We start from the raw sequence: 72,089 nt of genomic DNA, 5'->3' as shown, positions 1-72,089 counted from the left end.
CTCTACAGTCAGCAAAAGTGACATGTCAGTCGACAGAAATAAACGGCACCGACGAGGAAGGGCTATTCTAAGAATACTATCAAATCAAATATCCAATGAGATACATTCTAAGACCTCAGTCAACTGCTAGCAGTTGACCGTGGTCTCGGGGTCTACACCCAGTGGGTGCACTTAGCATGCCCCCACTGGTTCAGATCAATACTCAGCAGGGTCTGCCCAGTGTGAGTTCAAAAAAGAGAGAGAGAGATACATTCTAAGACCTCAGTCGACTGCCAGCAGTTGACCGTGGTCTCGGGGACTACACCCAGTGGGTGCACTCAGCGTGCCCACACTGGTTCAAATCAATACTCAGCAGGGTCTGTCCAGCGTGAGTCTAGACATTCTACTAAGATTCTACTCAAGTCGAGTGGAATGGAAATTTTCAAAGCTACAAGTAAAGAAACACCCCAGTGGGTGATCAGATACAAGACAACATTTGAAAGTTCAGTCGAAGCCTTGCTGACCTGAACATTGGCCTGAAGAGCAATGTTGGCGTTGTAAGCCACTTGACTAGCCTCGTGCACCACCTTCACCTGCTCCATGACAAGGTTCACCTGGCGCAGAGCTTCCCTAGCGGCACTCGGTTAATCATCCGGAGTCTGATATGTAGCAAAAAGTGATGGCTGCAAAGTAGCCGAGGTAGCTGCTGGGTCGGAGGTGTGGAGCTGCACTGGAGCAACAAGAGTCGGTGCATATGAGCCCACCGGACAATCAGTCGTCAGCGGGCTGGCGAACGTGACGCTGGTCCAAACAGGCTCTCCAGAGCGTTCGGCCACCACCTCGAGCACCAACGTCGACTAAGGAATCTAAACTTCAAGCCTCCTCCTGCCAGCACTCCCACTCCTCCTCTTCCTCTCTTGTAGAGGCAATTCTTCTTCGTCATTAGGGAGCACAACAACTTCTTGCGGAACTGCAAAAAAAGGAGAAAATGTCAGAAACTCTATCTATTGACAGTCCACACGACTCAACGAAGCTTGGCTGATCAGACTTACCGACTCGTGAGGTGGCTTCTTCGTCTCCTGGCGCCTTGTCGATGTCCATGTCAGTGGCAGCGGAGGTGGGACTGGAATGGCACATGAGTTAGTGGGTCAGCACAAGAAAGTCTTCAGTCGACTTACCAAAAATGCAAGCGAAATACTCACCCTGAAGCAACAAGGACGTCCATCTTGATCCATGGCAGTGTCTTCCGAGCCTTGGGGGGGAGCGACCTTAGGCTGCTTGGCCACCTTCTCCGTCGGCTTCGGAGTCGACGTACGAGTGCGCTTCTGGGTAGTGGCACTCGGAGCCACACTCTTCACATGACCTCCAGATGGATCGTGTTGCTCTTTGGATCAACGTTCAGAGCGCGGCGACGAGTCGACCTCTTCCTCCTTGTCTGATTCCTCGCTCTCCTCCTCCTCCTCTTCTTCCGGGGATTCCCACTCTCCACTCTCCTCTGCACTGCCCTCCCCCTCCTGGTCCTACACCAAGGCCTATTCGCCGTTGGGCATTGAGTGCATCTTAGTGAATACCTGCAAAGCAAATTGATCAAAACAAGAGTCAGCCAACATCAAGTACAGTCGGAACAGAGAATGTACCTTGTCGGTGGGTTTTCACTTCCGAAAGGGACAACTCGCCTGGATCCTCTAGGGTTGTCTTGATTTCCCGTGATACCCTTCAACCACAAGGTCACGGTGTCGAGCGGCACTTCTTCTGGATGGACCCGAGCGGTGTCGTCTGGTCCGGAATACAACCACATTGGGTGATCACGGGCCTGAAGAGGCTGGATACGCCGACTGAGGAACACCTCCAGCAAGTCCAAGCCAGTGACACCATCATTGATGAGCTGGACCACTCGGTCTACTAACATCCTCGTCTCCATGGTCTCAGCAGCAGTAACTTTCAGTTGAGCAGGAGTTTGGACACGGTCGAGTGAAAAAGGAGGAAGATCGATCGACTGACCTGGAGCCGCAACGTCCTAGCAGTAGAACCAGGACGATTGCCAACCCCTAACGGATTCAGGAAGGGTCACAGCAGGGAAAGCACTCTTATTCCTCTTTTGGATACCTAGGCCCCCACACATCTGGATAACATGGGTTTTCGAGTCACTCGACTTCGCCTTTTTTACCGACTGGGAACGAATGGTGAAGATGTGTTTGAAGAGACCCCAGTGCTGTTGACACCCTAAGAAGTTCTCGCACATCGACACAAATGCGGCTAGGTACGTGATGGTGTTGGGGGAAAAGTGGTGGAGTTGTGCCCCAAAGAAGTTCAGAAACCCACGAAATAAAGGGTGTGGAGGAAGCGAGAAACCCCGGTCGACATGAGTGGCAAGCAAGACACACTCACCCGGTCGAGGTTGTGGCTCCGTCTCCCCCTTTGGCAGCCTCGTCGCCCCCTTAGCAATCAGCCCGGACTCCTCTAGGTCGGCCAGATCCTCCTGTCGGACCGAAGACCGGACCCAATCGCCTTGGATCCAACCAGGCGGCAACCCCGAGCGCGATGATGATCCAAGGCTCGGTATCTTGCCCTTCGCCGCCCCCATTGCCTTCTTAGCGCGTCCTAGAGCCACTGTCTTGTCCTTCACCATGGCGAGAAAGCGGCGGTATCGGAGGCGGAGGCGCTTGACGCGGCGGAGAAACGGAGAAGAAAGAAGAAGAGGCAGGCGTGCATAGTGCAAGCACCCCGGCCCCGTCGCCTTATAAAGGGTCACTTCCGAGTGCCTAACGCGTGGGGCCGAGCAATCCCTTCAAATCCTGCTACAGTTGCGCACAGCAAACGTGGCAAAAAAGGTGGTGTGATGATCGAGGCGTCGCTGCTTATCCGGGCCCCCCTTTTTCGGCGCCCTCCTGCCCGCGCGCTCCCCCGAAATTTCGTATCCCGCGGAATCTGGGATTCCCCACGGGCAATCGCGGCCGAGATCTCGCGCTCCAATGCAACACTCGTCAACATCTTTCTGAATGGATCAAGGCAACCGAGTCGACACTGAAGTACCAACGCAGGCGTTCAGTCTAGCAGGAAACACTCACGGAGGCACAAAGCTCAGGACAGGTCCAACTTTGTCCTACCTTCCTCTCACACCTTAATCCATTTGGGGGCTACTGATGAGGATACAGACCTGGGGTAGGGTCATAGGCTCGACCTATACGTCCTACCCAAGGTCACTACCCTGGAAGACAAAAATACCAAGAGTCAACAGAAGAGCTCCAGTCAAGTACGTCGAGTGCAATCCACTCGACGGTCACATCACTCGACGGTCACTACCTACCGTCGCTTGACCATATGGAAGGCCACTCGACCATATCGAAGACCGGGAGTCGGAAGAGCATGCAACGGCCAGATATTCACTCCTTAGTCTTCATGAGCATTAAGAGTACTTAATGCTGGCGTTACCAATAACGCCCCTTACTTTATGTACATTAGTTCCCTTGTAATGGAGGCGTGATGGGGTCCTGGCGCACTCTATATAAGCCACCCCCCTCCTCTGGCACAAGGGTTCGCACCCGTGTAATTCAACACACACAATCCAATTGACCGCCTTCGGGCACCGAGACGTAGGGCTATTACTTCCTCCGAGAAGGGCCTGAACTCGTAAACCACGTGTGTACATCTTCTCCATAGTTAAGATCTTGCCTCTCCATACCTACCCACCTTTCTACTGTCAGTCTTAGGACCACGACACCCGGTTCTAAATTTTTCCGACATGTTCTACACTTCTTTGAACTTCATCCTCAAGATATTGGACCCAATTCCGTGTCAAACATCTGCAACTTCCAAGTTTTCTATCAGGTATACCTTCAAGAGGAGCCTAGTGTCGAGTTGTTCAGGAATATTTCTATTTGAACCGCCAAAACGAGTTTACCAACGGACCCAGCTTGGAACTTGGCGGAATCTCAATTCAATAGAGAAGAGATGCCATCTTCCCCTATGCTTACTTGCCAAGTCACCCTAAAGATTGGAACCAGACATGGTTTTATTGCCAAGATACTTCCCCGGCTGATGAGAATCCACTGTCGGGTTACCGTGCCCAGCGTCTTGACTGAAAGCACCATCTTCCTGAGAAGCATACGGCTGTTGAACGTAAAAAACTCGCCCCCAGCATTGCAAAGGTCAAGGCTCTGCTGGGAAATGGTTTAACTGGTATTGACTTGGTTCGATGTTGGGTTGCATGGCGGATCATACCATTGATTCAGCGATTCGGCTTAATGTGTACTTATACGGGTAGTAAAAATGATCTGGTGCACCACAGCTCTGTGCGTTTAACTGATGACACCATTAATGAAATGACGAAGTCCCTTCTGAATGAAGATGCGGAAAATTGCAGCAAAGTGGGTCTGAACCCTTTCTGCACACTTAACCCGGCACCAAAAGTAAGTCTTCAAATTACTTACTTTACTTTCATTATTCAAATCTTCTATCAACTCAACTTTTATGACTTTCACAGGCTGACGATGATTTTTGGAAAAAGAAGTACGACCATGAAGCTGCCAAAAGAGCCAGGGCTGCAAAGAAAGCCGCCAAGAGAACCGACATGAAGAAGGGGAAGAAATCCAGTACTTCCGAGCTGTTTGAACTAAATGACAGCTCTGAGTCAGAGGTAGCCCTTGATTCCCTTGGCTTCTTTTTCAACTATCTTATTGACATTGATTATCATCAGGATGACACGGAGGCCAGCCAAGCAGTTGAGGAAGTGGTAACTATTATTTCCTCCAACTCCGAGCCTTTGCCAAGACAGAAAATTCAAAGAGTAACCCAGAAAGTAAGATTTTCACACCCCTTAGCTCATCTGGATCCTCACTTTCTTTTGAAGAAACAGCAGCACGAGAGCCGGTGACAGACTCGGACCAACAGAGGGCAAGAATTATCTTCCGGCTTACCGAACACTCCAAGGAAACGTCGAAACAAGGTCATAACAAATTTAAACTCTTTTTATCCTCTGGCAGGTCTCATGCGCCGACCACTTAATTCTTCCGATTCAAATTATCAGGAGATCTCTCGCTCCTCTTCCGGCGATTCAACACAGTCCCAGCTGCCGACTTTCAAAACTGCTCCTGGGTAATAACAAATACTTACTATGTGCTTCTTATGCTCCTTTATATTTACACTGACCTCTCATGATTCATGTAGTGGAGGGGCCAAGCCTAGCAAGAAGTCAAGGGCGAATAAGCCGGCTGAAGACCCCAAGGTTCTTGAACTGGAGCAACAAATTCCGGTTTCTGACACCTCCGTCCCACAACCAGAAGAAATGGTCCATGACATTCCACCTGAAATTCCTGACCCTTGCATTGACTAGACCAACAACGATCCTTTGAATACTGAAGCGTCAAGCCCAATTAAACCAGCTAAAACACATGCCGATGAGGTGATGATCACTGGCACCGGCTTTAAAGAGCCGGGAAGACCTACTGTCTTGGCCAAGCACTCCGCCAAAGAAGAACATATTGAGAGGCGGAAAGTGAGATTTGAGGTTGCCAAGTACTCTCAATTGAGTGTTAGTGAAGTATTCTCTGGCTATCTTAATCAAGTGCACACTAGCCAGGACCTTGAAGTTGACATGGTGAAGTAGATGTAGCAAAAATATGAGGTATGAACTCTTTTTTACCGAGTTATGCATATCCTGTTATCCCCCAAGTCTATTGTGTATGATAGGATTGAAATGATGTAGACTTAGAATAACCTTGGATATAAATTGTATCCTTGATAGAACCCTTAAAAACCCGACTTACACCGTCCGGGTTAAAACAGATCTGTAATGATTAACACTGAATCCGTAGCCCCCAAGGGCCGGTTTAATCGGCATGAATGAACCGGTCCTTTGCATCCTTATGTATAAATGAGAACTTACTTGTGTAGCCCCCATGAGCCGGCTGCGACCGTTAGCAGCACAAACGGGTCATCATAAAGTAGGAAAAATACAAGCAATATGCATTAGTCCCCAAGTGCCGAGTACTCTTGCTTGCAAAGTGCTTGGGACTTATTCACATAAGCCGTCCTATGAGTAAGTTTTTTCAACAGGCATTAGCCCCCAAGTGCCAAGTGTTGTTGCCTGCAAAAGACTTGGGACTTAATTTCTGCAACCCTCATATGAACATAATTTTGAACCGGTGTATGTACAGGACATCACTGCTCAACTTCAATCACAATTGACTGACATGATAACCCGGCTGGAGCAGCAAGAATCTGAGACCCGGAAGGCCGACTCAAAATTCCAATTTAGCATGACTGAAACGGAAAAGCTGAAGACCAATTTTGAGGTTGAAAGAAACACTTGGGCTGAGGAAAATACTGCTTTGATACAGCGGGCTGAGAAGGCGGGGGTGGCTCTTGAGGAGGTGACCACTGAGCTTACCATCTTAAAACGCCATGTGTCTCAGATGGTCTCTGCTATCTTTGCTAAGTCGCCTTGCTAGTGTCAAATTTGAAGCTCTTTCTTGATGTATAAACCATCTCTAACCAACCCATGATTATGATGCAGGCCCCAGGAGCAACAATCTTAGCCAACAGATGCTTGTGAAGCTGAAGGCGGTTTATACACTTGTTGAGCATCTCTATACTGGGACTCAGCGCGTACTGGCCACAATTTCTCCGGCTAAGCAAACAACTACTGTCTTGATTGATGTCCTAAAGAAGCTTTCTGTTCTGCCTGAGAGGTTTCATAAGATTAAGCGATCATCTGCCAGAGCCGGTGCTATGACAGCCTTAAGTCGGGCCAAAGCATGGCCTCCAGACCTAGACCCGGCCGATATATCTATCGGGTATCCAAGCTTGAAGGAAGATGGCACTCCCTTTAAGAAGAAAGACTTTGCCGCCATCGTGAAAGAAATACGTCCCCTAGCCAGTCTGATTGCCAATGAATTGGATCTTTCCAGACATCAGCCGGCTTATGATATGGAAAATCAGAACCTGCATACGCCGGCTTACAAAGTGATGGATCTAATTCCCCCAATTCGTAAGCACACTTTTGCTCCTGAAGTTGACCCGTCTGAGCTTATCGATGATGAAGCTGAATTCCAAGCCTTGTGTGGCATAGACTGGTCATCACCAAACTTCCAGGAAGAAGAGGAGGACGAAGAGGCGAAGAAGGATGATCCAGAAGCTTCAACCCACCCGGACCAAGAAGATTGATCCGCTGGGCGGTTCATATATGTGATCATCTGAAAACACTTAGTCATTTTGGCTCATTGAGTCATGTAATAGGCTAGTGCTATGTCTTGAGCTTGCATTGGTTTTCCTTGAAGAGGAAAGCGTGATGCAGCACAGTAGCGTAAGTATTTCCCTCAGTTTTTGAGAACCAAGGTATCAATCCAGTAGGAGGCTCCTCACAAGTCCCACGCACCTACACAAACAAACAAAGAACTCGCAACCAACGTGATAAAGGGGTTGTCAATCCCTTCACGGCCACTTGCGAAAGTGAGATCTGATAGAGATAATATGATAAGATAAATATATTTTTGGTATTTTATGATATAGATTGGAAAAGTAAAGATGTAAATAAAAGTAGATTGAAAGATTATATGATGAGAGATAGACCCGGGGGCCATAGGTTTCACTAGTGGCTTCTCTCAAGATATCATAAGTATTACAGTGGGTGAACAAATTACTGTCGAGCAATTGATAGAAAAGTGAATAATTATGAGATTATCTAGGCATGATCATGTATATAGACTTCACGTCTGTGACAAGTAGACCGACTCCTGCCTGCATCTACTACTATTACTCCACACATCGACCGCTATCCAGCATGCATCTAGAGTATTAAGTTCATAAGAACAGAGTAACGCTTTAAGAAAGATGACATGATGTAGAGGGATAAACTCATGCAATATGATATAAACGCCATCTTTTTATCCTCGATGGCAACAATACAATACGTGCCTTGCTGCCCCTGCTGTCATTGGGAAAGGACACCGCAAGATTGAACCCAAAGCTAAGCACTTCTCCCATGGCAAGAAAGATCAATCTAGTAGGCCAAACCAAATCGATAATTCGAAGAGACTTGTAAAGATAACTTAATCATACATAAAAGAATTCAGAGGAGATTCAAATATTTCTCATAGATAAACTTGATCATAAACCCACAATTCATCGGATCTCGACAAACACACCGCAAAAAGAGTTACATCGAATAGATCTACAAGAAGAGGAAGGAGAACATGGTATTGAGATCCAAAAAGAGAGAAGAAGCCATCTAGCTAATAACTATGGACCCGAAGGTGTGTGGTAAACTACTCACAACTCATCGGAGAGGCTATGATGTTGATATAGAAGCCCTCCGTGGTCGATTCCCCCTCTGGCTGAGCGCCGGCGAAGGCTCCAAGATGGGATCTCGCAGATAGAGAAGGTTACAGTGGTGGAAATAGTTTTTCGTCGTCTCTCCTGATGGTTTCAGGGTACGTAGGTATATATGGGAGGAAGAAGTACGTCGGTGGACGCCCAAGGGGCCCACGAGACAGGGGCGTGCCTAGTACGGGGGGGCACGCCCTCCACCCTCGTGGCCGCCTCGGGAGCTTCTTGACTTGCACTCCAAGTCCTCTGGATCATGTTCGTTGCAAAAATCACGCTCCCGAAGGTTTCATTCCGTTTGTACTCCGTTTGATATTCCTTTTCTTCAAAACACTGAAATAGGCAAAAAAACAGCAATACGGGTTGGGTCTCCGGTTAGTAGGTTATCCCAAAAATGATATAAAAGTGTAAAGTAAATCCCATAAACATCCAAAACAGGTAATGTAATAGCATGGAACAATCAAAAATCATAGATATGTTGGATACGTATCAAGCATCCCCAAGCTTAATTCCTGCTCGTCCTCGAGTAGGTAAATGGTAAAAACAGAATTTTTGATGTGGAATGCTACCTAGCATATTTCTCAATGTATTTCTCTTTATTGTGGCATGAATGTTCAGATCCAAATGATTCAAAATAAAAGTTCATATTGACATAAGAAATAGTAATACTTCAAGCATACTAATAAAGCAATCATGTCTTCTCAGAATAGAATGGCTAAAGAAAGTGATCCCTACAAAATCATATAGTCTGGCTGTTCCTCTATCTTCATCACACAAAGTATTTAATCATGCACAAGCCCGATGACAAGCCAAGCAATTGTTTCATACTTTAGTAATCTCAAACTTTTTCAATTTTTACGCAATACATGAGCGTGAGCCATGGACATAGCACTATATGTGGAATAGAAGGGTGGTTGTGGAGAAAAAAAAGGAGAAGCTAGCCTCACATCAACTAGGCGTATCAACGGGCTATGGAGATGCCCATTAATAGATATCAATGTGAGTGAGTAGGGATTGACATGCAACGGATGCACTAGAGCTATAAATGTCTGAAAGCTCAACAAAAGAAACTAAGTGGGTGTGCATCCAACTTGCTTGCCCACGAAGACCTAGGGCATTTTGGGGAGGCCCATCATTGGAATATACAAGCCAAGTTTTATAATGAAAAATTCCCACTAGTATATGAAAGTGACAACATAAGAGACTCTCTATCATGAAGACCATGGTGCTATTTTTGAAGCACAAGCGTGGAAAAAGAGATAGTAGCATTGCCCCTTCTCTCTTTTTCTCTCATTTTTTTCATTTTTTTCTTTTTTCTCTTTTTTTTCTTTTTGGTGGGCTTCTTTGGCCTCTTTTTTTTCATGGGCTTCTTTGACCTCTTTTATTTTTTTATAAAGTCCGAAGCCTCATCCCGACTTGTGGGGGAATCATAGTCTTCATCATCCTTTCCTTACTAGGACAATGCTTTAATAATGAAGATCGTCACACTTCTATTTATTTACAACTCAAGATTACAACTCGATACTTAGAACAAGATATGACTCTATATAGATGCCTCCGGCGGTGTACCGGTATATGCAATGAATCAAGAGTGACATGTATGAAAAATTATGAAGGTGGCCTTGCCACAAATACGATGTTAACTACATGATCATGCAAAGAGCAATATGACAATGATGATGCGTGTCATAATAAACGGAACGGTGGAAAGTTGCATGGCAATATATCTTGGAATGGCTATGGAAATGCCATAATAGGTAGGTATGGTGGCTGTTTTGAGGAAGGTATATGGTGGTTGTATGGTACCGGCGAAAGTTGCGCGACACAAGAGAGGCTAGCAATGGTGGAAGGGTGAAAGTGCGTATAATCCATGGACTCAACATTAGTCATAAATAACTCATATACTTATTGCAAAAATCTACAAGTAATCAAAAACAAAGTACTACGTGCATGCTCCTAGGGGGGTAGATTGGTAGGAAAAGACCATCGCTCGTCCCTGACCGCCACTCATAAGGAAGACAATCAATAAATAAAATTGTGCTCCAACTTCATCACAAAGCGGTTCACCATATGTGCATGCTACGGGAATGACAAACTTCAACACAAGTATTCTTTAAATTCACAATTACCCAACTAGCATGACTCTAATATCACCACCGCTATGTCTCAAAACAATTATCAAGTATCAAATTGATCATAGCATCCAATTCACTTTTATGATAGTTTTTATTATACCCAACTTGGATGCCTACCATTCTAGGACCAATTTATAACCATAGCAAATACCATGCTGTTCTAAGAGACTCTCAAAATAATATAAGTGAAGCATGAGAGATTAACAATTTCTACAAAATTAAGCCACCATCGTGCTCTAAAAGATATAAGTGAAGCACTAGAGCAAAAATTATCTAGCTCAAAAGATACAAGTGAAGCACATAGAGTATTCTAATAAATTCCTATCAAGTGGGCTTCTCCCAAAAGGTGTGTACATCAAGGATGATTGTGGTAAACTAAAAAGCAAAGACTAATATAATACATGACGCTCCAAGCAAAACACATATCATGTGGCGAATAAAAATATAGCTCCAAGTAAAGTTACCAATGAACGAAGACGAAAGAGGGGATGCCCGGCATCCCCAAGCTTAGGCTTTTGGATATTCTTGAATATCTCGGGGTGCCATGGGCATCCCCAAGCTTAGGATCTTGCCACTCTTTATTCCATAGTCCATCAAATCTTTACCCAAAACTTGAAAACTTCACAACACAAAACTCAACAGGAAATCTCATAAGCTCCGTTAGTGAAAGAAAGAAAAAACACCAGATAAGGTACTGTAATGAACTCATTCTTTATTTATATTGGTGTTAAACCTACTGTATTCCAAGTTCTCTATGGTTCATACCCTTACATACTAGCCATAGATGCATCAAAATAAGCAAACAACACACGAAAGGTAGAATCTGCCAAAAACAGAACAGTCTGTAGCAATCTGTAACTGTCGGTTACTTCTTGAACTCCAAAAATCCTACAAAATTAGGAAGTCTTAGGAAATTTTTCTATTGATCTACAGAAAAAAGAATCAATGCAAATACACGTTTCTGTGATTTATTGATTTTTTTCTCGTGAGTTTAAAGTTTCTGTTTTTGAGCAGAATCAAATTAACTATTACCATAGGTTATCCTATAGGTTCTACTTGGCACAAACACTAAATAAAACATGAAAACACGTCTAAACAGAAAGTAGATGCAAAATTTATTACTAAACAGGAACAAAAACAGAGAACACAAATAAAATTGGGTTGCCTCCGAACTAGCGCTATTGTTTAACGCCCCAAGCTAGGCATAAAAGCGAGGATAGATCTAACTAGTGCCATAATAATAAGATAAATCATGAAGACTCATCTCATATTCTCTACGTTCAGCAGCAAGTTTTATTTGAGGCAAGCAAAAATAATCAAAAGGGCTGAATTTAATGGGACAAGAATCCCCAAGATCGATCTCAGGAGGTATGGGTTCCTCCTTTGGCCCTTCATATTGCACAACTAATTCATCATTATAAGCATTATTTTGGCCAAACTTCGTGAGCCTATAATCAAGAGAGTATCCTAGCTCATTGTTACGAAGGGCAAAATCATTATTAAGTTCAGAAATTCTATTAACTAGGACATTGGTAGGAACCTTTTTTCTAAGGCTTTCGTTAAAAGCAACATAGTCCAAAGATTGAAAACGCCTAATTTCCTCTTGATCGAAGAGGATAGCTTCTATGGGAGGACGGTCGGCATCCACCCTATAGTGCGCAAAGATTTCTTTGGCCTCTTTCATTATAAATCTAAACTCATGTGCCAAAAAGATAGTAGCGGCGCACTTAACAGAAGAATGCTCAATATTAGAAAATTCAAGAAAATTCTTTGTATGCAGGGATGCATATGCATAAATTGTCTTTCAAGCTCAAGTACAAGCATGGAAATAGCATCCGCAAGACTACTAGTTATATGAAGAATAGAACCACCCATAGAAGGTAAAGCACCGGCACAAGTAAAGAAGTCTTGAATAACCCCTTTTCCAATAATATTATCACTACCGATAAAAACCTTTTAGTATGCAAGATAGGGGGTTCTTCGGAAGGAGCATCAGAATTCTCCATGTTATCATTATCGTCAATATTGACGATAATCTCCCCAATTTCAGACATGAAGGCAAACAAAAGTGAGGAGGAAGAAGAGGGAAAGCGAAAGAGAGAGAAGGAGATTGGGAAAGAGGGAGCAAATAAAACGGCAAGGGTGAAGTGGGGGAGAGAAAAACGAGAGGCAAATGGCAAATAACGTAAATGCGAGGGAGATGAGTTTGTGATGGGTACTTGGTATGTCTTGACTTGAACAAAGACCTCCCCGGCAACGGCGCCAGAAATCCTTTTTGCTACGTCTTGAGCTTGCGTTGGTTTTCCTTGAAGAGGAAAGGGTGATGCAGCACAGTAGCATAAGTATTTCCCTCAGTTTTTGAGAACCAAGGTATCAATCCAGTAGTAGGCTCCTCACAAGTCCCACGCACCTACACAAACAAACAAAGAACTCGCAACCAACGCGATAAAGGGGTTGTTAATCCCTTCATGGCCACTTGCGAAAGTGAGATCTGATAGAGATAATATGATAAGATAAATATTTTTTTGGTATTTTATGATATAGATTGGAAAAGTAAAGATGCAAATAAAAGTATATTGAAAGCTTATATGATAAGAGATAGACCCGGGGGGGCATAGGTTTCACTAGTGGCTTCTCTCAAGATAGCATAAGTATTACAGTGGGTGAACAAATTACTGTCGAGCAATTGATAGAAAAGCGAATAATTATGAGATTATCTAGGCATGATCATGCATATAGGCATCATGTCCATGAAAAGTAGACCTACTCCTGCCTGCATCTACTACTATTACTCCACACATCAACCGCTATCCAGCATGCATCTAGAGTATTAAGTTCATAAGAACAGAGTAATGCTTTAAGAAAGATGACATGATGTAGAGGGATAAACTCATGCAATATGATATAAACCCCATCTTTTTATCCTCGATGGCAACAATACAATATGTGCCTTGCTGCCCCTGCTGTCACTGGGAAAGCACACCGCAAGATTGAACCCAATGCTAAGCGCTTCTCCCATGGCAAGAAAGATCAATCTAGTAGGCCAAACCAAACCGATAATTCGAAGAGACTTGCAAAGATAACTTAATCATACATAAAAGAATTCAGAGGAGATTCAAATATTTCTCATAGATAAACTTGATCATAAACCCACAATTCATCGGATCTCGACAAATACACCGCAAAACGAGTTACATCGAATAGATCTCCAAGAAGAGGAAGGAGAACATGGTATTGAGATCCAAAAAGAGAGAAGAAGCCATCTTGCTAATAACTATGGACCCGAAGGTTTGTGGTAAACTACTCACAACTCATCGGAGAGGCTATGGTGTTGATGTAGAAGCCCTCCGTGGTTGGTTCCCCCTCTGGTAGAGCGCCGACGAAGGCTCCAATATGGGATCTCGTGGATACAGAAGCTTACGGTGGTGGAAATAGTTTGTTGTCGTCTCTCCTGATGGTTTCGGGGTATGTAGGTATATATGGGAGGAAGAAGTACATCGGTGGATGCCCAAGGGGCCCACGAGACAGGGGGCGCGCCCAGTAGGGGGGGTGCCCTCCACCCTCGTGGCCGCCTCGGGAGCTTCTTGACTTGCACTCCAAGTCCTCTGTATCACGTTCATTCCAAAAATCACGCTCCCGAAGGTTACATTCCGTTTGGACTCCTATTGATATTCCTTTTCTTCAAAACACTGAAATGGGCAAAAAAAACAGCAATACGGGCTGGGCCTCCGGTTAGTAGGTTAGTCCCAAAAATGATATAAAAGTGTAAAGTAAAGCCCATAAACATCCAAAACAGGTAATATAATAGCATGGAACAATAAAAAATTATAGATACGTTGGAGACGTATCAGCTAGTAAAGCTTTGCTCTGTCGTGCCATTGTGCACATTTTGCCTAACCCTGTTGAGCCGCCACTTCATAATTATCCTTGTACACTTATCATGACGGTGATTTATGCAGATGAAACTTAATCTTAGCCTGCACATAAGTAGATCACAAGAGCCCTGGCGGTTTACCGCAGGGCGGGTCATAACATCCCATATAACCACTAATGTGTAAACAGTTTATAGATGAGGCCGGGTTAGATATATACATAACGAAAATATGATACCTGTGATATTGAATCGTACTGTTGGCTTATGTTACCTGTGCAGTAAGGGTGATAACCCAAAACTTAGAAGCCAAAACTTCCAAATAGTTAACATCATATACTGGCGACTTATCGTCCAAAGTCAGGTCAGGTTAATAGAAACCACGGGTATGCTTAAAATATGAGTTGTAAGAATTGAGCCAACATGGTCCGAATCACTTAAACCATATGTCAAGATAGTATCAAGATGAACCGGAAAAAATGTTCAAAAAACCAAGCAAAATGAGAAAACGAGGCTATGCGTCGAATACGAGTAGGAAGCCGAACCAAAAGGGTTATTTCATGGCTATGCTTCGAATATGAGCAAGAAGCCCCCTAGTGGTTTGTGGCATTGAGTTGATCAAAAGGGTAATGACAACTATGATTCGAATACGATCAGGAAGCCCCCTAGTGACAATAAGTTTTGGCATTGCGCCGATCAAGAGGGTAACGATAACTATGTTCTCTTTGGTGAATACAGCTATGTTTGAACAGGAAGCCCCCAAGTGACCTTAAGTTTTGGCATTGCACCGACCAAGAGGGTAACGACAACTATGTTCTCTTTGGTGAATACACCTATGTTTGAATAGGAAGCCCCCAAATGACATTTGAATTGTGGCATTGCGCCAATCAAGAGGGTAACGACAGCTATGTTCTCTTTGGTGAATACACCTATGTTTGAACAGGAAGCCCCCAAGTGACCTTTGAATTGTGGCATTGCGTCGATCAAGAGGGTAATGACAGCTATGTTCTCTTTGGTGAATACACCTATGTTTGAACAGGAAGCCCCCAAATGACCATTGAAATTATGATGAAAAAGACTCATTATTCTTGAAGATGAAACGACACAGGCCCTGCCTTATTAGGGATGTCGGCTTTATTATAAACATCATAATATATACATTGTCAAAATATGTACATCATAAGAGCTGGTGGCTCAAGTGTAGTAAGGCCGAAGATGAGCAATATTCCACGGCCGGCGGGTCTCCTCCTCCGACTTATGTGAGTCCTGGTGCTCTCGAATATCGATAAGGTAGTATGACCCATTGTTCAAGTTCTTGCTGACCACAAAGGGTCCTTCCCAAGGTGGGGATAACTTGTGCATATCAGTTTGATCCTGGATCAGCCGGAGCAGCAAGTCACCTTCTTGAATGGTTCTGAAGTTAACCCGGCGGTTGTGGTAACGGCGCAGATCTTGTTGGTAAATCGCCGAGCGAGCCGCCGCAAGGTCATGCTTCTCATCTAACAGGTCAAGTGCATCTTGATGTGCTTTTTCATTATCAGCTTCAACATAAGCCGCCACGCAGGGCGAGCCGTGAGGATGTCACTAGGAGAATCGCCTCTGCTCCGTAAACCATGAAGAAAGGCGTGTAACCCGTAGATCTGTTGGGGGTAGTATTGATACTCCATAGCACTGAAGCTAACTCCTCCACCCAACAACCCGGCGTTCTCTACAAAGGAACCATAAGCCGGGGCTTGATGCCTCTCAAAATTTCTTGATTGGCTCTTTCAGCTTGACCATTGGATTGGGGTGAGCTACGGACGAGACATCAAGTCGAATATGCTCACGCTCACAAAACTCTTTCATAGCACCCTTGGACAGATTAGTGCCATTATCAGTTATAATGTTGTGGGGAAAGCCAAAGCGAAAAATCACCTTTTTGATGAATTGAACCGTTGTTGCTGCGTCACACTTACTGGCCGGCTCTGCTTCGACCCACTTTGTGAATTTGTCAACCGCCACCAAGAGGTGGGTCTTTTTATCTTTGGAACTTTTAAAAGGCCCAACCATATCAAGCCTCCAAACCGTAAACGGCTAAGTAATTGGAATCATCCTCAATTCTTGAGCCGGCACGTGAGCTCATCGTGAAAATTTCTGACAATCATCACATTTACTGACCAAATCCTCTGCATCAGTATGAGCCGTCAGCCAGTAAAACCCGTGACGAAAAGCCTTAGCCACAAGAGACTTTGAACCGGCATGATGACCACAATCTCCTTCATGAATCTCGCAAAGAATTTCACGGCCCTCTTCAGGAGAGACGCAATGTTGAAACGCCTCGGTAACACTGCAATGGTGCAGCTCGCCGTTAACAATTGTCATTGACTTAGACCGCCGGGTTATCTGTCTGGCCAGAGTTTCATCCTTAGGTAACTCGGCCCGGGTCATATAAGTCAAATATGGGACTGTCCAATCAGTAATAGCATGAAGAGCCGCCACCAGATGTGCTTCCGGGTCAGTCAAAAGCCAGATCTTCCTCTGTAGGCAATTTGACTGAAGGGTTATGCAGAATATCCAAGAAAGTGTTAGGTGGCACCGGCTTACGCTGGGACCCTAGCCGGCTTAAGGCATCAGCCGCCTCATTTTTCCTGCGATCAATGTGTTCCACTTGATAACCCTTGAAATGTCCAGCAATAGTATCAACCTCGCGGTGATAAGCCGCCATGAGTGGATCCTTAGAATCCCATGTGCCTGAAACTTGTTGAGCCACCAAGTACTCGGCTTAAATTCATCTCCTTAGCCATCCGAAGACCATGGAGCAGGGCTTCATACTCAGATGCATTGTTAGTACAGGGAAACATCAACCTTAAAATGCAACAAAACTTGTCACCTCAAAGGATTAGAATAATGACCCGGTGGTGTCGGCACGTGCTGAGGTGGAGTATTATTCAGACGAGGTGGCTCCGTCATGCGCGGCTGACCCAGTGCTCCAGTCCCAGGTGCTTTAACCCGGTTTACCTCCGGTTGGTTACTGGTCCCTGCTCCAGGCATGCAAAAGAGGTTCCTCGCTTCGTAAACCAGAGGTAGACGAAACGTATGCCTCCTCCTCATGACTTCATTTGAAGCGTTTTGATCCATCGTAAGTCGGAAGGTCTCTGATTGAATCCATTGTTCTTGAGCATCCAGGGCAGCTCGCTCCACAGCCATCCTGACATTCTCTGCATTCAGCCCCTCCCTGGCTTGTGCTATCTCATCTTGCAGCTTTCCAACTTCCGCGTTGTGCTGAACTTGATTCGTCGGGTTAACCTCTGCTGTTAACAAGGCTATTAAATTATCTAACAATTCAGTCAAAACCTGAGCCGGTGGGTGCCCCGGGCCTCCTGCCCCGGCTGCCATCGTCGTTGCTGACCCAGAAGTCATCGCCGCTACAGTCGTTGAATTATGTACTGGCTGCCTAGCGGCCATGAAGATTGCAACCCTGTTCGGTGGCTCGTAGGGGTCCGAAATACTGTCACCATCGGAGTAGCCCCCAAGCCTGCCGTCTTGCAGTTGATACAATGAAGTAGTCTCGCCCGTGGACGACTCATCGTCAGAATAGATGGTCGTCTCACCGCCTAACATGGATCCTTTGTCAAATTCCGTCCCATGGATGAATCCCATGAAGGCACGTTTCACAGTGGGCCGAGCTCGGGCGGGTCGTGCATGCTAAGCCGTCTCAATGATGTCGGTGCAGATGTCCAGCTCAGGACCCGGCTCGCCGATCTTGCCGATGAAGACATGAATTCCGCAGAAGGGGACCTGGTACCCATACTCAATTGAGCCGCCCTCAGGGCCCCAGCCTGCAACGTCGATGTAGAGCTTGCCGCGACGACTCTTGGTCATCCGGCCCATAGCGTATCCCTTGATCCCTTCAAAGCCGCTCTTTAAGAACTCGAAACCACCGTGCGCTGGCCCCACAGTGGGCGCCAACTGTCGTGAAATAGTCACGGCAGATGTCCTAGTGTGAGGACTTAGTTGTGGAGCCATCGCAACTAGGTTAGCTTAAAGGGGTTAAAGGGGAGAAAGGACACATGAGTTTATACTGGTTTGGCCCCTTGCGGTGAAGGTAAAGGCCTAGTCCAGTTTGAGGTGGTATTGCTTATGTATCGATCACCAAGGAGTGAATACGCTTGACCTAGCTTTCGATCTCTTGTTTCTTGCCCTGAACCACCGCCTGGTCGTCCCTTTATATACACAGGTTTACATCCAGTGGCTCACGGAGTCCCGGCCGGCTCATAGACAACGTATCCGGCTCGGTGACTAACTATCCTTGCCTTACAATATAAGTCATACACATATGGTGGTTTACCCTATGGGCCTTGAGTCGCTCTTGGGCCTTCGCCCCATGAACCGCCATCTTTAATATCCTCATGGGCTTCATATTAATGAACCGCCATAGGTATAACCCAGCCCCTCCTGGGCGGGTCATACCTAATAGTTATATGGCGGGTCATACCTAATAGTTATATCCCCAACACCTGCAGTATTCAAGAAGGGTCTACCAAGGATAATCGACATGTTGTCATCCTCGGGCATCTCAAGTATAACATAGCCAGTCAAAATAGTAACATTAGCAAAAACAATGGGCACATCCTCACAAATACCGATAGGTATGGCAGTTGATTTGTCAGCCATTTGCAAAGATATTTCAGTAGGTGTGAGTTTATTCAAATCAAGTCTTTTGTATAAAGAGAAAGGCATAACACTGACACCAGCTCCCAAATCACATAAAGCAGTTTTCACATAATTTCTTTTGATGGAGCAAGGTATAGTTTGTATTCCTAGATCTCCATGTTTTTTAGGTACTCCGTCTTTAGATGTATAATTAGCAAGCATAGTGGAGATTTCAGCTTCCGGTATTTTTCTCTAATTAGTGATGATGTCTTTCATATACTTTACATAAGGAGGCATTTTCAAGATATCAGTTAAATGAGTTCACACAAAAAACAGCCTCAACATTTCAGCAAAGCGTTCAAATTCTTCATCATCTTTCTTTTTAGTTGACTTGGGTGGAAAGGGCATAGGCTTTTGAACCCATGGTTCTCTTTCCTTACCGTGTTTTCTAGCAACAAAGTCTCTTTTATCATATCTTTTATTCTTGGGTTGTGGGTTATCAAGATCAACAGTCGGTTCAATCTCAACATCATTATCTGGTTCTTTGTCATTTGTTTGAGTGTCTTCATGAACCTCATCATTATCTTTTTCATTATCAGAAGGTGAGTGTTCATTACCAGATTGGTTTTCAGCATCAGAGATAGAGACTTCATTATCATTATTAGGAGGTTTTTCTATTTCAGGTTCACTAGAGGCAGGCAAAGTCATATTATTTTTCTTCTTCTTTTTCTTTTTAGAAGGACTGAGTGCATCAGTGTTAATTCTTTGAGAGTCTTGTTCAATTCTCTTTGGGTGTCCCTCGGGATAAAGTGGTTCCTAAGTCATTTTACCTCCTCTAGTTGGTATTCTAACAGCAAAGTCACTTATATTATTTTTCATTTCATCAAGTAACTCTCTTTGAGATTTAGCAACTTTTTCTAATTGAGTTTGAACCATAAGGCATGTTTTCCTACACCTCTAACATCATTTGAGATTCTAAATAACAAGTCACTTAAGCGAGCAATCATATCAGAGTTGTATTTCAATTGTTTCATAACATTTGCATTGAAGTGATCTTGCTTTCTAATGTAATTATCAAACTCATAAAGGCATTGAATTTCATTAAAGATTTTACCTCTACCACCTTAGGTGGTGGTGGTGCTTCAAGCCCATGTATTTCTTCGATAGGTGGTAAATTTTTAACATCCTCGGCTTTAATACCTTTTTCCTTCATTGATTGCTTTGCCTCTTGCATATCTTCAGGACTGAGATATAAGATACCCCTCTTCTTCGGAGTGGGTTTAATAGGTGTTTTAGGAGGAGTCCAATCATCATATTTTTTTCAATGTGTTATTCAATAATTCTTCATCTTGCCGAATAGTTCGTTCCCTGAAAACACTACCAGCACAACTATCTAGGAAATCCCTAGAAGCATCGGTTAGTCCATTATAGAAGATATCAAGAATTTCGTTTTCCTTAAGAGGATGATCAGGCAAAGCATTACGCAATTGGAGAAGCCTCCCCCAAGCTTGTGCGAGACTCTCTTCTTCAATTTGCACAAAGTTAAATATTTCCTGCAAGGCAGCTTGTTTCTTATGAGCAGAGAAATATTTTTCAGAAAAATAATAGAGCATATCCTAGGACTACGCACACAACCAGGAGCAAGAGTATTGTACCAAGATTTAGCATCACCCTTTAATGAGAACGGAAATAACTTGAGAATATAATAATAGCAAATCTTCTCATCATGAGCAAAAAGGGTGGTTATGTCATTCAACTTAGTAAGATGTGCCACAACAGTTTCAGTTTCATAACCATGGAAAGGATCAGATTCAACCGAAGTGATTAACTCTGGGTCGACAGAGAATTCATAATCATTATCATCAATAACAATTGGTGAAGTAGAAAACTCAGGATCACATTTCATTTTAGCATTTAGAGATCTTTCTTTATACTTGCATAATAATTTCTCTAGATCATCTCTATCCTTACAAGCAACAATATCTCTAGTTGCCTCCTCTCTCATAGTATAACCGTCTATTACCTTTGGCAATTCATATCTAGGAGGACTAGTTCTAGTGGGTGTTTCAAAAATTTCAGTTTCAAGTTCGTCATCAGATTCAACAATATCATGATGTCTTACTCTAGCAATTTGTTCATCAAGAAATTCACCTAGTGGCACATCATCATCAAGTAAGGTACTAGAATCATCAAGAGTAGCATTCATAGAAGAAATAGCATCATCAATAACTTGCGACATATCAGAATTAATAGCATGTTCCGGTGTTGCAAGTTTACTTATAACAAAAGGTAAATCTAAAGCGGAGCTAGATTGCAGTTCCTTACCTCCCCTTGTCTTTGAGGGAAAAATCTTAGTCTTAGCATCCTTCAGATTCTTCATAGTGATAATATGATAATAGTCGCAAGTGACTCAACAAATATAGCTATGCTCCCCGGCAATGGCGCCAGAAAAAGGTCTTGATAACCCACAAGTATAGGGGATCACAACAGTTTTTGAGGGTAGAGTACTCAACCCAAATTTATAGATTCAACACAAGGGGAGCCAAAAAATATTTGAAGGTATTAGCAGCTGAGTTGTCAATTCAACCACACTTGGAGATTTATTATCTGCAGCAAAGTGATTAGTAACACAATGATATGATAGTTTTGATGATAGTAGCAGCAGCAATAGTAACAGTAACAGTGATAGCAATGATTTTGTAGTAGTAACGGTAGCAGTAGGAATAGTAGTAACTTAGCAAGAACAATATAAGATAAATTCATAGGCATTGGATCGGTGACTCATTGGATGATATTCATCATGAGACAGTTATAACCTAGGGCGATACGACACTAGCTCCAGTTCATAAATATAATGGAGGCATGTATTCTGTAAATAGTCATACGTGCTTATGGAAAGAACTTGCATGACATCTTTTGTCCTACCCTCCCGTGGCAGCGGGTCCTATTGGAAACTAAGGGATTTTAAGGCCTCCTTTTAATAGAGAACATGAACAAAGCGTTAACACACGGTGAATTTGTGAACTCCTCAAACTACAATCAACACCGGGAGTGGTCCTGACTGTTGTCACTCCGGGGTTGCCTGATCATAACACGTAGTAGGTGACTATAACTTGCAAGATTGGTTCTAGAACATGGATATACTGGTGATAACATAAACGGTTCAGATCTGAAATCATGGCACCCGGGCCCAAAGTGACAAGCATTAAGCATGGCAAATCATAGCAACATCAATCTCAGGACATAATGGATACTAGGGATCAGGCCCTAACAAAACTAACTCGATTACATGATGAATCTCATCCAACTCCTCACCAACCAGCGAGCCTACAAAGCAATTACTCACTCCCGGTGGGGAGCAACATGGAATTGGTGATGGAGATGTGTTGGTGATGACAAAGATCGAAGATCCCCCTCTCTGGAGCCCAAAACGGACTCCAGATCTGGCCTCCCGATGAAGATCAGGAGACGGCGGCGGCTCCGTCTCGTGAAACGTGATAATTCTTTCTCCCTGATTTTTTTCTGAAATAATGTGATTTTATAGCGTCTGTTTCAGGGTCAGCAGGGCCACCAGGTAGGCAGCACCCACCGGGGCGCGCCCTGGGGGGCAGACGCGCCCTGGTGGGTTGTGCCCACCCAGGTGCCCCCTCAGGTGGCTCTTGGCTCCAGAAATTCTCTTTATTGACATCAAAAATCCTCGCAAAGTTTGGTTCCATTCTGACAACTTTTATTTCTGCACAAAAACAACACCATGGTAGTTCTGCTGAAAACAGCGTCAGTTCGGGGTTAGTTTCATTCAAATCATGCAAATTAGAGTCCAACACAAGAGGACAAGCGTTAGGAAAAGTAGATACTGTGACACCCCCGATTCAATCGTACACTAATCATGCACGCAAATATGTACGATCAAGATCAGGGACTCACGGGAAGATATCACAACACAACTCTAAAAGTAAAATAAGTTATACAAGCATCATATTACAAGCCAGGGGCCTCGAGGACTCAAATACAAGTGCTCAAACATAAACGAGTCAGCGGAAATAACAATATCTGAGTACAGACATAAGTTAGACGAGGTGCCATAAGATGGCAAGCACAAACTGTGATACAGATCGAAAGAGGCGCATGCCTCCTGCCTGGGATCCTCCTAAACTACTCATGGTCGTCGTCAGCGGCCTGCACGTAGTAGTAGGCACCTCCAGTGTAGTAGGAGTCGTCGTCGACGGTGGCTTCTGGCTCCTGGGCTCCAACGTCTGGTTGCGGCGTCCGGGAAGAAGAGGAAAAGGGGGAAAGAGGGAGCAAAGCAACCGTGAGTACTCATCCAAAGTACTCGCAAGCAAGGATCTACACTACATATGCATGGGTATATGTGTAAAGAGGCAATATCGATGGACTGAACTGCAGAATGCCAGAATAAGAGGGGATAGCTAGTCCTATCGAAGACTACGCTTCTGGCAGCCTCCGTCTTGCAGCATGTATAAGAGAGTAGATTGAAGTCCTCCAAGTAGCATCGCGTAGCATAATCCTACCCGGCGATCCTCCCCTCGTCGCCCTGTGGGAAAGCGATCACCAGGTTGTCTCTTGAGCTTGTCTGAGTGTGTTTTATTAAGTATCCGGTTCTAGTTGTCATAATGTCAAGGTACAACTCCGGGTCGCCAGTTACCATGGACACGGCTATTCGAATAGATCAACTTCCCTGCAGGGGTGCACCACGTTACTGGACACGCTCGATCCCTCTAGACGGGCACACTTTCCTAGGTCATGTCCGGCCTCGGGAGATCAACACGTCGCAACCCTACCTAGGCCTAACAGAGAGGTCAGCACGCCGGTCTAAATCCTATGCGCGCAGGGGTCTGGGCCCATCGCCTATTGCATACCTGCACGTTGCGAGGGTGGCTGGTGAGCAGACCTAGCAACCTCCATTACAAAGGAAGTTGTATTACGCAGTCCAACCCGGCACACGCCGCTCAGTCCATGATGTCTAGAAGGCTTCGGCTGATACCATGACGCCGGTTGCCCATATCTTGTCCCACGTGGCGGTTAGTGCGTATAAGGTCAACGACCCAACTCAAATCAAATACCAAGATCTCGTTAAATGTATTAATTGATGTAACCGTGGACGCCGAACAGGGTCAGGCCCACCTGTCTCCTAGGTGGTCACAACCTGCCCTGTCGCTCCGCCACAAAGTAGCACTCGGGGGCCATCGGGAACCCACGCCCACCACTACCTGGATGGAGCCACCTGTCCTTTCAGCCCCCATATCCGAATCACTTGCGGGTACTCTACGAGCCGACCCGACTTTAGTCACCATCTCTATAGTATGTATGTACGTATAGTATATACCCGTGATCACCTCCCGAGTGATCACGGCCTGATAGTATAGCAAGGCAGACTGACAACAATGTAGGGCCACTGATGATAAACTAGCATCCTATACTAAGCATTTAGGATTGCGGGTAAAGTATCAACAACTGTAGCAACAATGACAGGCTATGCATCAGAATAGGATTAACCGAATAGTAGCATGCTACACTACTCTAATGCAAGCAGTAGATAGAAGAATAAGCGATATCTGGTGATCAGGGGGGGGGCTTGCCTGGTTGCTCTGGCAAGAAGGAGGGGACATAGTCGATTTAGTCGATCACGGGGGTACCGGCAGCAGTCTCGAGGTCTACCGGAAAGAAGTAACGGAGGGGAAACACAATAAATAATAGAGCAATCAAAGCATCACAAAGCATAACATGGAAATACGTGGTGCTAGGGGTGACCTAACGCAGTAATAGGTGATACCGACGAAGGGGAGAAACATCCGGGAAAGTATCCCCGGCGTTTGGCGTTTTCGACAAACGGACCGGAGGAGGACGGTTGCATGATCACTATGCTAGGGATGTGTGACGGATGAACGGACTGCGTATCCGAATTCGCCATGTTTTTCTGAGCAACTTTCATATATAAATTATTTTCATCGGAGTTACAGACTAATTTTATGGTGCCAATGGGGTGCAGTCAACAGGGTCAACAGCAGTTGACCAGTCAATGATGATTGGTCAATAAGTGAACAGTGAATGGTGGGACCCGTATGTCATAGACTTGGGTATCCTTAATTTATTTTATCGCTTTAATTCAACAGTAGGCCCCATGTGTCATAGACTAATTAGTAATAGAATTAGCACTAACATTAATTAGCCTGATTAGGCCAGGCCCCACGTGCAATGGCACAAGCCGTTCTCACGGCTGTGCATTACACGCATGCACACAGCCATGGCCATGGCGATGGCCAGAGCCAGCGACGAGCATGGGACACGTGAGCTGGCGCAGGGTTCTGTGACGTGACGCAGGCGCAGACGAGCGCACGCGAGAGCGCTGGTGAGGCGCCTCACACGACCATGGGCGGCACTAGCGTGCGGGCGGCCGAGCGCGGACGTGTCCAGGGACGAGCAGTGGCGCTAGCAAGCATCAGCAGACGCAGAGCAGGTAGCCGTGATTTAGCAGCGGTAGCACAAGAGCAGTAGCAGTAGTGAGCAGCACAAGCAACAGCAGCAGTTCAGCTGCGACGGCAGCAGAGAGGAGCAGTAACAGAGTGAGGCCATGGCGCATAGGCGTGCGAGACAGGAGCAGCGGCGGGAATCGATGCAGCGGGGTCAGGGCGTGCACGAGGCGCGGGCGCTCGCGCGCGTAGCCGCGGCCAGGCGACAACACGCCCAGCTGGACGCGGCCAGGAGCGAGCTGGGCGGGAGCAGCAGTTGTAGGCTGCAGCGGAGCAGCAGAGCAGTAGCAGGCGCTCGCGACGAGGGGCACGACGAGCACGAGAAGGGGGTCGACGTGGCTTGAGGACGCGAGTCGGGGAGGGAGACGAGGAGGCGAAGGGAGGTCCGGCGACGGCGAGGTCTTCGGGCGGCGGTAGTGGTGGCGGAGGCGTTGACGAAGGAACCGGCGTGGGGAGCTTCGCGACGGCAGAGGGCGGCACCGGAGCATGGCAGCCACTAGGCGAGCAACATGGCGACGAGGAGGCGCCGGTCAGCGGTGGCGCAAGCAGGAAAGCGAGGGAGGAAGAAGGGGATCGAGCAAAGGCGTTTGTGCGTCGCGCGTGTGTGTGTGCGTGTGTGTGGCGGCGCACGGGAGAGAATGAGGGGAACGAGAGGTGAGGGCTAGGGTTAGAGCGGGGATGGCTGGGCTGCCTCGGCCAATTGTGGCCTAAGGCCCAGGGGTTTTTCTTTCTTTCTTTCTTTCTTTGATCTTTTCCTGTTTTCCAATTTAGCTACTGTTTTCTAAATAGTTTACTGATCAAATCAACTTTGTTAATTATGAAACTTTGCACAAGAATTACATGCAATATTATAGGGTTGCACAAAAAGGTTTGAGGGCATTTGCAACTATTTGATTTTTTTTGTTTGAATTGAAATGTGTTAGATAGTTGCTGCCCGGTCAGTTTTAAATACTTTAAGGCTTTTTAACAACTCAAATAATGTTAGTTTCTACCTCAAAATTATATCATGATTATTTCCACCATACAAACATTTTTGTTTGATAGTTTGAAGAAATAAAATTTGACTTGCATTTTGTATTTGAATTTGACTTGGATCTTTATCAAGGGCAATTTGACTTAGTAAATTATGATGGCATGACACCATTATCAAGGAATTACTGGAGCTTAATTATCCGGGCGTCACAATTCTTCTCCACTACAAGAAATCTCGTCCCGAGATTTAATAGGTGAAATAAGGGAGAAAGGTCTCGTAACGAAATTCTAACGAATCTTCTCGGTCTGGTTGCTCTTCTCGAAAAGGTCGATCCATTACATTGTTGTCTTCATTGCTCTGCTTCAAGTCACCATGATGAAGCCGACATTCTTCCTTCGGGCACCGCATCGTACTTACGAATAGGTAAGGCGCAGCTCGACAACGATAGGAGGCTATAAGGGGTAATCATAGGAGGTTATCCCATGAATGAACACATGGGTATCTCTCGAGTTGGTCAAACAAAACACATCGAGAGCCACCAAGAAGGTACAGTAAGAAGTTTCAAGCGGATAGACAATCGTTCGATGTCTAAAACAAAGTGGGAAAGGGGTCTAGAGCAACGAGAATACGTATTGCGTCTCATACCAGAATTGATGATCTCTGAGGAGGTGGCTCGTGAATTATGTACGAGGCCACGTGCAAGGAATAACTTTGGAAACAGGGGTATACATGAGGGTCTGGTTTTGATATTGTGGAATTGTGGGTTATGGGCCCACCATGTGGGTTGAAGTAAGAGGGGCGACGACATCTGGCATGGTCATGACAGCAAGGCATGTCAGGGATTAGCCTGTTAGTTTGTCGGCAACAACGTCGGTACCAAGGGTGAGGGACGAAGAGAACCATTTTCCTGCTCATTGAACGAGGCGGACCAATAGGCAAAGTTCTCATCCAGCGGTGGTTACCGGTATGTTATCAACAATAGTAACAGGGTCTTACCGACAGAGTGATTACAACAAGGTGCTTACCTAAGCAGGGAATTATCTCTGCTCAGTTAAGTCAGATTACAGGAAAGGTTAAACAAAAGAATGGAAAGGAAAACGCGATTATCAGATTAAACAGAACAATGGAAAGGAAAATTATGATTACACACAATTATCAGGAGTATATCCTTCCCATGGACAAGCAGAACATGGCATACAGGGTGGGAGAGCAAGTACCCACCCATTCAGATAAAGAGGCAAGGATTAATCAAGATGTTACCCATACAATGGTGTTTGGATAACTGACCAAGAAACATATAGCATCGCGCCTCCAATGTTCTTGTTGATGAGCGGGGTATCATAGTCATGCTTCGAGGTAGCAATGATATGGTGTTTCAATCAAGGGTCGGACTTTGGATACACAAATGATCCATCAGGAGCAAGTTATAAAATAAGTCCTACAATTTCCTCCAGGAAGAATGGTTATCCTTGTAAAAGAAATTATAATGATAGGTCCTCCAGCTAGGGGTGCTGACATCATATTACCGGGTCATCAAAGGACCAACATCATAACTCCTGGAAGGTTGTCCCAACCATCATATCTGACCGAGATTCAGATCCGATTGGTGTCATGATACCTCAGACTCAGGATGTCCAAGAAGAAAAGGTGCAACACAAATCGATGAAACGACATTGCAAGATTCTTGGGAAATGAACTATTGGAGCGGGTTCCTGAAACAATAGTTCATCATTAAACCAAGGAGAGGAGGAGGAGGTGGCTGTGGGCTTAGCGATAATTCATCGAGAATTCCAAACGGAGGGATTTCCACAATAATGTGAACAAGAAAATGACACTTGTTAATTCAAATGATATAATGTTGTATGCTGGAGGAAAACATACACCATCAATCATTAGTTGAAAGGTGTGCCCAAAATATGACCTTAGGCAGCAAGATCGATGTTAGAGTGATGATTCAATAACCAACAGTCTAAGAACAAACTCTCGATCGTTAACTTCAAAGCAATAGGGTTGCTAGAAGTACAGAACTCAAGCAGCATCGTTACCATATTGGTATCCCGGTTAAAAACAACACGGGGACCAAGGAAGGATGGTGATGGTGAGAAGTATCATCATACCAAGAATTCTAAGAGGTGGAGCAATCCCCACAACATTCTCGACACAAAAGACAGTAATACTTCAAGGCAGAACACAACACTAGCTGGAGAGCAAGTTGTATTCATAATGTGGACAAGTTCGTGATCAAAGGAAGTCAAGGGTGTTGTCGATGATAATAAAAATCATCGAGGGCAAGGAGGGTATTTCTCATCATGAACACAGTTGACATCTCTGAAGAAGTCAAGGTGTTGAAGGTGATCCGACACATTTGCTGGGAGATTTCAAGAGGATGCAATCAAACAACAACGGCAACAAGCAAGGAAATGATGAAGTGGCAAGTTATAGGATCAATATATAAGATGCAAGCTCGGAACCAAAGTTGCCTTTCAAGACAAGCAACATGATGTTGAAAGCTCGATGTAAGTCGTGCTCACACACTGAAGAATTCATGCACCAAAGAAGGACGAGGTAGCACAGTTAAAGATAGCAAGACCAGGATGCAGCCGATAGTCTAGGAATGACCAGACTGGGTTCAAAATTTCCCAGTAAAAATACTAGGGGTATTTGATTTGTAGCGCGGAATAATTTCACTAGTCGGTGTCCTCGGTTGACAACAACCCAGAACCCGTAGAGTTATTACGACAAGGAAAGACATTACTTCAACAAAGTTAGTAAGATGTGGTGCAATGGCAAGACATCTTCGAGATACCAGGGGGTAATACTCAAAGGTAGAACATGACAGAAGTAGAACCGCGTCAATTGACCTGTGACAGTAGATACTTCAACCTTGCCAAAAATAGACGAGGCACTGGAATGAATTCCCATCAGATATATCAAATCAAGACAGCATGGTCGGAACCATAACTGTAAGGAATCAATTCAAGAATACCGAAAGAATCATATAGCTGGATAATCATTTTGCAAGAAGCTTCCAAGACGGTCTACATCATTTTCATGGGCATGAACACAAAGTTCAAGGTCGACTCCCACTTCTTTAATGTATATCATTTCATTCACCTCTCGTTTTGATAAAACGTAGTGTTGGAATTTTATTTGGTAGAACACCAGAAGAGTATGACTTGTGAAAACTTTCGGGTTCTCACGGATTAGGGGAAGGCATAGGTTCAACCCATCGGGCATCTTAGTAACATATACCACAAGTTTCAAAAGTAAATACACAAGCTCGAAAGCAGAGCATGGTTGGCCAAGCAGAGGATACAATTTACCAAAGGCATTATGTATCAGGGTAAGGACTCACAAGGTGATTGAATATCAAGGACACTGTCAGATAACAATCCAACAATGGATTGGGCGATCCACAATGGAGCTAATGTGAGTATGGGTACTCACTCAGAGGAAGAAGAATGCAGATGCATTAGATTCAAGAATCACATGATAGTCTGATGCTTAAATAGAAAGAAATTATGGTTTCCAAAACGAAGGATGAGAAGCAGACGTTCTGATCAAGGATGGATAAGTTGAAAACACTTAGTTGGGCAATCAATAAAGGTTTGAATTGCCGAGAACCAACTCATGTCCAGAATGACGCCTGAGCCGGAAAGATAATTTTAAAAAGGATAACCTGATGACTATGTGTGTACGCACACATTGAATCAATATGCTCAAAATGACTAAGACAAGGGATGTTAACGAGGACTACTAGTCATATGGAATTAACCATAATGCAATCAGGCAAGAGTTTCAAGAGTAACAGGCTGCAGAGGATTTTCGAAAGATCGAAAAGTATTCCAAAGAATTATGTGAGACACATGAACAATTGAGAAGAACGGATCCTCGATAAATGTGAGAGAAAAAACCGTAAGGGTTTTCATGCGAAATAAAACTGCAAGACAGTAAACTCAAAGGATTCTTGGAACAACGGAGAATATCTCGAGGCATCTTGTAACAACAAGAGCAACGAGGAATGATCAAGAGAATGACAAGTGCATGCAGATATCCATAGGGATATATCGGTGGCAGTGAATTGCAAAGGCGATGAGCACACAGGTCTCGGGAAAATATCGAGGGATATCCTCAGAATCTTTTGATGAAGCAGGTGATCTTCCGGAATGAGGGAACTCCGGGAGAAATAGTTACGAGAACCTAGAGTTAGAGTTAGCAAAATGATTTAACCGAATAGAAAAGAGATCAGAGTCCGAGAGTATAGACGAGGAGTAAAAGATCCTAATACCACCCAATGGCGACGTGGGCCCGTAAGCCGCACAACCATGTTAGTAAAACTTTTTCAATGACTAGACTCAACTTCGACCAAGGAGTTTGGAAGGGGGATTCCTACAGGCAGTCGGCTCTGATACCAACTTCTGACACCCCAGATTCAATCATATACTAATCATGCACGCAAATGTGTACGATCAAGATCAGAGACTCATGAGAAGATATCACAACACAACTCTAAAAGTAAAATAAGTTATACAAGCATCATTTTACAAAGCCAGGGGCCTCGAGGACTCGAATACAAGTGCTCGAACATAAACAAGTCAGCGGAAACAACAATATCTGAGTACAGACATAAGTTAGACAAGGTGCCATAAGATGGCTAGCACAAACTGGGATACAAATCAAAAGAGGCGCAGGCCTCCTGCCTGGCATCATCCTAAACTACTCCTGGTCGTCGTCAGCGGCCTGCACGAAGTAGTAGGCACCTCCAGTGTAGTAGGAGTCATCGTCGATGGTGGCTTCTGGCTCTTGGGCTCCAGCGTCTGGTTCCGGCGTCCGGGAAGAAGAGGAAAAGGGGGTAAAGAGGGAGCAAAGCAACCATGAGTACTCATCCAAAGTACTCGCAAGCAAGGATCTACACTACATATGCATAGGTATATGTGTAAAGAGGCAATATAGGTGGACTGAACTGCAGAATGCCAGAATAAGAGGGGGGTAGCTAGTCCTATCAAACACTACGCTTCTGGCAGCCTCTGTCTTGCAGCATGTAGAAGAGAGTAGATTGAAGTCCTCCAAGTAGCATCGCATAGCATAATCCTACTCGGCTATCCTCCCCTTGTCGCCCTGTGGGAAAGCAATCACCGGGTTGTCTCTAGAACTTGTCTGGGTGTGTTTTATTAAGTATCCGGTTCTAGTTGTCATAAGGTCAAGGTACAACTCTGGGTCGCCTGTTGCCGTGGACACGCCTATTCGAATAGATCAACTTCCCTGCAGGGGTGCACCACATTACCCGACACGCTCGATACCTCTGGCCGGGCACACTTTCTTGGATCATGTCCGGCCTCGGGAGATCAACACGTCGCAGCCCTACCTAGGCCTAACAGAGAGGTCAGCACACCGGTCTAAATCCCATGCACGTAGGGGTCTGGACCCATCGCGCATTGCACACCTGCACGTTGCGGGGGCGGCCGGTGAGCAGACCTAGCAACCTCCATTACAAAGGAAGTTGCGTTATGCGGTCCAACCCGATGTGCGCCGCTCAGTCGCTGACGTCTAGAAGGCTTCGGCTTATACCACGACGCCGGTTGCCCATATCTTGTCCCATGTGGCAATTAGTGCGTATAAGGTCAACGACCCAACTTAGATCAAATACCAAGATCTCGTTAAACATGTTAATTGATGTAACCGTGGACGCTGACCAGGGCCAGGCCCACCTGTCTCCTAGGTGGTCACAACCTGCCCTGTCGCTCCGCCACAAAGTAGCACTCGGCGGCCGTCGGGAACCCAGGCCCACCACTACCTGGATGGAGCCACCTGTCCTTTCAGCCCCCATATCCGAATCAGTTGCGGGTACTCTACGAGCCGACCCGAATTTAGCCACAAAGTATGTATGTATGTATGTATAGTATATACCCGTGATCACCTCCTGAGTGATCACGGCCCGATAGTATAGCAAGGCAGACTGGCAACAATGTAGGGACACTGATGATAAACTAGCATCCTATACTAAGTATTTAGGATTGCGGGTAAGGTATCAACAATTGTAGCAACAATAACAGGCTATGCATCATAATAGGATTAACCGAACAATAGGATGCTACACTACTCTAATGCAAGCAGTAGATAGAAGAACATGCGATATCTGGTGATCAAGGGGGGGGGGGCTTGCCTGGTTGCTCATGCAAGAAGGAGGGGACATAGTCGATGTAGTCAATCATGGGGGTACCGGCAGCAGTCTCGGGGTCTACCGGAAAGAAGTAACGGACGAGGAACACAATAAATAATAGAGCAATCAAAGCATCAAAAAGCATAACATGGCAATACGTGGTGCTAGGGGTGACCTAACGCAGTAATAGGTGATACCGGCGATGGGGGGAAACATCCGGGAAAGTATCCCCGGCGTTTGACGTTTTTGACAAACGGACCGGAGGGGGACGTTTGCATGTTCACTATGGTAGGGATGCGTGACGGACGAACGGACTGCGTATCCGGATTCATCATGTTTTTTTTGAGCAACTTTCATATATAAATTATTTTCATCGGAGTTACGGACTAATTTTATATGAATTTTCAAAGTTTAATTGAATTGCCGGATTTTCTAGAATTATTATTAATTCGAATTTAAAAGCAGAATTTACTTTCATCACCTAGTGTTACACAATCTTATATGTATGACAGTGGGGCCAAGGGGGTGCAGTCAACAGGGTCAACAGCAGTTGACCAGTCAATGATGATTGGTCAACAAGTGAACAGTGAATGGTGGGACCCGTATGTCATAGACTTGGGCATCCTTAATTTATTTTATCACTTTATAATTCAATAGTAGGCCCCATGTGTCATAGACTAATTAGTAATAGAATTAGCGGTAAATCACGAGTGGACATGCCACCCCGCGAGGTCGTCATCCGCACCGCCCATCCACACGTGATTCGTGCTAATTCAATACAAAGTTGAAGTATAATCTTCCATGGGCAGCATACGTCAGCTTGTATAGCACTCGTATTTGCCTCTACATGCCACCGTAAAGGCCCACATGGCAACCTGTAGCGCCAACGGCTAGCTGCGTCAGGTGGAGCGAGCCCCGCAGAGGTATTTATTGCACGACAGTGACAACGGCTAGCTGCACCAGGCGGCAGCGAGACGCACGTTGATCACATTGCTAGGCACAACGGCTAGCCGGACGACGCTCCTCCGTGTCTTTTTAAACTCCCATGCTTCCTTGCTTCGGACGGTCATTCGAAACTACTCATCTTCTCCATTCCTCCCAGCTCCCCTGGTCTGCCTAACTATGTGTTCATCCATGTCCCGTAGTAGTTTAACATCACCTCCATCTCACCACACGAGGAATCACATGCCTCCACTCCCTTCTGCGTAGGGTCTGCCTTATTTTTTTTTCTTATGTTCTACTTGTCGCTAGCTGAACTGCATATATCTTCCAGTACGTTTACCTTGCTCACACAACTGGTCTATCAATAATCTATCTACATACCGTTTGAGAGCGGACGCCATAACCGCAATTAGCATGTCCCTAATGAGAAACAGGTGGAAACACGTTCATGCACCGAACGGTTCCCACCAAACAGCAAGGAGCGGCATAAATTGACCGTGTCTTCCAAAGGAAGTAACTGCCCACTCGCCGCACGTCGTTCACTTGCATGCAACAATAAGAGAAGGCACTGCGCACCATCAATACGCCCACTAACTCTGCGCCGAATAACTTCACCCAGTATGAATTGATTACTTCAATTAACACGGGTGGTCCAGTGGGCTGAATCGCTAGCGGACAAGGCTCTATTACTACGATCATAAATGCTTGCTGGCCCACGAGCCCGATGGTATAAATAGAGTTTTCTCGTTTTCGAAATAATTAACACTATGAGTATTTAGGCGTGGGGCGCGACATGCTATATTACCTGGCGATCGCAAAGTAGAACGGACGCACGCGATAACGGCAGCGCATGGCCGCATGTCCTCAAAATTCGCGTCCTAGAATTAGCACTAACATTAATTAGCCTAATTAGGCCAGGCCCCACATGCAATGGCACAAGCCGTTCTCACGGCTGTGTATTACACGCATGCACATAGCCATGGCCATGGCGATGGCCAGAGCCAGCGACGAGCATGGGACGCGTGAGCTAGCGCAGGGTTCTATGACGTGACGCAGGCGCAGATGAGCGCATGCGAGAGCACTGGTGAGGCGCAGGGCACGACCATGTGCGGCAGTAGCATGCGGGCAGCCGAGCGCGGACGTGTCCAGGCCTCCAGGGACGAGCAGCGGCGTTAGCAAGCATCAGCAGACGCAGAGCAGGTAGCCGTGATTTAGCAGCGATAGCACAAGAGCAGTAGCAGTAGTGAGCAGCACAAGCAACACCAGCAGTTCAGCAGCGATGGCAGCAGAGAGGAGTAGTAACAGAGTGAGGCCATGTCGCATAGGCGTGCGAGACAGGAGCAGCGGCGGGACGCAGCGGGGTCAGGGGTGTGCACCGGGCGCGGGCGCTCGCGCACGTATCCGCAGCCAGGCGACAGCACGCCCAGCTGGACGCGGCCAGGAGCGAACTGGGCGGCAGCCGTAGGCGGGAGCTGCAGTTGTAGGCTGCAGCGCAGCAGCAGAGTAGTAGCAGGTGCTCGTGACGAGGGGCACGACGAGCGGCGTGGTGAACGCAGGGGAACGAAGGGGCTCGACGTGGCTTGAGGACGCGAGTCGGGGAGGGAGACGAGGAGGTGAAGCGACGTCCGGCGACGGCGAGGTCTTCGGGCGGCGGTAGTGGTGGCGGAGGCGTTGACGAAGGAACCGGCATGGGGAGCTTCGCGACGGCAGAGGGCGGCACCGTAGCATGGCAGCCACTAGGCGAGCAGCATGACGACGAGGAGGCGCCGGTCAGCGGTGGCGCAAGCAGGAAAGCGAGGGAGGAAGAAGGGGATCGAGCAAAGGCGTTTGTGCGTTGCGCGCGCGTGTGTGTGTGAGTGCGTGTGTGTGGCGGCGCACGGGAGAGAATGAGGGGAACGAGAGGTTTTTTTGTGAGAATTGCATCCTTTTATTCAGAGTTTAAAACATTCATAGGAATACAAGCAATATCGGGCAAATTAGAGAGCCACACATGGCGCCCGAAAGGGAGGAAAATGAGAGGAAGAACAAGAAGGAGAACACCAAGAACTCCAAGATCTAGATTCAAGGGTTTCCTTCACATAGAGGAGAAAGTGATCGGTGAAAATGTGGATCTAGATCTCCTCTCTCTTCCCCCCCTAAAACAAGCAAGAATTCATGGAGGGATTGGGATATTGCAAGCTCGAATAAGGTCAACAATGGGGGAAGAACACAAGCTTAAACGATAAGGTTCATTGGGGAAGAAGACCCCCTTTTATAGGTGGGAAAAAATACAACCGTTATGCTCATAGCCCGCACAGAGCGGTAGTACCGCTCATGGGAGCGATACTACTGCTAGGGTGATGGAAGCCCTTTGAAAAACAACAACAAGGAGGAAAAAGTACAGTAAAACCGCCGGAGCGGCACTATCGCTCGTCCTCATGGTACTACCCTAGGTGTAGCGGTACTAGCACTAAGGGTAGTAGTACTACTGCTTGCAAGCGGTACTAAAAAAATACATCCGTGCCTATCACCACTGAACTTAAGACGAGTTTTTGGTCTGGAGCGGAAGTAGCCACAGAAGTAGCCGTGGTAGTACTGCTATGGAGCGCTAGTAAAAAATCACATCCGCTCCAAGCGGTAGTACCGCTGCAACCTTTTTAAGGACACCAAAGCTGACACAACTTCTGCAAATGGACTCCGAATTCAATGAAACCAAGTTTCTTGGAAAGCTAATGATAAAGGCTAACACAAACTTGATAGAAATAACAATAAGAAGCAAATGAGAAAAGTCCCATAAGAAAATGGTGAGAAGCCTTCCTCGAAAAAGACCAGTAAAACCTCCAACATCGAAAATGCAATAGAAGAAGCATGTGAACTCCAATTTTGATGAAGTCGAGATTGTCATGAAGATGACCATAAGCTCTAAAACTCAAAAATAGAACCACCACAAATTCCAAAGGTATAGAGATGTGAAACCTCTCAGAATGAAGAACCAAGAAAAACTCTATCATCGAAAACATCATAGAAGATGCACATGAACTCCGTTTTCGATGAACTCGAGCTTGTCATGAAAATGACCATAAGCTCCAAATCTCACAAGGAGAAGAACCAAACAAGAACCAAGAAATATGATGCAAAGATGCAATGGTTTGAGCTCTCTATGAATGATACAATCAAGCTACTCATCGAGATCCCACCATGATAGTATGACAATCGATCCTATAAGCCGGTCTCAAACTATCACCATGAGATTGGTAAAATAGAAAGGCTATCAAGGCAAACCTTTGCCTTGCACAAAGTTCACTTGAGCTAGATGATGATGATCTTGACTCCCTCAAGTTGGACCATCTTTCATGATTGCGTTGGCTCGATGAAGGCTAGTTGATTGCTCCCCCATACTGAGTCACTCTTCGGCACACCTTCACAAGTACATTTTCACCACAATGGACAGCAAGCTACAAGCATGATTTCTTCGTGATGCTCCACTTGAACTTGCACAAACAACCTTGATTTTCTGTCATCCTCCATGGGTTGTATGTGATCTTCCTCTTGACGCAAGCCCGTGGAAGAAAACATAACCCCACATAGAACTCTCACGAAGACCATGGGTTAGTACACAAAGCATAGTGGACAATGCTTACCAAACCTTGAGATCACTTGATCCCACTCAGTGTATCTTCTACGCTTTGTATGACATATTCTCTCTTCATAAAGATGGTGTCTTGAAGATACACATGAATGTTCACATAATCTTCTCTCCTTCTTCAAGACATGCTAGCAATAAGCTCAATACTCACATGACCAATCTTTGGATAATTCCTTAATAGCACCTTGGTCAACTCATAAACTCCTTGAAACCAACAAATGGACTTCAAGAAAAGCCTATGGACAAATCCTACGAATATAACTCAACGCAACCATTAGTACATAGAGATTGTCATCAATTACCAAAACCAAACATGGGGGCACCACATGTTCTTTTAGTCTCCCCCATTTTGGTAATTGATGACAATCACTTTCAAGAGAGTTTATATAATGAATTAAGAATCACCATGAAAAGCAACAACTAATAATGCATGAGCATGAGATGCAAAAGCTTAGGAACAAAACCAAAGCAAGAGGAAATAACTCTCTAAACTTCTCCATAGAACTCTCTAAAACTTCTCCGCCATTGGCATTGATTGCCAAAATGGGCGAAAATCTCAGAAGGCCAATATAAAATGTGTTCCTCCATAAATTGTGTACTTTTCAATAAGAGAGTTGAATGCAATACACAAATACAAAGGTAAATACTTGGAGGAAGACAAACTATATTGAGGCCCAAAGATTGCAAAAGAATGATATGCCACAAAGACATAACAAAGAGAGAAACGAGCAATCAAAAGATACCAATTGAAGCAAGCTATCAAAAGATACCAATTGAACCAACTAGACCAATGATCATACGTGCCACATGAATAAAAGATATTATGATATGAGCAAAGGAGTGTTCTAAAGAACATAAAGAAGCTCCCCATGATATGTGCAATATTTAGTTTTATATTTGGTTACAACATGCACAAAGTAGGATCATCACTCCCCCAAAATCAATAGAAACACACAACAAGTGCAAGTGAGCATGTAGGAAACTAAGCCTAGCACTTGCAACAAACACATGGTTGAGCAACATGTAAAAGAGGCAACTTAGGAATAGGCTCAACCAAAACCGATGTGTGTGAGTCAAGGCAATGCACCTGAGAAGACTAATGTACGGATGAGCATTAAGCATCAATATAGTCTTGAATGAATGAGATACACGGTGCAAGGCCTGTCATTTTCACACGCAACTAGCAAATGGGTTCACAAGCTCACTAATAAGCATATAGTGAATAACCAACACTTGTGACAACCCATGGTGAAGAAAGAGAATGATAGCTTTGCCAAGAGGAGGGATACCAATCGAAATGGCAAATGCCTCATCAAGACAAGCAAGAGAAAAAATATCTTCACCACAACAGAGTGCATCAAGATGCAACGATATAAGATCCGCACTCAAGACAAATCCTTTCATGGAGCCACCTAGGAAATACAAAGGAAAGAAAGGCGGACGTGAAAGAATAAGGATATCCACTAAAGATGTAACTTCACTCAAGTGTATAAGATTCTAGGTAGTTGAAAATCATGATGATATCAATCCACAAAGAAGGATGCGCACAAGAAGAAATGGTTACTCAAGGAAAGAACAAGATACCCAAACGAAAGTCATAAAATATACTGACAAGATATTTTCTTGAAAAGCATATAGCGCAAGGCTTAATATTATCTTATAGTATATAAATGAGCTTCAACCAAACGAACATCAAAGACATCACAACTATCAACAAGAGATCATTGTTGATATGCTTTGAGAAGGGAAACAAGTATCACAAGAACTAATCAAGAAATATATGCCATGATGCAACCTACATAAGGTTGTATGTAACAAATGTATGCATGAGTAGATACTTATTATCGAGATAGCATTGGAAGGATGTAGTAGATACCAATTGAATGTAAACGATAGTAGTTCATTGAACATCCCAACTTGACTCCAATAAGCACATGGTGACATGATACGTCTCCGTTGTATCTACTTTTCCAAACACTTTTGCCCTTGTTTTGGACTCTAACTTGCATGATTTGAATGGAACTAACGGACTGACGCTGTTTTCAGCAGAACTGCCATGGTGTTATTTTTGTGCAGAAATAAAAGTTTTCGGAATGACCTGCAAATCCATGGAGCAACTTTTTAGAATTAATAAAAAATACTGGCGAAAGAATTAGTGTCAGGGGGCCCACACCCTGGTCACGAGGGTGGGGGCGCGCCCCCTCCCCTAGGGCGCGCCCCTGCCTTGTGGGCCCCCTGGACGTCCACCGACCTCAACTCCAACTCTATATATTTGCTTTCCCGGAGAAAAAAATGAGAGAAGAAGGGTTCATCGCGTTTTACGATACGGAGCCGCCGCTAAGCCCTAAAACCTCTCGGGAGGGCTGACCTGGAGTCCGTTCGGGGCTCCGGAGAGGGGAATTAGTCGCCGTCGTCATCATCAACCATCCTCCATCACCAATTTCATGATGCTCACCGCCGTGCGTGAGTAATTCCATCGTGGGCTTGCTGGACGTTGATGGGTTGGATGAGATTTACCATGTAATTAAGTTTGTTTTGTTAGGGTTTGATCCCTAGTATCCACTATGTTCTGAGATTGATGTTGCTATGACTTTGCTATGCTTAATGCTTGTCACTAGGGCCCGAGTGCCATGATTTTAAATCTGAACCTGTTATGTTTTCATGAATATATGTGAGTTCTTGATCCTATCTTGCAAGTCTATAGTCACCTATTATGTGTTATGATCCGTTAACCCCGAAGTGACAATAATCGGGATACTTACCGGTGATGACCGTAGTTTGAGGAGTTCATGTATTCACTAAGTGTTAATGCTTTGGTCTGGTTCTCTATTAAAAGGAGGCCTTAATATCCCTTAGTTTCCATTAGGACCCCGCTGCCACGGGAGGGTAGGACAAAAGATGTCATGCAAGTTCTTTTCCATAAGCACGTATGACTATATTCGAAATACATGCCTACATTACATTGATGAACTGGAGCTAGTTCTGTGTCACCCTATGTTATAACTATTACATGAGGAATCACATCCGACATAATCATCCATCACCTATCCAATGCCTATGAGCTTTTCGCATATTGTTCTTTGCTTGGTTACTTTGCTATTGCCACTATTACAATTACTACAAAACTGCTATTGTTACTTTTGCTATCATTACCGTTACTTCCATACTACTTTGCTATTAAATACTTTGCTGCAGATACTAAGTTATCCAGGTGTGGTTGAATTGACAACTCAACTACTAATACTTGAGAATATTATTTGGCTCCCCTTATGCCGAATCAATAAATTTGGGTTGAATACTCTACCCTCGAAAACTGTTGCGATCCCCTATACTTGCGGGTTATCAAGACTATTTTCTGGCACCGTTGCCCGGGAGCATAGCTCTATTCTTTGAGTCACTTGGGATTTATATCTGCGGATCACTATGAAGAACTTGAGAGATCAAAGAACTAAAATTTATTCCTCAACTATGAGGGGAGGTAAGGAACTACCATCTAGCTCTGCACTTGATTCTCCTTCCGTTATGAGTAAATTTGCGACACCTAAACTCCCTTCTGCTATGCATGATACTTGTGATGAAACTACTTCTATGCTTGATACTACTGTGCCATTAGGTGAATTTCTTGATGAACAACTTGCTAGGGCTAGGGAGAAGGAAATTATTGAAACTGATAATATTGATGATAGTGATGATGAAGGTTCTCCCCCTAAATATGAATTGCATGTTGTTCCTGAGGGTTATGTTATGGATGAAGAAACTGCTAGAGATTTTCTTGCTTGCAACGATAGATCAGATCTTAAGAGATTATTAGCTAACCTGAAACAAAAGACTCTGAATGCTAGAATGAAATATGACCCTACTTTTGCTACTTCACCTATCTTTATTACTGATAAGGATTACGAATTCTCTGCTGATCCTGAGATAATTACTTTAGTTGAATCTAATCCTTTCTATGGCACTGAATCTGAAACTTTAGTGGCACATCTTACGAAGTTAAATGATATAGCCACCCTGTTTACTAATGATGAGAAATCCCACTATTATTATATCCTTAAAATATTTCCTTTCTCATTAAAGGGTGATGCTAAGACATGGTTTAATTCTCTTGATCCTGGTTGTATGCGTAGTCCCCAGGATATGATTTACTACTTCTCTACTAAATATTTCCCTGCTCATAAGAAACAAGCTGCCTTGAGGGAAATATATAATTTTGTGCAAATCGAAGAAAAGAGTCTCCCACAAGCTTGGGGGAGGCTTATCTGATTACTTAATGCTTTGCCTGATCATCCTCTTAAGAAAAATGAAATACTTGATATCTTCTATAATGGACTAACCGATGCTTCCAAGGACCACTTGGATAGTTGTGTTGGTTGTGTTTTCAGGGAAAGGACAGTCGACCAAGCTGAATTGCTATTAAATAATATGTTGGCAAATTAAAATAATTGGGCACCTCCTGAACCAACTCCTAAGCCAACTCCGAAGAAAATAGGTGTTCTATTTCTCAGTCCTGAAGATATGCAAGAGGCAAAGAAATCTATGAAAGAGAAAGGTATTAAAGCTGAAGATGTTAAAAATTTACCTCCCGTTGAAGAAATTCATGGCCTCAATATACCACCTAAAGAAATACAAGGTCTTGATAACCCGACACAGGTAGTGAAGGTAAACTCTCTTTGTAGATATGATAAAGTTGAAATCTCGTCTACTAAGTTTGCTAGCCAATGCCTAGATGAATTTGATGATTTTATGGATAAACAAGCAAATTTCAATGATTATGTTAGTAGACAATTGAAAAATAATGCTTATATGATTGGACGCTTGAGTGATTATATGTCTAGAGTTAAGGGCGAACTTAAACTCACTAGTAAACATGTTTCTATGGTAACTACCCAAGCAGAACAGGTACTTAAGGCTCAAAATGAATTGCTTGATGAATTAAATAATAAACATGATTTTGCTATTAGAGTGGCTACTAGAACTGGTAAAATGACTCAGGAACCTTTGTATCCTGAATGCCACCCTAAGAGGATTGAACAAGATTCTCAGAAAAATAATTTAGATGCTCCTAGTCCTTCTAAAAAGAAGAAAAAGAAAAATGATAGGACTTTGCATGCTTCTAGTGAATCTAATGTAGAAACACCTGAGAATCCTAATGATATTTCTATCTCTGATGCTGGGATACAATCCGGAGAGGAACATGAACCTAATGATAATGCTAATAATGATGTTCATGTAGATGCTCAACCTAGAGATAACAATGATATAGAAATTGAACCTATGGTTGATCTTGATACCCCCCAATCAAGAAATCAATGTTATGATAAGAGAGACTTCGTTGCTAGGAAGCATGGTAGGGAAAGAGAACCATGGGTTCAGAAACCCATGCCTTTTCCTCCTAAACCATCCAAGAAAAAGGATGATGAGGACTTTGAGCGCTTTGCTGGAATGATTAGACCTATTTTCTTACACATGCGCTTAACCGATATGCTTAAAACAAACCCTTATGCTAAATACATGAAAGATATCATTACAAATAAAAGAAAAATACCTGAAGCTGAAATCTCCACCATGCTTGCCAACTATACCTTTAAGGGTGGAATACCTAAGAAACTTGGTGATCCAGGAGTACCCACTATACCATGCTCCATCAAAAGAAATTATGTTAAAACTGCCTTATGTGATCTAGGAGCCGGTGTCAGTGTTATGCCTCTTTTCTTATACCGTAGACTTGAATTAAGTAAGTTGACACCTACTGAGATATCTTTGCAAATGGCTGATAAATAACCTACTATACCCGTCAGCATTTGCGAGGACGTGCCTGTTGTTGTTGCGAATGTTACTATCTTAACAGACTTTGTCATTCTCGATATTCCTGAGGATGACAATATGTCGATTATCCTTGGTAGACCATTTTTAAATACTACAGGTGCTGTTATTGATTGCAACAAAGGCAATGTCACCTTTCATGTTAATGGTAATGAGCATACGGTACACTTTCCGAGGAAACAACCTCAAGTCCACATCATAAATTCTATTGGGAAAATTCCATCAATTATATTTGGAGGTTTCGAATTTCCTCTTCCTACCGCAAAGAAAAAGTATGATATTCTTATTATTGGGGATGTTCATATCCCCATTGAGGTAACCTAGTGTCACTTTGAAATTTCTCCGGTTTCATGTGATTCGGAATGAGTTTGTTAACAAGATTTGATCAACCTTGTTAGTGGATTCCTTTTGATGAGCATGAGATGGATGAAGTTAGAAGGCACAACCTTCTGTACCCTCTCTTTACTTTCTGTTACTTAGTATAAATAAAGTAGAAATAGTATATTTTGTCTGTTTTTTGAATTATCTATGCAATAAAAAATATCCTGAAAATAAAAGTTCTCCAAATGCCATGCCAATGTAATATGATTTTTTTCTGGAATATTTGAGAATATTTGGCACTAAGAACACAACATGGGGAGCAAGCACCTGGCCATGAGGGTCCAGGGCGCGCCCCTAGCCTCGTGGGCCCATGGTGGCTCCCCTCCACTTATTCCTGCACCTACACACTCCATCTTTCTCCCAAAAAATCACTACCTAGCTCAAGCACGAGTTCTAGCTTGTTTTGCTGCCATTTTTGATCTCCTTGCTCAAAGCTCCATTCACAAAACTGCTTTGGGGGATTGTTCTTTGGTATGTGACTCCTCCAATGATCCAATTAATTTTTGTTCTAGTGCTTTATTCATTGCAAATTCTTGCTGCTTAGGTGACCCTGTTCTTGAGCTTGCATGTTAAATTTATGAGGTCCCAAGTAATTATAATGCATGATAGAGGCTCTAGGAACTTGTGGGAGTAGTTTCTATCAATTTCATCAAGTTTGTTTCACTTTTATTTTGAGTCACTAAAAATTTCAGAAATTTTTCAGAGGAAGAAATATGTTCAGGAAAATGTACCAAGGTGGTTCTTCAAGGAAGAAAGGCCCTGTCTCGCGATACATGAGCAGGACGACAAACCACCAAGGGAAGTTGATGTGCGGCCTTGTGAATGGCCGTCAGAGGAGTTTATGGTCAAAGCGGGCATCAAGGATGAATTTGATGCATATGCACTACAAAAAAATACACTTCCGTGATGATACGTGTTTGTCACAGTAGTTCGCGTTTTTTGTCATGCATGTACATCCATGACAAATTTATGACAGAATCAAGATAGTCATACCTGTGCTGTCGTAGAAGTGTTCCATGACATTACCAAAATTATCATCACGGAAGTGTCCACTTCCATGACGATAAATCGCGTGTCACAGAAGTGCTTTCGTCAAGGGTGACCGACACGTGGCATCCACCGTAACGGAACGCCGTTAAGCTATCGGGTCGGGTTTTGGATCCGATAACCCATTAATAGCCCCGACCAATGGGGATTTTCCACGTGTAAAATCATCATTGGCTGGAGGAAACATGTGTCGGCTCACCGTTGGGACAGATGTCATCCACTCATTGGACAGAACGCACCTATGATACATCGACATGTGGCACGGCCCAACAGAGGCCCATTCCTGTGAAAAGGCCGTCCCTTTTGACTTGGTCAAAAGGTGGCGGGCCGGCCCATGTAAAGCCTGTTAACGGCATGTTCGCATATAGCCCATTTACAACCCGCTAACCCAAGGCCCGTTACGCCCTATCCGAATTAGGCCCAATAGCGTCATCTGGGCCACCCAATATGATTCCAGCCCGTTTTCACGTCTGGCCCATGTATGGCCCATGATGTCTTTCGGCCCATATGAGGCCCTATGTAACTCTTGGCCTATTAACGGCCCGTGGTGAAATTGGCCCGTAATGAACAGTGTATTACTTTACACCCATTAATGACCCGTGGTGAAACTGGCCCGTAATGAACAGTGTATCACTTTATACCCATTAAGGACCCGTTATTCCGTTGGGCCGTTTCCAGCCCATGTTATCTTTCGGCCTTCTCAGAGCCCATCTATTCTTGGGCTCATTTCCAGCATTCGTTTACTTACGTCCCGTTACTGTCATTTTCTGCTTATGGGCCAAATTCAGCCCGTGGTTACAATCGGCCCGTTTGTGGTCCGTTAACACGTTGGGCCATTTTCATAGTGTCGTGAAATACGGTCTATTAACGATGGCCCGTTATGGTCGGCTCATGTGTAAGTGCATCTAGTGCCACCCCTAGTTTGGTTTTGGAGTATTGACGACAAACATGGTTGAGGGACTAATGTGTTTGTGAGAATTGCAGGATAACACAGGTAGTAGTCCCTCCTTGATTCGGTTTACCTACCAAAGATGACCCCTAAAAATGTATGAAGACATTGAAGATAATGGTGGTACGTGAAGACATTCACACTGAAGACTATGACAGGAGAAGACATTGAGTGAAGACTATGGAGCGCGAAGACTTAGTAGTTTCGTTGTTTCTTTTCTACTTTGTTGAGTCATAGGAACCACCACACTGTTAAGTGGGGTCCAAGTGAACAAAGTCAGAGTGACTGAAGTGATGCTCAACCAAAATCCTATGTCTTCGAGCGAAGACAATGAGAGAAAATCATATCCAGAGTCGGATAAGTCAACTTTACTTGTAGCCCAAGTCAAGCTGTCGTGTGTGTTTGAAATCTGACCATTGTGACACGTGTCAGTTCCTTAGTGACCCAGGGTCATTTTGGACAAATCAGGTCGGGTTGCCCAGTGACTATAAAGAGCCCACCCCCTACACCATAAATTGGTGGTTGCTCAGAGTTAGATACGGCTTTTGTCATTTGAGATCAACCCACCTCCGAAGCCTTTGAGAGAGAGAATCCTTGCGAGGACAAAGCCCAAACCACCCAGAGCCCAGAGAGTGTTTGGCATCACTGAAGTCTTTCTATCCGCGTGATCTGAAGACTTGTTACACTTGAGGACTGTGAATCCTCCATCCGGTTAGGCGTCGCGTTCTGAGCATCCAAGAGTGATTGTGGATTGCCGGTGAATGAAGTCTGTGAAGGTTTGGAAGTCTACCTTGAAGACTTACCAGAGTGATTGGGCGAGGACAGTGTGTCCTCATCTCAAGGGGAATAAGGTGAAGACGCGGTCTTCTGAGTTGAATCTCAGCCTCCCTAACCAGACGTACGGTTGTCACAACAATTGGAACTGGTCGAACAAACCACTGTCTCCCTGAAGCTACTGGTTCTATCTCTCACTTCTCTTTACTTATCATTTGTCTTCGTGAAGTCCTTGCCTGATTGCATAATCTGTTTGACTTCATAGTTTGACTACTTGTTCTGATTAGCTTCATACTATCTTCCACCCTGATCCTTACTACCTAGCTGCTAATAGTCTTCGTGCTTTCACTTCATAGAATACTTGACTATGGCTTGTCTAGTGTAGTCTACCTTCCGCTGCATACGAATAGTATTGATTCTCCTGTTTATCTTCGAAAGTCCCATGTATTGAAGACTTTCACAAAAATCGCCTATTCACCCCCCTCTAGTTGATAACTAGCACTTTCAATTGGTATCAGAGCAAGGTACTCCCTTGTTCTGTGTGATTCGGTTTAACCACCTGGAGTTTTAGCTATGTTGACTGCAGGGATAATCAAGGTCTCCGCTGCGTGTCCCATCTTTGATGGCACTGAATATCCCTACTGGAAGAATAGGATGCGCATGCATCTTGAAGACATTGATGTCGATCTGTGGTATGTCGTCAAGAATGGCGTTCCCAAGACTGGTGAAGGTGTCACCCCCGCTGATGTGAAGAAGTTCATTCAACTGGACTCTACCGCCAAGAACATCATCTGTGGTCATCGGACCAAAGGGCAGTATGGCCGTGTGAGCGCTCTGGAAACATCGAAGCTAGTCTGGGACTGGCTCTCCAAGGTCAATGAAGGCGTCTCTACACAGCGTGATCAACGAATCAATACTCTTTGCAACCTCTTCAACCGCTTCAAAAGGCACGACAATGAGAACGTCCAGCTCATGTTTGATCGCCTCACTGATATCACCAATGAGCTCCGTGCACTCGGTGCAACTGACATTACGAAGCATGAAATTGTGAAGACACTGCTGAGATCTCTCGACAGATCATTTGACACCTTAGCCCTGATGATACAAGAACGCCCTGATTTCAAGACACTCGATCCGTCTGACATACTCGAGAGGCTCAACACACATGAGTACCAGCTATCTGAGAAACGAGATATCTATAGCCCCAACTACGTCTGAACTCATGCCTTAAAGGCAAAGGCTGCGGCTTCCTCATCTGGAGAAGAATCTGACTACAATTCTGATGATCCTGAAGATATTGGAAAGGAGCTTGCTATGCTTGTGAAGAAGTTCCAGAGATTCACTAGGAAGAAAAACTTCAGAAAGTCTTCACGATCCAGCTCAAGGGACGATGAAGCTTCCACCTATGACAACAAGAAAAGAACCTGTCACAAGTGCAAGAAACCTGGCCACTACATCTCTGAATGTCCACAGTGGGACAATGAGAAGAAGAAAAAAGAAGAACAAAGAATATGATTCTGATGACAAGAAGAAGAAGAAATCCTCAAAGTCTTCTTCCAAATCTTCCTCTAAGTCTTCATCACACAAGAAGATCTCATCAGGCAAGGCACATGCTTTTGTTGGCAAGGAAATGGATTCAGAGGAGGAGTCAGCTTCTGAGGAGGAAGTGGTGGAGTCTGAGGAGGAGTCTGACTCTGGTATCGCAAGTCTGGCTCTAGCTACAGCCTACATCGCCAAGTCCATCTTCAACACTGAAGAAAATGACTCTGTCACCAACACTAATGACGAGAACGACTCGGCTCCCACCTACTGCTTCATGGCATGTGGTGCCAAGGTAAACTCTCGCGATGCTTACTTTCAAACATCAAGTGAAGATGACTCTGATGGTGAATCCAAACCTAGCTACAAAAAACTTGCTAAAATCACAACTGAACAACAGAAAGCTATGGAACATATTCAAAAACTGTTAGACAAAAGCGATGACCTATTGGACACGGAAATCACCAAAACTCAGTCCTTAATTGAAGACATAAAAAATCTTCTTGTTAAGTACCAGGAACTTGAAGGTCGTCATGAAACCCTCTCAACATCTCATGAAAAGCTTTCCTACGATTATCTTCAAAGGAAGCAGGAACTTGAGAAATTGAGATCGGATCATGAAGATCTTCAAAAGGAGAATGAGTCACTTCACGCTCAACAGATCAGTCCCGCTCAAGAAGGATTTGAACCACCATGTTTAAAATGCATTGAGCGTGATAACGATGTCTCTGTTGTTGGATGTTCTACTGCTCCTGTTGCAATATCTTCAACTGCTGATGTGGTAACTAACCCCTCTGTTGAGGATACCACTACTATTGTTGATGAGAATGCCAAGTTGAAGACACTGATTGAGACAGGGATGTACAAAAGCCTCAAAGGGCATCAGACATTATGTGATGTCCTCAAAAAGCAGATTCTGAACCAAAACCCTAGAAAAGAGGGTATTGGGTTCGAGAGGAAAAAGAATGTTGATGGGTCGTACTGGAAGCCTGGGCAGTACCCCAAAACCACATGGGTTGCTGCAAAGGAACCTTCAGTAGATCCATCCACCTTATCTGGTTTCACTTGCGCTAACCCTATTATCATTGATAAATCCTTTGATGCAAACTATAAACTGTTTAACGCTCAGAATGGTGAAGTGTTTGCCAGGTATATTGAGACTAACTGCAGGAATGGACCACCTATGAAGAAGATCTGGGTACCTAAACAGTGTATTGAGAATCTTCCTGTGAATGTCATCCTGACACCACCAAGGAAGAAGACAAACGCCAGACCTATGGCTTCATATGGCCCTAAGGCTTCATACAGATACATGACTCACCTGTGTCACCCTAACGCCAATGTTTTGCAGGGAAACCATACTCAAACTTATGAATATGAGCGTGTGTCTTCAAACCGCTATGTTCATAGAACTAAGAACTTTTCTTCTTATTCATATGAGTATCATTCTTCTCCTGCAAGGCTATTTGCTAGGGCTCCAAAGCCAAAATTCTCAGATGCTGCACTTAGACTCATTGCTTCTAAGCCACCCCTGAAGATGTGGGTGGTTAAGAAGAATTAACTTTCTTTTGCAGGGAAAGGTCTCCAGCCGGAAATCAAAGGCGTCCGATGCTATTGCTGGAGACCTAAAACACATTATGGGATGCAAAATAAAATGCCCAAATGGTCTTACTATGTATTTCGTATCTGAATCGCTTACCAGTCATACTATCAGTCCTAACCTTGATCTAAGCTTTGATAATCCTCTTATGCGTCAAATATTTATTCTTCACAACTCTCTTGGTGAAGCCTATCCCCCAAACTGCACTGTAGGCCTCGACACCTCGTGCTTCAGAATGGATTATGGACAGTGGATGCACTAATCACATGACTGGCGATCGAAGTCTTCTGATGGATTCAACGCTGCGTCCATCAGACAAGAGCCACATCACATTTGCTGACACTGGTAAAAGCAAGGTATTGGGCCTAGGTAGAGTTGCAATCTCAAGGGATCAACACATGGACAAAGTGATGCTTGTTGAATCCCTTGGTTTCAACTTAATATCTGTCTCAATCCTTTGTGACTTAAACATGATTGTGCTATTTGGAAAATATCGCTGCCTTGTACTGATGGAATCTGACAAGTCTCTAGTCTTTGAAGGATATCGAAAAGATGATCCGTATATGGTAGATTTCTCAGCAGGTCCACAGATGGCCGTATGTCTTCTTGCAAAAGCTTCAGAATGCTAGCTTTGGCATCGAAGGCTAGGGCATGCTGGCATGAGGAACTTGCACACTCTCGCGAAGAAGAAGCATGTTGTGGGCATTGAAGGCGTCAAGTTCAAGAAGGATCATTTGTGTGGCGCCTGCGAAGATGGAAAGATGACAAGAGCCAAGCATCCCTCGAAGACTATCATGACCACGTCTCAACCCTTCGAGCTGCTGCACATGGACTTATTTGGCCCTACTCACTATTCCACTCTCAATGCTACTGCCTGCCTCTATGGTTCGTCATTGTTGATGATTACTCTCGATACACTTGGGTGCATGATGTATACTACACAACCTTCTTCTTGTAGACTTTGTTGGGCCTGCAAGTGCACAGGTTTGTAGGACAGTAGCAAATTTCCCTCAAGTGGATGACCTAAGGTTTATCAATCCGTAGGAGGCGTAGGATGAAGATGGTCTCTCTCAAACAACCCTGCAACCAAATAACAAAGAGTCTCTTGTGTCCCCAACACACCCAATACAATGGTAAATTATATAGGTGCACTAGTTCGGCGAAGAGATGGTGATACAAGTGCAAAATAGATAGTAGATATAGGTTTTTGTAATCTGAAATAATAAAAACAGCAAGGTAGCGAGCGATAAAACTGAGCATAAACAGTATTGCAATGGTAGGAAACAAGGCCTAGGGTTCATACTTTCACTAGTGCAAGTTCTCTCAACAATAATAACATAGATAGATCATATAACAATCCCTCAACATGCAACAAAGAGTCACTCCAGAGCCACTAATAGCGGAGAACAAATGTAGAGATTATGGTAGGGTACGAAACCACCTCAAAGTTATTCTTTCGGATCGATCTATAAAAGATTTCGTACTAGAATAACACCTTAAGACACAAATCAACCAAAACCCTAATGTCACCTAGATACTCCATTGTCACCTCAAGTATCCGTGGGCATGATTATACGATATGCATCACACAATCTCAGATTCATCCAACCAACATAAAAGTACTTCAAAGAGTGCCCCAAAGCTACTACCGAAGAATCACGACGAAAACGTGTGCCAACCCCTATGCATAGGTTCCCAATGCCACGAAACCCGCAAGTTGATCACCAAAACATACATCAAGTGGATCAGTAGAATAACCCATTGTCACCACGGTTATCCCACGCAAGACATACATCAAGTGTTCTCAAATCTTTAAAGACTCAATCCGATAAGATTACTTCAAGGGGAAAACTCAATTCATTACAAGAGAGTAGAGGGGGAGAAACATCATAAGATCCAACTACAATAGCAAAGCTCGGGATACATCAAGATCGTGCCATAGAGGGAACACGAGAGAGAACATGAGAGAGAGAGATCAAACACATAGCTACTGGTACATACCCTCAGCCTCGAGGGTGAACTACTCCCTCCTCGTCATGGAGAGCGCCGGGATGATGAAGACGACCACCGGTGAAGGATCCCCCCCTCCGGCAGGGTGCCGGGAAGGGCTCCCGAGAGGTTTTTGGTGGCTATAGAGGGTTGCGGCGGCGGAACTCCCGATCTATCTTCTGTTCTGGAAGTTTTAGGGTACGTAGGTATATATGGGTGCAATAAGTACGTCGATGGAGCTTCGGGGGCCCCACGAGGCAGGGGGCGCGCCCTAGGGGGGTGGGCGTGCCCCCCACCATCGTGAGCACCTCCGGTATCTTCTGACGTGGGGTCCAAGTCCATCAGGTGGGTTTCCTTCCAAAAATAACTTCTCCAGTTGATTTCGTTCCGTTTTGACTCCGCCTGATATTCCTTTTCCTCGAAACACTGAAATAGGCATAAAATAGCAAATCTGGGCTGGGCCTCCAGTTAATAGGTTAGTACCAAAAATTATATAAAAGTGTATAATAAATCCCATAATCATTCAAAACACATAATAAAATAGCATGAATGCTTCATAAATTATAGATACGTTGGAGGCGTATCAGCATCCCCAAGCTTAATTCCTACTCGTCCTCGAGTAGGTAAATGATAAAAGAAAGAATTTATGAAGTGTGAATGCTAGAGGGTGCACAAGTTTGATCAACGATAATTTCAATCACCCTTTCTAGTATGATAATATGTCATAACAGTAGTCCATCTCATAAAACTTTTCATGATAACGTAACAAGCAATTCACATGTTGAAGCATAGACCATAAACATTCTTGAAAACTAGCAAACTTCATTCTTAGTCATCAAAACAATTGCAATTCATCTTATTTTCTGGAATAGCAAACTCCACATACTCAACTATCATATAGTCTTCTACAATTGCTAACACTCATGCAATACTTTTGGTTATGAAGTTTTAATCAGACACAGAGAAAGATTGGGGCTTATAATGTTGCCTCCAAACGTATTCACCTTTGGGTGATGTCAACAATAATAGTTCATGCTAACGTACATCCAATTGGATATATATATCAGGATCACCCTAACACAAGTGCTTGCCAAAGGATAAAATGAAAAAGGGAAAGGTGAAGATCACCTTGACTCTTGCATAAAGTAAAAGATAGGCCCTTCGCAGAGGGAAGCAGGGATTTGCAGAGGTGCCAGAGCTCGATTTTTAAAATAGAGATAGATAATTTTGAGAGGTATGATCTCATTGTCAACATAACAACCAAGAGTTCCCAATATCTTCCATACTACATACATTATAGGCGGTTCCCAAACAGAATGGTAAAAGTTTTTACTCCCCCTCCACCAACAATCATCAATCCATGGCTTGCTTGAAACAACGAGTGCCTCCAACTAACAACAATCCTGGGGGAGTTTTGTTTAATTATTTTGATTTGATTTTGATCTTTTTGATCATGGGACTGGGCATCCCGGTTACCGCCACATTCTCGTGAATGAGGAGCGGAGTCCACTCCTCTTGAGAATAACCCACCTAGCATGGAAGACACTGACAGCCCCTAGTTGCTACATGAGCAATTCGGGCATACAAAACATATTATAATTTGAAGGTTTAGAGTTTGGCACATGCAAATTTACTTGGAACGGCAGGTAAATACCGCATATAGGTAGGTATGGTGGACACTCATGGCAAAAACTTGGTTCAAGGAATTTGGATGCACAAGCAGTATTCCCGCTTAGTACAGATATTTAGGCTAGCAAGGGGAGAAAGGCAAGCTCAACATGTTTGAATGATCCATGACAATATACTTTAACTGAGATGCGAGAAAACATAACCCATTATGTTGTCTTCCTTGTCCAACACAACTCTTTAGCATGTCATACTTAATGAGTGCTCACAATTATAAAAGATGTCTATGATAATATATTTATATGTAAATCTCTCTTCCTTCAATATTCTTTCATGAATTGTTCAAATGACCAATACAATGCTTGCTAACCGTCAATAAATTTACAACCTCTACCTCTTAGATGTGAAGTCATCACTCCCCATGGGATAAGCAAAAGAGACATATATAATTTCAGATTTATGTCATTCAACTTATTCAACCATTTACTCATAGGATATAAGTGAAGCACACGAGTAAATGAAAAGCTACTCCAAAAAGATATAAGTGAAGATCAATGAGTAGCTAAATAATTATGTAACTATGCAAAGACTCTCTCACATTAAAGGATTTCAGATCTTGGTATTGTATTCAAGCAGCAAGAAAAACAAAATAAAATGACATTGCAAGGATAGCACAACTCATGTGAAGAAGCAAAAACTTAGGCTCAACCGATACTAACCGATGATTGTTGAAGAAGAAAGGTGAGATGCCTACCGGGGCATCCCCAAGCTTAGATGCTTGAGACTTCTTGAAATATTATCTTGGGGTGCCTTGGGAATCCCCAAGCTTGAGCTTTTGTGTCTCCTTAATTCCTCTCTTATCATGGTTTCTCTTTTTATCAAAAGCTTCACTCACAACAAACTCAACAAGAACTCGTGAGATCGGTTAGTATAAACCAATGCAAAACCTTATCACTTTCTACTGTAACAAATTACTAAAATTATTATTCAACATTGAATACTAAATGTCTCTGAATATTTAATACTCCTATCCTCAAATAGAATCATTAAACAAGCAAACATATGCAAACAATGCAAACATAACAGCAATCTGTCAAAACAGTATAGTCTGTAAAGAATGCAAGAGTAACAATACTTCCCTGACTCCAAAAATTATGAACTAAAATTCCCACTGTAATAAAATCAGAGCTTAATATGCAAAAAGATTCAACGTTATACCGTTCTCTTACTTTTCTAGGGAATTTTTGCAACAGCAGTAAACTTTCTGTTTTCAAACAACAACATGTATACTAGCAAAATAAGCATGACAAAGGCTATCCTTGAATTTTTTATTGAAACTGAAGATGCAAAACATTATTATAACTAACAGCAAGAAAAAACTAGCAAAATAAAATGACGCTCCAAGCAAAACACATATCATGTGGCGAATAAAAATATAGCTCCAAGTAAAGTTACCGATGAACGAAGACGAAAGAGGGGATGCCTTCCGGGGCATCCCCAAGCTTAGGCTCTTGGTTGTCCTTGAATATTACCTTGGCGTGCCTTGGGTATCCCCAAGCTTAGGCTCTTGCCACTCCTTATTCCATAGTCCATCGAATCTTTACCCAAAACTTGAAAACTTCAACCACACAAAACTCAACACAAAACTCGTAAGCTCCGTTAGTATAAGAAAATAAAACCACCACTTAGGTACTGTAATGAACTCATTCTAAATTCATATTGGTGTAATATCTACTGTATTCTAACTTCTTATGGTTAATACAACTTAATACTAGCCATAGATGCATCAAAATAAGCAAACAACACATAGAAAACAGAATCTGTCAAAAACAGAACAGTCTGAAGTAATCTGTATAAAATGTATACTTCTGGAACCCCAAAAATTATGAAATAAATTGATGGACCTGAGAAATTTGTCTATTAATCATCTTCAAAAAGAATCAACCTAAAATCACTCTCCAGTAAAAAAATGTCAGCTAATCTCGTGAGCGCTAAAGTTTCTGTTTTTCACAGCAAGATCACATAAACTTCACCCAAGTCTTCCCAAAGGTTCTACTTGGCACTTTATTGAAAGAAAAGCTATAAAACATGATTACTACAGTAGCATAATAATGTGGACACACAAAAACAGTAAGGGTAAATATTGGGTTGTCTCCCAACAAGCACTTTTCTTTAATGCCTTTTCTAGCTAGGCATGATGATGGCATGATGATGGCAATGAAGCATATGACTAGCACATTTAATCTTAACCCACTTCCTATGCATAGGAATTTTGTGAGTAAACAACTTATGGGAACAATAATCAACTAGCATAGGAAGGTAAAACAAGAATAAGTTCAAAACTTGAAGCACATAGAGAGGAAACTTGACATTATTGCAATTCCTACAAGCATATGTTCCTCCCTCATAATAATTTTCAGTAGCATCATGAATGAATTCAACAATATAACCAGAACATAAAACATTCTTTTCATGATCTACAAGCATAGAAAATTTACTACTCTCCACATAAGCAAAATTCTTCTCATTCGGAATAGTGGGAGCAAACTCAACAAAATTATTATCATGTGAGGTATAATCCAATTGAAAACTAAAATCATGATGACAAGTTTCATAGTTATCATTATTCTTAATAGCATACAAGTCATCACAATAATCATCATATATAGCAACTTTGTTCTCATAATAAATTGGAACCTCTTCCGAAATAGTGGAATCATCACTAAATAAAGTTGACACTCTTCCAAATCCACTTTCATGTTCATCACAATAAGATTCAACATCCTCCAAAATAGTGGGATCAATACTACCTAAAGTTGACACTCTTCCAAACCCACTTTCATCAATATAATCATCATAAATAGGAGGCATGCTTTCATCATAATAAATATTCTCATCAAAACTTGGGGGACAAAAAAATATCATATTCATCAAACATAGCATCCCCAAGCTTGTGGCTTTGCATATCATTAGCATCATGGATATTCAAGGAATTCATACTAACAACATTGCAATCATGGTCATCATTCAAAGATTTAGTGACAAACATTCTATAGATTTCTTCTTCTAGCACTTGAACACAATTTTCCTTACCATCATTCTCACGAAAGATATTAAAAAGATGAAGCGTATGAGACAAACTTAATTCCAATTTTTTTGTAATTTTCTTTTATAAACTAGACTAGTGCTAAAACAAGAAACAAAAAGATTCGATTGCAAGATCTAAAGATATACCTTCACTTACCTTGCCTCCCCGGCAACGGCGCCAGAAAAGAGCTTGATGTCTGCTACACAACCTTCTTCTTGTAGACTTTGTTGGGCCTGTAAGTGCACAGGTTTGTAGGACAGTAGCAAATTTCCCTCAAGTGGATGACCTAAGATTTATCAATCCGTAGGAGGCGTATGATGAAGATGGTCTCTCTCAAACAACCCTGCAACCAAATAACAAAGAGTCTCTTGTGTCCCCAACACACCCAATACAATGGTAAATTGTATAGGTGCACTAGTTCGGCAAAGAGATGGTGATACAAGTGCAAAATAGATAGTAGATATAGGTTTTTGTAATCTGAAATAATAAAAACAGCAAGGTAGCGAGCGATAAAACTGAGCGTAAACGGTATTGCAATGGTAGGAAACAAGGCCTAGGGTTCATACTTTCACTAGTGCAAGTTCTCTCAACAATAATAACATAGATAGATCATATAACAATCCCTCAACATGCAACAAAGAGTCACTCCAGAGCCACTAATAGCGGAGAACAAATGTAGAGATTATGGTAGGGTACGAAACCACCTCAAAGTTATTCTTTCGGATCGATCTATAAAAGATTTCGTACTAGAATAACACCTTAAGACACAAATCAACCAAAACCCTAATGTCACCTAGATACTCCATTGTCACCTCAAGTATCCGTGGGCATGATTATACGATATGCATCACACAATCTCAGATTCATCCAACCAACATAAAAGTACTTCAAAGAGTGCCCCAAAGCTACTACCGGAGAATCACGACGAAAACGTGTGCCAACCCCTATGCATAGGTTCCCAATGTCACGAAACCCGCAAGTTGATCACCAAAACATACATCAAGTGGATCAATAGAATAACCCATTGTCACCATGGTTATCCCACCCAAGACATACATCAAGTGTTGTCAAATCTTTAAAGACTCAATCCGATAAGATTACTTCAAGGGAAAAACTCAATTCATTACAAGAGAGTAGAGGGGGAGAAACATCATAAGATCCAACTACAATAGCAAAGCTCAGGATACATCAAGATCGTGCCATAGAGGGAACACGAGAGAGAATACGAGAGAGAGAGATCAAACACATAGCTACTGGTACATACCCTCAGCCTCGAGGGTGAACTACTCCCTCCTCGTCATGGAGAGCGCCGAGATGATGAAGATGGCCACCGGTGAAGGATCCCCCCTCCGGCAGGGTGTCGGGAAGGTCTCTCGAGAGGTTTTTGGTGGCTATAGAGGCTTGAGACGGTGGAACTCTCGAACTATCTTCTGTTATGGAAGTTTTAGGGTATGTAGGTATATATGGGTGCAAGGGGTAAGTCGGTGGAGCTTCGGGGGCCCCACGAGGCAGGGGGGCGCGCCCTAGGGGGGTGGGCGCCCCCACCCTCGTGAGCACCTCCCGTATGTTCTGACGTGGGGTCCAAGTCCATCAGGTGGGTTTCCTTCCAAAAATAACTTCTCCAGTTGATTTCATTCCGTTTTGACTCCGTGTGATATTCCTTTTCCTCGAAACACTGAAATAGGCATAAAATAGCAAATCTGGGCTGGGCCTCCGATTAATAGGTTAGTCCCAAAAATAATATAAAAGTGTATAATAAAGCCCATAATCATTCAAAACACATAATAAAATAGCATGAATGCTTCATAAATTATAGATACGTTAGAGACGTATCAGTGCATATAATCCTCTACAAGACTGAAGTGCAGGATGTCTTCAGACGCTTTGCCAACCGTGCCATGACGAACTACGGTGTCAAGATCAAGCACATCAAAAGCAACAAAGGCACTGAGTTCAAGAACACCGGCCTCAACCTCTACCTGGATACCATGGGTATCACTCATGAGTTCTCTGCTCCTTACACACCTCAGTAGAATGGCATCGCCGAGCGGAAGAACAGAACTCTTATTGAGATGGCTCGAACGATGCTTGATGAGTACAAGACTCCACGAAAGTTCTGGCCTGAAGCCATTGACACTGCTTGCCACGTCATCAACCGTGTTTATCTTCACAAGCTTCTGAAGAAAACTTCCTATGAGCTCCTAACTGGTAAGAAGCCAAACGTGAGTTACCTCAGAGTATTTGGTGCTAGGTGCTGGATCAAGGATCCTCATCACACTTCAAAATTTGCACTGAAAGCACATGATGGTTTTATGCTTGGTTACGGAAAGGATTCACACTCCTATAGAGTCTTCAACCTCTTTCACTATAAAGTGGTTGAAACTGTGGATGTGCGATTCGATGAGACTAACGGCTCACAAAGAGAGCACCTGCCAAATGTGCTAGATGAATTATCCCCTAGTGAGTCAATCAAGCAAATGGGAACTGGCGAAATCATACCCACTGGTCTGTCTGAAGAGGAACTTGTCATTTTTGCACCTGATCAACCTGAAGACAATGCTCAGCCTGAAGACAATTCCCCAAATGATGACAATGATCTGCACGAGCAAAATCTTCGTCCTGCTCATCCTCGTGTTGCAAATGAAGTACAGATTGAGAAGATGATTGATAGCCTCAATGCACCAGGTCCACTCACTCGTTCAAGAGCCACACAAAGAGCAACACAACTCACCAATTTCTGTGGACACTTTGCATTCGTCTCAATCTCAGAACCCACGAAAGTGACTGAAGCCTTCATGGAACCTGAATGGATTCAAGCCATGCAAGAAGAGATCCAATAGTTTGAGTTGAACAATATGTGGGAACTGGTCAAGCGTCCTGATCCTCAGAAGCACAATATCATTGGCACCAAATGGATATATCGCAACAAGAAAGATGAACATGGTCAAGTGGTCAGAAACAAAGCTCGTCTAGTTGCTCAAGGCTACACTCAAGTGGAACAGATTGACTTTGATGAAACTTTTGCTCCTGTGGCAAGGCTTGAAGCTATTCGCATACTGCTTGGCTATGCAAATCATCACAACATTCTCCTATATCAAATGGATGTGAAGAGTGTTTTTCTCAATGGAAAGATAGAAGAAGAAGTATATGTTGCACAACCTCCTGGCTTTGAAGATCCAAAACATCCTGATATGGTGTACAAGCTCAACAAGGCACTGTATGGCCTCAAACAAGCCCCTCGTGCTTGGTATGATACGCTCAAGGACTTCCTGAAGAGCAAAGGCTTCAAACCTGGTTCACTGGACCCTACTCTCTTCACGAAGACTTATGACGGTGAACTATTTGTGTGCCAAATATATGTGGATGACATTATCTTCGGCTACACCAACAAGAAATACAGTGATGAGTTTGGTCATATGATGCAAGAGCAATATCAGATGTCCATGATGGGTGAACTGAAGTTCTTTCTGGGTCTCCAAATCCGTCAGCAACGCAACGGCATCTTCATCTCTTAAGAAAAATATCTCAAAGATTGCCTGAAGAAGTTTGGAATGCAAGACTGCAAAGGATACGATGCCAATGCCAATCAAAAGTCATCTCGGTCCCGACGACAATGGTAAAGAATTCGACCAAAAGGTATACCGCTCCATGATTGGTTCTTTGCTTTATTTATGTGCATCTAGGCCAGATATAATGCTTAGTGTTTGCATGTGTGCCCGATTCCAAGCGGCACCAAAGGAATCATATCACTTAGCTGTGAAGCGAATACTTCGATATTTGGCTTACACCCCAACACTAGGATTATGGTATCCAAAGGGCTTAGAGTTTGATCTAGTTGGATTCTCAGATGCTGATTATGCTGGTGACAAGGTTGATCGCAAGTCCACATCAGGCACATGTCACTTTCTGGGACGATCACTTGTCTGTTGGTCTTCAAAGAAGCAGAACTGTGTATCTCTCTCCACTGCTGAATCCGAATACATTGCTGCTGGATCTTGGTGTGCTCAGCTTCTCTGGATGAAGCAAACTCTCAAGGACTATGGTATACACCTGAAGAACGTGCCTCTCTACTACGACAATGAGAGTGTCATCAATATTGCCAACAATCCAGTTCAGCACTCGAAGACAAAGCATATTGAGATTCGTCATCACTTCCTCAGAGATCATGTTATGAAGGAAGACATTGATATCATCCACGTCAAGACAGAAGAGCAGTTGGCTGATAACTTCACTAAGCCCTTGGATGAGAACAGGTTTTGCAAGTTGCGGTGTGAGCTGAATATATTGGAATCCTCAAATGTCCTGTGAATGGGACACACATCCTAACACTTATGCATTTTGATGACTTAGATGTGCAACACACGAAGTAACGTATATCTTCAATCAATGAAGACATACATTCCAAGTGTGAATACATTAATGCGGAATTTGACTTCGGAGCGCCACGATAATTGTGCGCCGTGTCTGGGTCTAATACTTCCTATACGGTGGGTAACGCCACCACCAAACTTTTGTTTGAAGTGCTTCTCTTGGCGTTATGTTTGCATAGTCTTCATAACTGAGTTATCTTTATTTCTGACTTATATTCGAATTTATCTTCATATGATTGATTTGGACTTAAACTGATTGCATACTATTTGTGTTCTGTCCTCCACAGCATTCACTTATAGTTATGACTTCGTGTTGAATCTTTTGATCTAAGTGAATGTGATCGGACCCTAACCTCTCTATGCTTTCTACCTCAAGCTCTATCTATCCAAATCATATGCATTCTGTTGAAACTGTTGAATGTCTTCTCTGCGTCCTTGTCAGTAGAAGATACAGTGACAAACATTTATATCTAGCTTTAATGACATATCCTTTTGCCTAAAACCCGGAGAATTCGGAATGACCACCCCGACAATCCAGGCGTACGTGGGAACGTGGAACAACTCTCAATGAGTTGCATGTTCGCCATGTGTCCATCAGATGTGAATAGCAAGGGGCACCTACATAATTGCACTGTGCTATCTCTGTCCTTATAAATGCCTGTCTTGTCTCAGTCAAAAATCCTTCTTCCTCCTTCGCCATCTCTCGCAAACCATAGCGCCTACGTTAGCTCTCGACGTCGCCGACGACGAAGCGCTTAGCTACCGCGACCTCCTCGACGCCGTCCTCATGCCAGCTGCGGACCTCGTCTTCTCTGCCGTCGCCGTAGGTGTCTCCCGTCGCCAAGTTAGGGCACGGGAGATCGAACTGCTCGACATCCATCTTCGCTCCGTCTAGCAGTTCTTCGTGTGGTAATAAAAGTTTGCTTTTTACCGTATTTTTGATCTGATAGATTCATCCCTTCCTACCAAAAGTGGTTTCTAGATCTTCGAACATGAACCTGTCTCGTTCTGCATCTCGTATTCTGCCTAGTAAATTCACTTATGCTTTTCACAAGTTAGATTCCTCACTTGTACTTATTCTTGGATTTGTACAACTCTGGAACCAACTCTCATCATATAAGTGAATGTCTTCTCGTTATGAGGTCAATGTCTTCAAACTGATTTATCTTCAAAATCTTCTGAGAATGCATATGACCTCTTCCCCTTCCCTCGCACCTTTAATGCTGTCACAGGTACATGTCCGTGGGAGAATCCCTTGGTTCTCATAGTCTGCATTCGTTTGCAGAATTCTTGCAGAATCACATCAACTCACCTGAAGCGAGTTCCTGTCAGTCCATCCGTTTGAAGCCATTGCATGTATTGAAGCCTTTCAGTTTACACTTCATGGCAACTGAAAAGTCAGCAAGAAAGGGAGGCAGACAGCATCGTGGTAAAACCTCCAAGGACTTACCTCCAGATTTGCACGAGATGTACAAAACTGATCCAGAAGAAACCTATACCGGCCGCAAGAATCGAATCCAGTGGATTTGAAGATATTGGGCAGAAGAATGGTTCAAATACCACTTCATCACTGAAGAATATGCAGAGAAGAATGCCATCAAGGCACCCTGGGGAGACATTGTGTACAAAAATCTTCAACCCCAATCTCTTTCCGAAGATCATATCTTTAAGCGCAATTACCAGTTCGCCAAAGACTCAGCTGCGAAGAACAAGAAGGCTCTAGGGCTCGACTTCAACCCTGGTCCTTCCTCACCTCGGGATGATGGCACCTGTGAAGCCAATGAAAACAGGATTGGCCCCTTCTACAACCTTGCTGGCCTCATCACTCACATTACTGTTCAAGGTGCCAAAGTGGATCATTCTGATGATGATTCTGACACCGACGAAGCTCCAACTCCTGGTCCAAAGCCTCAGAAGCAAAAGAAGACTAAAGCTTCAAAACCATCTGCTTCAAGAGCGAAGCCATTGGCAACTGCCCCTCCTGCTTCAAGAAACGCCTCTGAATATCTCTCTCGCGTCTCCAAGAAGCGTGAGAAGCCACAAAAGAAACCTATTCAGGGACTCAGTCAAGCACTGACACCAGCTGCCGTTCCGAGGAACGAATCTGAAGCCATTGATTTGTCTTCAGATGAAGAATTTGCTGAGGATGCTCTGGAGCAGCTGATCAAGAGCAAGCAAGAGGCGGAGATCTACAATGATCTGCCCCTCTTTGATGTGAACATCTTGCACAATTTCATTGATGAATGGTTCGATAATCAAAATCTCAGCTTTGATGATCTTCAACTCCCCATTGGCATCAGCGTCGCCTTCCAAGGCACAATTACTCCCGAGCTGGCTCTGGCCCAACGAATTGTTGAACTGAAACACAAGATTGATTTCGAGAAGGAACAATTCAAGAAGCATGTGGCCAAGCTGAGTGTGGCTGATGTCCAAAAATTCAAGGTGATGCTAAATGACCTTAAAGAAGCCTTTCGCAAGAAGCGTGAAGAAGCCAAAGGCTCAAGAGAACGCATGAAGATTCTTGTTGCCAAATGTGTTCAGGCTTACAACGAAGCTGAAAAGCACAAGGCACTTGGGTGCCCTGGTATTATCCCCAAGATGGCTGCCAAGCAAAAGAAGAAGTCTACTGTGGCCCCCACAGAAGCTCCAAGGCGAGAAGAACCTCACATTGTCTTCCCTGCCAGCATGACAGGCTCGAAGCCTAAGGGTTCCACAGTGGCTTCTGAAAAGAAGAAAACCAAGGCAGCTGAAGCCGAAGCCAGGAAGCGGAAAACCAAGCGCACCACTGATGAAGCACCACCCCCTAAGAAGAGAAAAACCAAGAAGAGAGATCGGGCTGCTCCTACAGAGCCCCTTGTTGTTGAACCCCTTGCCTTTATTCCCCCTCCATCTACAAACCAAGAGCGTCGATTGATTGTACATGAGCCTGCTTCCACAGAGGCTCCTGAAGAACAAGAAGTTCTAGTCGTTGATCCTATCACGACTGAAGACATTGGTCCCCAAGACAATGTAGAAGATGATGAAGTTCTTCCTCAGATCGAGCGCCCATTGGTATCATCGCCTGTTCAAACGAACAGTGAGCTTATCAGTATTGGTCATCCTTTGACACCAATTTCACAAGATGCATCGTGGGCTGATCGCCCCCAGCAAGCTACCCCACATCAAGACTCACCAAGTACACCCCAACCGTCATCTGTGCCCGTCATCAGCCCCATGTCAAATGATGACAACTACATGGAGACATCACCATCACCAAAGACGTCCCCAGTATTCCAACGGCTTCGCAAAGGCCTGAAGCCATATGTCTCCATGACCACCATCACAGAAGAGGGCTCCAACTTGTCAAGTTCAGTGGCACGTCAAGTGTTCCCTGAAGACAATCCTTCTGTGATGGTCCCTGTGTCTGAAGCCAATGCTGCTGAAGACCCTCCGGCTGCATCAGCCGGAGCAACACAAGGAGAAGAGCATGTCGCTACTCCCCCTGCAACTCAAGAAGAAGATAATGAAGAGAATTAGTCTATGCCAGAACCTCCAGCTAGTCAAGTGGAGGGTGAGAATCCCGAGGCTGCCACAAATGACATTCCTAAAGCCAATGGCGTTGTCATGGCCGAAGCCAATGTGGAGCCTACAGTGGGCAATGCACCAGGGGCCAATGAAGCCCATGAAGCTGCTGAAGTCAATGCCGCACCTGACACAAATCTGCAGCCTGAAGTCAATGCCACTGCTCCTGTTCCGCCTCCAAGGCCACATACCATCGAGCAAGCATACAACTATGGCCAACTTGTCACTGTCAGATGGCCTATTCTGATTCCTCCGCCTGCTGCTGGTCCTCAATTTGATTACCATGTCGAGCACAGGCCTCAGGTTCAGAAGCCAAAGCCAAGACTGCCTAGATTTTCAGGTACTGCCACTTCACCAGGATCTTTCAATGTCAACGGCTTCATTGCACACAACACCTTCTTCGATAGCGATAAGAACCCCTACACCAGGCCCAAGATTTCATCTGATCAGTTCTGGAGTTATCAGCAGCGCAGCTATTATTCATGCATTATGTACAACCAAGGCCACATATTTCCGCAAATGCTCCTTGATACTGAAGCCATAGCTGGCCTGCCCTGCTTAGAAGAAGCTCTAGATTGCTTCAGAGAGGCTGGCTTACTGCATTTTGTCACTGATAAGGAGCACTAGAATGAAGAGTTGCTGCTTCAATTCTACGCCACTCTTCATATCAAAGGCTACAACATGGATCCTAAGACTTGGGTCCTTGAGTGGATGACAGGAAATGTCCATCATGAAGCCAAAGCATTTGATGTCATTGAGCTTACTGGCCTGCCCACTCCAGGTGATCTCTATGAACCTGGTTGTCAGCTTCACACTACAGCTGTGGAAAGCATCTTTCACAAGCCAGAACCTGACATGAGCCAGATGCTCAGTATGATGAAGCCATTGCCTCCAGATGCAGAATATCCTACAGAGTTCTTTGTTGAAGACCTTGAGTATCTGCCACGCACAATCTATCACATCATAAGGCGAACTCTCTGGCCCATCAAAGGACATTCTCCAAAGGCTAAGCTCGAAGGTGCAATGAAGACATTGGTCTTCCATATTCTTCATGGAAAATGTTTCAATGCACAAGATTTCTTCATCCGCCAACTTGCCGCATCAGGATCTGACATTTTTGGCTTGAAGTTCTACGCTCCATGGATTATGCGTCTGATCAAGCTTCACACTGCTTTCAACTATCAGCCATCTGCACGCAACCACATTGTTTTCTTGCCAGATGTCGATATGTCTGTTGAAGCCATCTATCCAGAGCCTGACAAGGAGCCACTTTATCTTCATAACGTTGATCATCAAAGCTTCACTCAGCCCATTGAAGGTGTGTTGGCTGCCACTCGTGTCTATCCGTTGGCTGGTACTACACGTGCACCTCACCGTTCCCAAACCGAAGCCACTGACAGCACAATTGCTGAACGGCCTCGAAAGCGATCTTGTGTTCTCAATGACCGAGAGCTTCTCATTGGCCTGCATCAAAAGCACGATAGGCATCATGATTGGCTCAAGCGCCAGATGCAGAGCATAATGACTGACGTCAATCGCATTCGCAACCTTGCAACCAAGAATGCCTTTGTCGTGCATGAAACCTGCCGACGCACATGGAAAGGGATGACGCTTATGTGTGTTGAGGAAGATCTTCAGGACGATGGCTTCTCAGAATGATTCAAGTTTGATTCCACTCCGCCCAGAAATGCTGTTCTGCGGCGCACTCCATCTCTTGAAGACTCAGAGTACTCCTCTTCCGCTGCAATCGTGAATGCTCGTGTGATCAATGATCAAGATGATGCTACTTCGCCACCTCCAACGCATATCGACACTGCTCCAAGTTCGTCAGCACCGCCAAACCTCGACACCAACCCTGCATCTTCTACTACTCCTTCTGGGAACGAGTAGAGGCTCACTGTCTTCAACCCTTTTTGGTCCTTACTGACAAAAGGGGGAGAAGCTATGAGTTGATAATCTTCAAGTGGATTCATATGGGCGGTTGCATTATATTTTGCCTAGTGTTTACAACTCTTGCTCTTGATACATTTGGTTCTCTGAGTTCTAACACTTAAACTCGATGGTCGTCTGCTACTTATTTGCTATTTTGTGATGCGATGATAACTTCCGCACTTAAATCATTTTGCAGACATTCATTTTTCATTATGCATGTCATTATCTTTGTTACATCGAATCATGCATGATGATTTGTCTTCATAAGTTGAAGAGGATATCCACAAGTAGAACCTGCCATGTGCATTTGCATTCCAAAAGCAAATTATTTATATGCACATCTTTTGGGGGAGCCTTTTGCTACTTACGAAGACAATACCTCATCCTTTACAATTTCACATATTTATATCCCCTTTGAAAACTTCAACCAGTTTGTCATCAATCACCAAAAAGGGGGAGATTGTAAGTGCATCTAGTGCCACCCCTAGTTTGGTTTTGGAGTATTGACGACAAACGTGGTTGAGGGACTAATGTGTTTGTGAGAATTGCAGGAAAACACAGGTAGTAGTCCCTCCTTGATTCAGTTTACCTACCGGAGATGACCCCTAAAAATGTATGAAGACATTGAAGATAATGGTGGTACGTGAAGACATTCACACTGAAGACTATGACAGGAGAAGACATTGAGTGAAGACTATGGAGCACGAAGACTTAGTAGTTTCGTTGTTTCTTTTCTTCTTTGTTGAGTCATAGGAACCACCACACTGTTAAGTGGGGTCCAAGTGAACAAAGTCTGAGTGACTGAAGTGATGCTCAACCGAAATCCTATGTCTTCGAGCAAAGACAATGAGAGCAAATCTTATCCAGAGTCGGATAAGTCAGCTTTACTTGTAGCCCAAGTCAAGCTGTCGCGTGTGTTTGAAATCTGACCATTGTGACACGTGTCAGTTCCTTAGTGACCCAGGGTCATTTCGGACAAATCAGGTCGGGTTGCCCAGTGGCTATAAATAGCCCACCCCCTACACCATAAATTGGTGGCTGCTCAGAGTTAGATACGGCTTTTGTCGTTTGAGAGCAACCCACCTCTGAAGCCTTTGAGAGAGAGAATCCTTGCGAGGACAAAGCCTAAACCACCCAGAGCCCAGAGAGTGTTTGGCATCACTGAAGTCTTTCTGTACGTGTGATCTGAAGACTTGTTACACTTGAGGACTGCGAATCCTCCAGCCGGTTAGGCGTCGGGTTCTAAGCATCCAAGAGTCATTGTGGATTGCCGGTGAACAAAGTCTGTGAAGGTTTGGAAGTCTACCTTGAAGACTTACCAGAGTGATTGGGCGAGGACTGTGTGTCCTTAGCTCAAGGGGAATAAGGTGAAGACGCGGTCTTCTGAGTTGAATCTCAGCCTCCCTAACTAGACATACAGTTGTCACAGCAACTGGAACTGGTCGAACAAACCACTGTCTCCCTGGAGCTACTTGTTCTATCTCTCACTTCTCTTTACTTATCGTTTGTCTTCGTGAAGTCTTTGCCTGATTGCATAATCTGTTTGACTTCACAGTTTGACTACTTGTTCTGATTAGCTTCATACTATCTTCCACCCTGATCCTTACTACCTAGCTGCTATTAGTCTTCGTGCTTTCACTTCATTGAATACTTGACTATGGCTTGTCTAGTGTAGTCTACCTTCCGCTGCATACGAATAGTGTTGATTCTCCTGTTTATCTTCGAAACTCCCATGTATTGAAGACTTTCATAAAAATCGCCTATTCACCCCCCTCTAGTCGATAACTAGCACTTTCACCATGAACGGACGATTGCAACTCTAGCCCGTTTATGGCCATTATGTGGCCTGTTATTGGCCCATGTTTGGCCAATCGATCATACTGCCCGTATAAGGCCCATTGATGATACGGCCCGTAGAAGGCCCATTATTTCTACGGCCCGTAGAAGGCCCACTGTTTATATGGCCCTGTAGAAGGCCCACTGTTTCTACGGCCCGTAGAAGGCCCACTGTTTCTACGGCCCGTAGGTCCAGTGTCACTACAGTAAATATTAGCCCATGGTTATTGTGGCCTAGTTTTAAAAAATAGGTTATTGCAGCCACTAGCAAACCACAGAAAAATAACTGCATTGACTACAAGCAAACAAATAAACAAGACAATAAGGAAATAAATAAGCAAGCAACTTACACTAGGCTATCACGGCTATTACACATATTACATCCACTAGGCATCAAAGTTCGCCACCAGTGCAAATATAGGGAACACAACAGCATATAAACGCCGCAGCAAAACAAGTCCAAAACTGAAACCAGTTCAGAAGAGCTCAAGAAACAATATCCTGGGTACCCATAATGCTGGCAAGATGCTTAGCAAGCTTATTAGCTTTCTCTTGTTTGGCGCTTAAGTGCTCCAGCGCTTACAGTTGCACCAGAAAGTATGCATCTGAATTCTGCAGGGACTTCCTCAGTCCTTCGGCTTCCTGTCGCGTAACATCTGATCGATGTCTTTCAACTTGAAGTTGAGACTCAAGAAGCCGAACTGATTCAGGCAACGAGTTCGAAGAGATGGTGCTAGCAGTGGTAGCTATTAACTCGAACACTACATCAAGACATGACTTTGGGGTTGTCTCAGTGTCCTCAATATAGTTTTTATCAGCTTTCTTGGAGACCAACAGGGATGTCTCACTATCTTGAACCTTATCTGCATTACTTCCTTTACCATTGCATAACAGGGTACTCTTCTCCAATATTTTATCCGCATTCTAAAAGAGAAACAAACAACCACATCTCAGGTTTACAATGTAGTATATGAAACTCATTTTGGTAAACCAGTTCAGTAGTATGGTCACTGTATGGTCTATATCATTCTAGTTTATGTTGCCAAATTAAGATAGATATAGTTCGAATCATATCTATTTAAGACAAAGCAACATAGACAGAATATAAGTGTGGGAAACTACACAACAATAACAACACTTGTAATGTGCATGGCATGAGAACATAACTGTTTATTCAATTGAAATTGAAATCAACATAGAGAAAGTTACAACAGCAAATTGTCGGTGTACTAGAGTAGGGGTACCCTAGTATCCCGAACTTGTGCACGGGCAGTTGTAGCGCCCTGCGGCAAGGCTTGCCGGGTGACCGCCAAGGTCCTCCGTGGTTCCTTTAGAGCCATTCAAGAACAAAGTATTCAAGCCAAGGAGACAAGGCCCCGGCAAGAGGAGCTTGCCGGGAAGGCCAACCAAGGCATATCAAGGAACTTGCCGTGACGCGCCACGCGTCCCGGCAAGGCCCGGTGAGCGACAAGCTTCCAGACGCGACAAGACAATGACCGCGGCAAGATGCTTGCCGCAGCAAGTGGCCACTCTGTACCCACGCTCCAGCACATCCACCAATGTGTCGCCCTGGGGCCTTTCCAGGCGCGCGTGGTGAGAGGCTGTGCAGCCAGCGGTGCACGGTGGCATGCAACGCTGACAAGATTGCCATCATGGCAAGCGGTGGCGTCCCTGATGATCCTTTTTTACACTGTTTGGGCGACGCAGACGGGCATTTAATGCCTTTGTCCCCTGCCGTCAGGGTTAGGTAGGATACACTGTACAGGTAGCTGTACCAACCACCCCTCTTTTTCCATTTTTACCCTTGTCTATGTTGCCACCTGTCGGTGACCCCTTGTGCGTATAAAAGGAGGCCCATGCGCAACGTAGAGGGGGTTCGGTTCGAAGCCAGAAAACACTCACGCCCGGTCTCGTTAGCAGCTCGTGTGTACTGTAGCACTCAGCGCTCCCGAGCAAGAACTCAATACAATCAGACAAGCAGCAGTAGGAGTATTATCTCTTCGGAGAGCTCCGAAGCTGGGTAAACTGCTCGTGTGCTTCGCCTTGATCCGCTCTTCATGCGATCTCCGCCCCCCGCCGAACCAAAAGGGGCTCGGTCCGCCGGTCCCCATAGGTGTTCTTGGATGAGCTTCCCCGACATCTTTGGCGCGCCAGGTAGGGGGCGTCGAGGTTGTGTGAACCTGATCTGGCGATTCACACGAGCTAGATCTTCATCTTCTTCATCGACATGCCACCGAAGAAGAAGACTTCGGCGGCAGCTGCTCCGTCCACGTCGATCCCACCACCACCGGAGCAAACGAGTGGTGGGGTAGACGCCGGCAGAAGAACGGACATGGACGAGGGAGCTCACGACGCTGCCAGGTCCAAGGACAAGGCTGCGCTGACCTCGGCGTCCGTACATGTTCCGCGCCCATCTCAGGAGGCGCAGGACCGACAGCGTCATGGTACTCGTAGTACCATACGTCTGTTGGGCCAAGATCGAGCTGGTGGATCTCGGGGTGCTCAAGACCAGCATGCACGCCAACATGCTGACACGAGCGAGGCATGGTCGCCTGGACGGGATAATGCTCCTTCTAACATAGTTAGAAGTCCGAGCATATCCCGCTCCTCGCACCGTTCGGCACTGCCACCCACCACTCCAGTAGAAGCTTTGGCGCGAGCTCAACTGCTCCTGGATTACCCTCCAACAGAAGACAAGATCGACGGATGGAGGGCCACCATTTAGAGTCTCATCGGCTTCGCCAACGGCGACACTCCGTGGCAGCCGAGTGCATCGCTGCCGCGGCAGGACCGCCAGGCACGAGCCGACGGCGACAAAACCGGTGGGGGTGCAACCACCATGCACTCTCCACCCCGAAGGCCAAGATCGCCGACTCGTCGGATCCACCTCGACAGCGACTCCACCGCATCATCGGATCCACGAGCTCATCGCGATCAGCGCCAAGTTCTTCACGAGCGACAACAAGAAGACGCTTGTACTCGCATCGAGCGCCAAAGAGAAGCGCGACGTCAATCAGACTAGCGCGCTGGGCCCTCTGTCGACGTGCATGCGCCAGGGGAACCAGGCAACTTGCCGTACGCGGTAGGTTGCCCTGCGTTCACTCGTGAGCTGCGGCAAGTCCAGTGGCCCAGCACGAAGAATTTCAAGCCAGACGTGCCAGAGAAGTACGACGGCAAGTCACATCCGTTTGAGTTCCTCAGCATCTACACCATCGCGGTGCAAGCTGCCGGGGGACGAGACGACAAGATCCTTGCCAACTACTTCCCGCTGGTGCTCAAGCCCAATGTCAGATCCTGGCTCATGCACTTGCCGGACAACTCCATATCCTCCTGGGCAGATCTATGCCATCAGTTTGTCGGCGCCTTTACAGGCGGCCAACAAGCCTCATGGCCAAGAGAGAGATCTTCATCTGCTCGCCCAGAAGGAAGGAGAGCCCCTGCGCAAGTACATTCAGAGATTCAGCCGCGTGCAGCACAACATCCCAGATGTCCACCCTGCCGCGGTAGTCAGCGCGTTCCATCAGAACATGCGAAACCACAGGATGCGGGAGGAGATGGCGATGTGCAAGATCAGAGACGTCAGTGAGCTATATGCCCTGGCCGACAAGTGTGCATGTGCTGAGGAAGGGAGGAAACTCCCTGGAGAGAATATAGGAGCAGGAGGATCTGATAGTGAGGAGACCGCCCCGACAAGGAAAAACCGGTGGCGGAACAACAGAAAGAAGAAAGGCAAAGAGGTGCTAGTCGTTGAGCAGTCCGGCAAGAAAGCCAAAGCTGGTAGCTCCGGCAAGGAGATTGCCGTGGGCACCAACCACCAGGCTGTGGCGGTCGCCGACAAGCAGGACAGCACCAACAAGCAGTACTGCAAGATCCACCGCACCAAGGGCCATGACCTCCAAAGCTGCAAGAAGGTCGAGCAGCTTGTCGAGCAGCAAAAGGCTGAATACGAGCGACGCGACAAGGAGAAATCCCAGGAAGGTGCTGGAGGATCCGGCAAGAAACGCCCCGGCCGGGGAGGACGCCGCGGCAAGGCCAAGCAGCGACAAGGAGACAGACCTCCCCGCGGTCGCGACAAGGATGAAGATGACGACGATGATGAAGATGTGGATGATGACGAGACCGATGAGCAGGAGTTCCAGAAAGCCACAGAGGTCCTGTGCGTTGACGGCGGTGCTTCTCTGCATGCTTCACACCGCCAGCTCAAACAGTGGGTTCGGGAAGTCAATGTAGCAGAACCACCCATCGAGTCACGCAAGCCTCTGAAATGGTCCAGCACGCCTATCATTTTTGATATTGAGGACCACCCCGATCGCATAACTGCGGTCGGGTGCTTGCCGATGTTGGTTTCACCAACTATCCGCAACCTCAAGGTCACTAAGATGCTAGTTGACGGCGGGGCCGGCTTGAACCTGATCTCCTCCGCGGTACTCCAGAAACTCCAGATCCC

The sequence above is a fragment of the Triticum aestivum genome, chromosome 6B (assembly GCF_018294505.1).
Source record: "Triticum aestivum cultivar Chinese Spring chromosome 6B, IWGSC CS RefSeq v2.1, whole genome shotgun sequence".
NCBI lineage: Eukaryota > Viridiplantae > Streptophyta > Magnoliopsida > Poales > Poaceae > Triticum > Triticum aestivum.
The sequence above is the reverse complement of the archived record's forward strand: the minus strand, read 5'-3'. Positions refer to the sequence as shown.